This window comes from Zea mays, chromosome 9 (genome assembly GCF_902167145.1).
Source record: "Zea mays cultivar B73 chromosome 9, Zm-B73-REFERENCE-NAM-5.0, whole genome shotgun sequence".
Taxonomy (NCBI): domain Eukaryota; kingdom Viridiplantae; phylum Streptophyta; class Magnoliopsida; order Poales; family Poaceae; genus Zea; species Zea mays.
The window spans coordinates 81,089,134-81,161,222 of NC_050104.1; positions in this window are offsets into that span (position 1 = coordinate 81,089,134).

Consider the following 72,089-nt stretch of genomic DNA (forward strand, 5'->3'; position numbering starts at 1 on the left):
TTGATGGCACTGAAAATCTTGACGTTGGCGCGTTCAACTACTCCATTGGATTGCGGATGGTAGATAGAGGCGAACACTGCCTTCGTGCCGATTGAGTTGCAGAATTCTCGGAAGTCTTGGTTGTCGAACTGTTTATCATTGTCGACTGTTAGCTCCGATGGGACTCTGAACCGACATACGATGTTCTGCCAGAATTTTTTTGCGCTATCTTGGAGGTTATTGTGGATACGGCTATGGCCTCGATCCAATTACTGAAGTATTCCACAGCGACGAAGGTGAATTTTAGGTTGTCTTGAGCAGTGGGCAGTGGTCCGACAATGTCTAATCCCCAATGTTGAAGTGGCTAGGTATGTGCAATAAACTTTTGGAGATGCGAAGGGGCGCCTGATCGAGGTGAGAATTTCTGGCATGCTTCGCACGACCAGGTTACACGGTTGGCCGTGCACACAATTGCCAGCCACTAGAAACCCTGGCGTATGACTTTAGGAGCAAGGGCCCTCAGTCCTAAATGTGATCCACATATACCCCTGTGGACTTCACGGAGAAGCTCTATTCCTTCGGCTTCAGGTATGCATTTCAACATAGGTTGGCTTATTCCTTTCTTGTAGAGATTGTCGTTGACTATAGCAAAGTCTTTGCTTCTGTGTTTTAACCTTTTGGCTTCGCTGTGATTAGATGGGTGCTAGTGGCCCTGAAGGTATAGGGTGATTGGAGCCCGCTAGTCTTCGGCCATTATCAGGTTGACTATCCTATGCCCGTTAGTGTCTTGCGTTATTTGGAGACCCTCGGGGTTTCTTATGGCTGGTGTGCCAACTATGTGATAGAATACATCGGAAGGCATGGGTTCACCCTTTGCTGCTCCTTTAGCTAATGTGTCTGCTTCTTTGTTCTTGTTGCGCTCGATATGTTGTAATGTGAAGCCTTTGAATTGTTTTTCGAGGCTTCAAATGGCGGCAAGATACTGCATTAATATGGGCCCTTTGGCGGAGTAATCTTTTTCAATCTGGCCGACGACGACCTTGGAATCAGTTTTGATAATGCAGGTGGTCGCGGCAAGGGCTCGTAGTTTGCGAAGTCCTAGGATGACTGCTTCGTACTCGGCGATGTTGTTTGTGCACTTATCTGACTCGAATGCAAAGCTGAGACGTGCGACGTATCTATATTTGATTCCGGCAGGTGATGTAATGATTACCACAGCGCCGGCGCCTACGTGACACCATGCTCCATCATAGTGGATGGTCCAGACTGTTTCTGTGTGACACTGTTGTGGTTTCGAAGGCCTTGTCCAGTCTACGATGAAATCAGCTAGGACCTATTATTTGATTGTTGTCATAGGCTCGAAGGTGATGTTGTACTGTCACGCCCGGTTTTGGAAGGCAAACCGAATGCGAACCATGTACGTGCCAGGATAAGAACTCACGTACACAGCAATTACATAATTGGACATCATCACACTATGCTCAAAGCAAATAGAGGAAAGGTACTTTAATTACATCAAGATGTCCAAGACATCCATAGAGTCTAATACATAGCCATAGTCTTCAACATTAATATCAAATTGCGAAAATACAAAACATAGAGGATAAGCCTACACAGGCAGCTGACTAGGGGTTTGCCACTAAGATAAACTAGAACTCATCGTAGTCCTGAAACTCCTCAAAGTCCTCCATGTTGCCAACATCTCCTCCTGAGCACTGAGTATAGTGGGGACAACCTGGGGTGGGGGTTTGTAAAGCAAGGGTGAGTACACATCAACATACTCAACAAATGTCTCGTTTGGCTAAAGTGGACTAGCTGTATGTGGAGTTAAGGTTAAGCAGTTGCCTTTAGTTGGTCAAGTTTTATTACTATAGTAGAGCAATACTTTAGTAATAAACCCAGTTAATACCCAGAAGTACTCCCTCCAAAAGGAAATACCAGAGAGCAAAAATTATGACTACCATTGCTAACCATCATCGTAAAAGTAACCAAAGTTCTTCTAATCAAAGAGGATCCCAAGGTCGCTCATAACCGTGAGCACGGCTGATATACCAGTTTCGAACACTCTGCAGAGGTCGCACACTTTACCCACAAGTCGTGATTCCCTTTCTGCCTAGGATTCTAGCCTCCCCATTGATCACTACCAAGGTGACCTAGTAGGGTCTCATTCCGTAGCCTTTACAAAGATTTACCAGAGGTCATAGCCGCCCGTTAGGTTTCTCCAGTTTGATAAACACAGTACATCTCCCTAAAGGAAGGGTGACTAAAAAACACAAATCGAAAACCTCTGCAACCAGCCTCGGCAGAGCAAGTACTGTGCCCGGACCCCATTGATGGCCCTACGGCAAAGCCAACTACTCCTCTGGTTCCTCTAATTAATCAGCTAAGGACGTCGCATTCCACCCTCATGGTTGCATTGTTATCCCGGGTTATCACTCCCCAAACAGGTCCTTACAGAGAGGTACTCAGGAAACAGCCTGAGTCCCCTAAAGTATCACAATATCATCATCGGAATAACATCATAGTATCATAAATAATCACATCATGTTCATTGATTAAGTTAAAGCAATAGCATAAGCTAACCATAATTAACCCAAAAAGGTAAAGAAGGATAAGGTAAATACAGACTAGTAAATCCTTAAGTTTTCAATAATGTAATGTAGGATAGTAAATTATAAATAAAAATAGGACATGATAGGTCTGAGGAAACTTGCCTTCACCAGGTTGTTGCTCAGGGAGATCTTCGGCAACACACTAAGGAACCACGGGCTGCTCGTTGTATAAATAAAGCAATGATATGTTCAATACATTTGGAAAGTACAAGAACAACACATCAAACATGTACAAACATTGGAACACATCTCAAAAAGTATAGTATTAATTAAAGAAGAAGGAGATCAAATTATAACATGAACTAATCTTAATTAGGGGTTGATTACTCTTTAAGTATTGTCCATGATTACATAATCTAATACTATTCATTTTATTGAGACCTAAAGGTTAAACCAGATATTAATTCTTATCTTACACATTATTAAACTCACAAGATTAAACATCCATTTCCCTCTAGGGTTTTCCTTTTTATTTATATTATTAAAGGAATAAATCAACAAATACATTAATCTTATAGTCTAGGTAAACATTAAAGTGCACACACTATAGATGAACATAATTTATTTGGATAGAGAATAATCTTATGAACATTTTGCAATTTGAACCACTAAATTTGGAGTTCATATGAAAAAGATATGAAATAAACAAGTTTTGAAGTTTAAAATATGAAATTAGGTCTAATTCTGTAATTATTTCAAAGCACAGGGGGCTCTTTAAAAGAACACAGGGGCCTGCGCGAGAAAACCAGGGATAGTGGGTTCATTTCCTAAAACCCGAGGGTCTCTTAAGCAAAAATACACGTGAGGGGGTATCGGACGATCTCAACCATCGGATCGCAGATCAACAGACATGATTAGATCCACGGACACGCGCGCGGGAGCAGGCGCGCGGGAGCGACTGACAGGCGGGGACGAATGTCAGCGACCAGAGGGTAAGACGGGCTGACCGGTCGGGCCCAACGCCAGGGGGCGCAAGCGCTGACTGTCGGGCCCGGGGACAGGGCACACAGGTGCGAACCAGTATCCGGTGATCTGGACTGCGCGATTAGGATCGGACCGTGGAGATCGACGCCGGGAAGGTTTTATGGATGAGGGCGGCGCCGCTCGGCTCCACGGCGAGGTCTCGCCGGAGACGAGGGGGATGGCCACGGTGGGGCTTTATGGGTTTGGGGAATAGCTCGAGCGTGCTCAGGGCTATCTGGCGAACCCGACCGTGGGCACCACGCCGGCGCAGGAGCACCAGAGAGTGTGGGACACGGTGAGGCGAGCTAACGGCGCGCGGATCAACTCCGGCGAGGAATTGCGCGGGCAAAAGGATAGTAATGGACGAATTAAGGGAACGGGAAGGTTGCTCACCTCGAGTGCGAACTCCGGAGCGCTTGGGAGATGGCGGGTGTGTGGTGGAGCCTAGGGTCGACGGTGGTAGGCTCCGGCTGCGCAAGAAGTGCTCCGGTTAGACCAGGAGGGAAACGGGAAATCGAAGGGTGTCCCGAGTTGTGAGTGATGCGGTGGTGCTTACCGAGGCCACGGACGCGACGAGGACTCTACGGCGGTGCCCGAACGGCGGCGGTCTTCGATGAGCGACGACGGAGCTTGTCTGGTCACGTGCACAGGGTGAGAGAGGGGGCGAGGGGGTTCGGCTAAGGGCGCAAGTGAGCGGGGGGGAGTGGGCGAGCGGGGCGCGGGGCTCAAAAAGGGCGAGGACGTGTGGAGTTGGCCGAAGAACGCGCAGTCATGGGCAAGTCCACGGCGAAGGACGTGGGCGAGAGGTTGGGGACGGATTGACATGTGGGGTTCGCGGGATAGAGAGAGAGAGAGAGCGGGTGCGCGTGCGAGAGGAACGGCATCGACAAGACTGGCCCACTGGGCAGCGGGAGGGTGAGAGGGGAGAGAGAGCGCGAGCGAGACAGGCCGACATGCGGGGTCTGCCTATCAACGTAGGCGGGTGCTCGGGCGCGTGCGCGGGCTGGGCCGACTTAGGCTAACTGGGCCACTTTGGCTTCTTCTATTTCCAGGGAATTTCTAATGCCTTTTCTATTTATTTTCTCTAGGGTTTTCAATTCAAATCCAAATCAAGTTTCAAATTCAAATTAAATCAAACATGTGCAACAATTCAAAGAATATTTGGAGCTCAACATGATGCAACATTTCATGACTCATATGGTTTTGACAAAATAAAATAAATAATCCCTTACTAATCAAGCTAATTTTACAAAAAGAAAAGCAGAGAGAGAAACTAGAGAGAGAAGAGTAACAAATGAATTTGGTTGATAAATAGAAAGAAATTTTATACCCAAAATTCAGTGTGTTACTGACCTATCCCCCTTAAAAGAATCTTGCCCTCGAGATTCAGGGCTGGCTAGCAAAGAGTTCAGGGTACTTGGCTCTCAAATCATCTTCTCTTTCCCAGGTTGCTTCTTCTTTTGAGTGATGGCCCCATTTGACTTTGCACATCCAGATAGTGCTCCTCCGAGTGACCCGATCTGCTGTCTCCAGAATTTGAGTTGGCTTCTCAATATCCGTCAGATCTTCTTGAACTTTAAGGTCTTCCATTGGCAACTGCTCTTCTGGTACTCGCAAGCATTTCTTTAACTGAGACACGTGGAACACATCGTGCACGACGGACAGATTCTCTCGTAAGCTGAGTTGATAAGCCACTTCTCTACGTCTTGCTTGAATCTGATACGACCCGATATATTGAGGTGCTAGATTGCCTTGACTCCAAACCTTTTGGTTCCTCTGATGGGTGACACTTTTAAGTAGACATGGTCTCCCACTTCAAAACTGAGTTCTCTTCTTCTGGTGTCAGCATAGCTTCGTTGTCTGGACTGTGCTGCCTTCAGATTCTCCCGGACCATTCTGATATTCTCTTCAGCTTCAAGCAAAATATCCGGACCGAGCACCGCCCTTTCGCCTGGTTGGTTCCAATGCAACGGGGTTCTGGAATTCCTCCCATAAAGCGCTTCAAATGGTGACATCTTCAGACTGGCCTGATAGCTGTTGTTGTAGGAGAATTCGGCATACGGTAGCCTCTTATCCCAACCTAATTTGTCTTGCAAAGCACAAGCTCTCAACATGTCTTCAAGAATCTGGTTGGTTCTCTCAGTCTAACCATCTGTCTGTGGGTGATAAGTTGAACTGAACTTCAAGTGTGTGCCCAAGGCTTCATGTAACTGCTGCCAAAAATGAGAAGTGAATTGGGTGCCTCTGTCCGATACTATCTTCTTTGGATTGCCATGCAAGCACAAAATTCGAGACATGTATAATTTTGCCAACACCACACTGTTATAGGTGGTCTTGACTGGTATGAAATGGGCCGCCTTTGTTAAACGGTGCACTACTACCCAGATGGAGTCATAACCAGCTCGAGTGCGGGGCAGACCGACTATAAAGTCCATCCCAATCTCGTCCCATTTCCACTGAGAAATCTGCAATGGCTGCAACAAACATGTGGGCCTCTGATGTTCTGCCTTGATCCTCTGACAACTATCGCATCTGGCAACATACTCTGCTATCTCTCTTTTCATACCATACCACCAGAATCTCTTCTTCAAGTCTTGGTACATTTTCTCGCTACCAGGGTGTATAGAATATGTTGTCTCATGAGCTTCCTTGAGAATCAATTCCCAAATCGATTTGATGTCGGGAACGCACAGCCTATCCTTAAACTGTACCACTTCTTCTGCATCTTCACGAAAATCTGGACCTTTCCCATCTATGATCAGTTCCCAGATCTCGTTGATCTTCTCATCATCCTTTTGGCCCTTCCTGATATCTTGCTCTAGGGTGGGTTCTAGCTCGACTGTCACTCCTTGAGTGTTGTTCAGAAATCCGAGACTTAGCCTTTCGAATTCCTTTGCTAGCTCGAACGACATCGGGTGAGCGGCCAACATATTAACTTGACTCTTTCTACTCAGAGGATCTGCAACCACATTTGCTTTGCGTGGGTGATAATGGATTTCTAGCTCATAATCTTTGATCAATTCTAACCATCTTTGTTGTCTCATGTTTAACTCTGACTGAGTGAATATGTACTTGAGGCTCTTGTGATCTATGTAGATATCACACTTGTGCCCATAAAGATAGTGTCTCCAGGTCTTTAGTGCATGAACCACTCCTGCTAGCTCCAGATCATGAGTGGGGTAATTCGTCTCATGAACTTTCAACTAGAGGGACAAGTATGCCACTACTTCCCCTTACTGCATTAACACACATCCCAGTCTGGTGTATGAAGCATCATAATATACTGAGAATCGCTTGTGAACATCTGGCAGAACCAATACTGGCGCTGTTGTCAACTTCTGCTTCAACATCTCAAATGATTCTTGGCGCGCTGGGTTCCACTTGAACTCAACCTTCTTTGCTAGCAAGGCTATCATTGGTCTGACAATCTTGGAGAAACCCTCAATGAAACACCGATAGTAATAGGCCATTCCAATGAAACTCTTGATTCCTCGGACATCTTTTGGTGCTTCCCAGTCTAGAATCGCTGCTACCTTCTTTGGATCCATAGCTAGTCCATCTCGGTTTATAATATGACCCAAGAACAGAACTTCGCTGATCCAGAACTCGCACTTGCTAAGTTTGGCATACACCTGGCAATCTCGAAGCCTCTGAAGTACTTTCCTCAAATGTTCCTCATGCTCTTGCTCATTCTGGGAATATATAAGAATGTCATCAATGAACACCACTACGAACTTGTCGAGGTAGTCCATGAACACACTGTTCATCAAGTACATGAAGTAGGTTGGCGCATTCGTCAAACCGAATGACATAACCATGAACTCATATCGCCCATACTTGGTGATGAATGTTGTCATCGGTATATATGAATGTCGGATTCTGAGCTGATGGTAACCAGACCTCAGATCTATATTTGAGAACACACTGGCTCCTCTCAACTGATCAAATAGGTCCTCGATTCGGGACAGGGGGTACTTGATCTTGACAGTGACTTCATTCAAAGCTCTGTAATCAATGCACATCCTCTTCGTACCATCCTTCTTCTCCACAAATAGAACTAGGGCTGCCCAAGCTGAGGTACTTGGTCTGATGTAGCCTTTCTCTAACAACTCATCAATTTGCTTCTTGAGTTCCACCAACTCTGGTCCGGACACTCGATAGGCTCTCTCAGAAATAGGGGCAGTGCCTGGGATAAGCTTTATGGCAAATTCAACCTTCCTTTCAGGTGGCATACCTAGTAACTCTTAAGGGAACACGTCGGGGAATTCTGACACAATTCTAATTGCCTCAATCGGATTGGACTCCCTGTCTTATACTGAAAAATGGTGACATGCTCCTTCTTCTAGTTCAGGCAAGTACAACTTAGTTACTACTTCCTTTCCGGATGGGGACACCAACTTAACTGTTCTCTTGTCACAACTGACAGTGGCTTGATTTCTGTGTAGCCAATTCATCTCTAGGATGACATCTAACCCTTGAGTTCCGGTTACTACTAGGTTAGCGGGGAAGTCTATCCCCCTTATTTCAATCCTTAGATTCAGACATATCCTATCGGACTGAACTTTTCCCCCAACTGAATTAACTCTTAAATGTGGGATCATTGGTTCTATGGGGATGTTATGTGCTTCTACCCAAGATGTAGAAATAAAAGAATGTGTGGCACTAGTATCAAATAGTACTTTTGCTGGATAGGATTCGACTGAAAACATACCTACTGCCATGTCCTGAGCATCCTGGATTGCTTCGGCCTCTAGGTGGTTCACCTTCCCACGGTTGTAGGCCTGTCCACGGCCTCCTGGTGCTTGCTGTGGAGCTCCTTGTCTTGCTGGGGTATTGACTACTGGCGACTGATGAGCTGCTTTCTTTGGATAGTTCTTCGCCTAGTGGTTTTGTTCTCCATAGTAGAAGCATGCACGACCTCCTACTTGCGCTGGAACTGCTTGGCTATTTTGGTTGGTTGCTGGGGCAGGAAGGCGAGTTGCCTGGTTATTATGACGCTGGTACTGATTTCCTCCCTGTTGGTTGCTCTGATGGTACTGTTGTAGCTGCTGCTGAGGAAACTACCTCTGGTACAGGTGCTGATGCTGACGCTGATGCTGGTGACCTTGCTTGAATTGCTGGGGTGAGTTGCCTGAGTAGCAGGGACGATTGCTACTCCCGACCTGAGATCCACCGATCTTGCGCTTCCTGTCCTCCATCTCCCGATGCTTCCTTTCAGTCATGATTGCCTTGTCGATCAAATGCTCGAAGGTAGGGAAAGTGTGGTTCATCAGCTGGTAGTGGAGGGGATCAACCAATCCTCTTAGAAAACGGTACTGCCTCTTATCATCCGTGTTGACATCTTCTAGGGCATAACGTGACAGCTGCAGAAACTTGTCCCTATACTCATTGACGGACAGGGGACCTTACTTCAATGCCAGAAACTCCTCCATCCTTACTATCATCAGTCCTTCTGGCACATGGTAGCGACAGAAGTTATCCCTGAACTCCTCCTAGGTGATGGCTTCAGGGTCGGCATGAGTGGCGAGGTAAGACTCCCACCAAGACTGTGCTGCTCCCCTTAGCTGTCGAGGACCATACAGAACATTCTCGCGATCGTTGCATTGGCTAGTGTGCAACTCGCGCTCCACAGTATGCAGCCAATCTTCGGCGTCCATGGGATCAGCAGAGTGGGCAAAGACAGGGGGATGACCCCGCATGAATTTTGCCCGCTTGTCTCTGGGCACCTGAGGCATTTGGACTTGCACTGGAGGCTAAGGTGGGGGTGGCTGCTGCTACACTTGCTGCATTTCTGCTAGTGTCTAACCAATTGCTTGGACTGCCTGAGTTTGCATCATGAACATCTGCTGAACTGTCATCGGGGGTGGCGGTGGCAACTGCTGCTACTGATCTGCCTCTTCTTGGGTTGCCTACTGTCCTGGTTGAGCATGCCTTGCACCTCTACGCATGTTCTCAGACATTTGTAGAAAGCACACACACATCAGATCTAACTCTATAGTCTTTCAGCATAAGAAAAGATATACGGAAATCTCCATGGCACTAAACAAATGATCATCTTCACTGACAGCTTCTCAGATAAAGAGGAAAGTGGAAATAAATGGATTACCCAATTAAATGACTGACTTTATTAATAACTACACCAAGTTGCAGGGGATACCCACACCTTGATGACAATAATTACAAAGATCCAACTTCATTACATGTTCATCACGACAAGCATTCCAACATATGATAAGAAAACTAATTCTAACTAAGACTGACTTGACTAAGACACTGAATTAAGCATTATTACAGACTCTGACTCTGTAAGTCTATGGATCCAAATCTATCTGGGTCCTATAGTCTGGGGTACCATACTCGAAGCAACCACGGGGCGGTGAGCGGTAAGGGTGCTGAATCCCGACAGGGGCGGGAGAACAACCATCTAGATAGTGGCGTGCTGCGCACTCAACACGCAATTCCGCAACCTCCGCCCGAACCTTGCCCAACTCGTCAAGGGCGTGGTCCAGCTCGGTGTTGAGCACGGCGATCAGGTTGACCATGTTGTTCAGCCTGGGATTTCCCTCACCAACGGGTGAGAAATCACATCTCCAGCACTGTTGGTCGAACGGCGAGGGTAGTACTTCAGGTCAAGGCCATCAGCTACCCCACTGAACAACGAGCAATACTGAGAAAGTACACGTCGTGCTGCATCTTGCATGGCTGTCTCGGCAGTATCCCTCTCAGTAATAGAATAGTGCTCTAATAAGGCCTATGCATCCCAGAGATCATCGTCCAGACGGCGCACCAAGAACGTAGCCTCCCACTGGTCTGGCTATAACCCGCGACGATGCTGGTAGACTACACAACAGTACTCGATGGACCAAGTGTGTCGGTCAAAGGCCCAACACAGCAAGGTATCGAGAGCGTCGTGGAAGTGACACCCACGAGCGGCGTCACGAGTGATGGGTCTAGCGATTTACCCCTCCGGCTCCAACTCCTCCAAGCGCTCCATGTCGTGTCTCAAACTGCCACCGGTGTCGTCGTCGTCTCCGTCTCTGTCTCCGTCCCCTCCAGCAGCCGGGATGCCCTATGGTGGTGCAGGGGCATCTCTAGTGAGGTGTAGGGGAAGGCGGCCTCCTAGACTCCACCTCCTGCTGAGGCGAGGGGGAAGAGTCCTGCTGCTCCTGCTCCCGGCGTCGGCGTTCCTGCTCCTCATGCAGGCGACGATGCAGTCTCTCTAGATGACTAGACTGACCTGGCACCGTGCGATGCAGTGGATGCTCCGCCAGGCGAGAAGGCAAAAAGGGGATCACTGACTTACGTGCAGTGCATCTAAGACGAGCCATCTACAAAGGACATCGCAAGCACAAGAGTGAGAGTAGAACTGTAAGACCAGAAAGTAAACAGAAAGAAAAGTGAGATAAAACTTTTGAGATAAGTAAATAACATAGAATTGGTCAAGATGACCAACTTTTGAAAGGACACTAAGGTCAAGGTAAGAGTAGGGGTCTATAGTCCTTAGGGCGGCCATTCTAGTTTAGGTTAGCAGTCCTACAGTCAGCAAGGTTTTGATACCACTTATGTCACACTCGGTTTTGGAAGGCAAACCGAATGCGAACCATGTACGTGCCAGGATTAGAACTCACGTACACAGCGATTACATAATTGGACATCATCACACAATGCTCAAAGCAAAAACCGGAATGGTACTTTAATTACATCAAGATGTCCAAGACATCCATAGAGTCTAATACATAGCCATAGTCTTCAACATTAATATCAAAGTGTGGAAATACAAAACATAGAGGATAAGCCTACACAGGCAGCTGACTGGGGGTTTGCCACTAAGATAAACTAGAATTCATCGTAGTCCTGAAACTCCTCAAAGTCCTCCATGTTGCCAACAACTCCTCCTGAGCACTGAGTACAGTGGGGACAACCTGGGGTGCGGGTTTGTAAAGCAAGGGTGAGTACACATCAATGTACTCAACAAATGTCCCGTTTGGCTAAAGTGGACTAGCTGTATGTGGAGTTAAGGTTAAGAAGTTGCTTTTAGTTGGTCAAGTTTTATTACTATAGTATAGCAATATTTTAGTAATAAACCCAGTTATTACCCAGAAGTACTCCCTCCAAAAGGAAATACCAGAGAGCAAAAATTATGACTATCATTGCTAACCATCATCATAAAAGTAACCAAAGTTCTTCTAATCAAAGAGGATCCCAAGGCCGCTCATAACCGTGAGCACCATTGATATACAAGAATCTAACACTCTGCAGAGGTCGCACACTTTACCCACAAGTCGTGATTCCCTTTCTGCCCGGGGTTGTAGCCTCCCCATTGATCACTACCAAGGTGACCTAGTAGGGTCTCACTAAGTAGCCTTTACAAAGATTTCCCAGAGGTCATAGCCATCCGTTAGGCTTCTCCAGTTTGATAAACATAGTACATCTCCCCAAAGGAAGGGTGACTAACAAAACCAAATCGAAAACCTCTGCAACCAGCCTCGGTAGAGCAAGTACTATGCCCGGACCCCATTAACGGTCCTACGGTGAAGCCAACTACTCCTCTTGTTCCTCTAATTAATCAGCTATGGGCGTCCCATTCCACCCTCATGGTTGCACTATTATCCTGGGTTGTCACTCCCCAAACATGTCCTTACGGAGAGGTACTCAGGAAACAGCCTGAGTGCCCTAAAGTATCACAATATCATCATCGGGATAACATCATCGTATCATAAATAATCACATCATGTTCATTGATTAAGTTAAAGCAATAGCATAAGCTAACCATGATTAACCCAAAAAGGTAAACAAGGATAAGGTAAATACAGACTAGTCAATCCTTAAGTTTTCAATAATGTAATGCGGGACAGTGAATTATAAAGTAAAATAGGACATGATAGGTCTAAGGACACTTGCCTTCACCAGATTGTTGCTCAGGGAGATCTTCGGTAACACACTCAGGAACCATGGGCTGCTCGTTGTCTAAATAAAGCGATCATACGTTCAATATATTTGGAAAGTACAAATGAACAGCACATCAAACATGTACAAACATTGGAACACAACTCAAAAGGTATAGTATTAATTAAAGAAGAAGGAGATCAAATTATAACATGAACTAATCCTAATTAGGAGTTGATTACTCTTTAAGTGTTGTCCATGATTACATAATCTAATACTATTCATTTTATTGAGACCTAAAGGTTAAACTGGAGATTAATTCTTATCTTACACATTATTAAACTCACAAGATTAAACATCCATTTCCCACTAGGGTTTTTCTTTTTATTTATATTATTAACGGAATAAATCAACATATACATTAATCTTATATTCTAGGTAAAAATTAAAGTGCACAGACTATAGATGAACATAATTTATTTGGACTGAGAATAATCTTATGAATATTTTGCAATTTGAACCACTAAATTTGGAGTTCAGTGAAAAAGATATGAAATAAACAAATTTTGAAGTTTAAAATACGAAATTAGGTCTAATTCTATAATTGTTTAAAAGCACAAGGGGCTCTTAAAAGAACACAGGGGCCTGTGCGCGAAAACCAGGGACGGCGGGTTCATTTCCTAAAACGAGAGGGTCTCTTAAGCAAAAATACACATGAAGGTGTATCAGACGATCTCAACCATCGGATCGCAGATCAATGGACAGGATTAGATCCACGGACACGCGCGCGGGAGCGGGCGCGCGGGCGCGACTGACAGGCGGGGACGGTTGTCAGCGACCAGAGGGGAGACGGACTGACCGGTCGGGCCCAACGCCAGGGGGCGCAGGCGCTGACTGGCGTGCCCGGGTAATGGGTGCGCAGGTGCGAACAGGTATCCGGTGATCTGGACCACGCGTTTAGGATCGGACAGTGGAGACCGACGTCGGGAAGGTTTTACGGATGAGGGCGGCGCCGCTCGGCTCCACGGCAAGGTCTCGCCGGAGACGAGGGGGATGGCCACGGTGGGGCTCTTGGGGTTTGGGGAATAGCTCGAGCGCACTCAAGGCGATCTGGCGAACTCGACCGTGGGAACCACGCCGCCACAGGAACACCAGAGAGCGCGGGATACAGTGAGTCGGGCTAATGGCGGAGCGGATCAACTCCGGCGAGGAATTGCGCGGGAAAAGGATAGTAATGGACGAATTAATGGCACAGGAAGGTTGCTCACCTCGAGTGCGAATTCCGGAGCGCTTGGAGGACGGCGGGGGTGCGGTGGAGCCTCGGGTCGACGGCGACGGGCTCCGGCTGCGCAAGAAGTGCTCCAGTGAGCGCGGGCCGGGCAAACTAGGGAGAGAATCGGCAAACCGAAGGGTGTCTCGAGTTGCGGGTGATGCGGCAGTGCTTACCGAGGCCACGAACGTGACGAGGACTCAACAGCGGTCGCGGAATGGCGACAGTCTTCGATGAGCGGCGACGGAGCTTGTCTGGTCGCGTGCGCGGGTGAGAGAGAGGGCGAGGGGGTTCGGCTAAGGGCGCAAGTGAGCGGGGGGAAGTGGGCAAGCGGGGCGAGGGGCTCAAAAAGGGCAAGGACGTGCGGAGGTGGCCGGAGAACGCGCGGTCGTGGGCGCGTCCACGGCGAGGGACGTGGGCGGGAGGTTGGGGACGGATTGACAGGTGGGGTTCGCGGGCGTGCGTGCGAGAGGAACGACGTCGATAAGACTGTCCCACTGGGCAGCGGGAGGGAGAGAGGGGAGAGAGCGCGGGGGCGAGACCGGTTGACAGGCGGGGTCCACCTATCATCGCGGGCGGGCGCTCAGGCACGCGCGCGGGCTGGGCCGACTTGGGCTAACTGGGCCACTTTGGCTTTTTTGATTTCTAGGGAATTTCTAATGCCTTTTCTACTTATTTTCTGTAGGGTTTTTAATTCAAATTCAAATCAAGTTTCAAATTCAAATGAAATCAAACATGTGCAACAATTCAAAGAATATTTGGAGCTCAACAAGAAGCAACATTTCATGACTCATATTGTTTTGACAAAATAAAATAAAAAAAGAAAAAGGAGAGAGAAAAACTAGAGAGGGAGAGAAGAGTAACACCAGAATTTGGTTGATAAATAGAAAGAAATTTTATACCCCCAAATTCAGGGTGTTACATGTACCCTTAGAGTTTCGCCGCCCATTTTGCTATTCTAGCGAACGCCTCTGGATGTCTGAGCAACTCCCCGAGACCCCTATCAGAAGTGACTCGTACTCTGTGTGCCTCGACGTAGTTTCTTAGCTTACGCGAGGCCATGATGACCGCGTATGCTATTTTTTCTAGCTCTATCAAGTTGCACTTTGAGCTTGTGAGGACTTCGGAGACAAAATATACTAGCCATTTTTGAGTCTTGTCGTCTTTTGCCTTCTCTTGGATTAATGTTGCGCTGACTGCGCTGGGCGAGGCTGCGATGTATAGTAGTAGGGGTATCTCTAGGTCTGGACTTGTTAATGTTGCAAGGTCGGATAGGTATTGCTTTAGAGACTCGAAGGCAACGACTTGTTCTAGGCCCCAAGCGAAGTCTTTGGAGCCGCGTAATGTTTTGAGAAATGGAAAGCTTTGCTCGACAGACCTCGAGATAAATATGTTCAGTGCAACCAGTCTGCCTGTCAACCGTTGGATGTCCTTGGTGGATTGTGGCGGTGCCATGTCCATGATAGCTTGAATTTTGTCGGATTGGCTTCAAGTCCTCTGTGTGATACGAGGTAACCGAGGATTTTTCCTTGGCGTACACCAAAGATGCATTTTTCTGGGTTCAGTCGGAGTCGAGCTTCACACATGTTGGTGAATGTTTCTACGAGGTCTGAAAGGTGATTGTTTGGGGCCTTCTTATTCGTCGAATATCCTCTAAGCAAAAACACCTTCGGCAAGATGATATGCAAGTAGGCAAACATGAATATATATGCCGAAGCTACAATTGAAAGAGCTTCGGCATGATGACACGCTTGAGACGAAGGGCAGCACAGACTTAAAAAGGAAAAGACCGCTTAGTCCCTGATAATTTATGTCATGGTTATAATTAGTTATCAAGAACACAAATGTAATTTTGTCCGGGCTGCGTCCCGTGCCTATAAATAGATGAATAGTACCCTCGTACTGTTCACAATGACTTGTAATCACTCGCACGTCACTCTTAGATTTTTACCTTCAATGAAGCCGAAGGTACAGATGTAATTTAGTATCATTGATGTTTGTTTATAGATATATGATGATAATATGAATAATCTAATGATCTAAAATGATTATTCATGCTTTCTCTATGTTTCATACGATCATGTTTATATCTCTGTATATTGCAATGAAGAAGGTATGTCATTCATGACCTTCGTTCGAAAATCATTAAATCCTAAGGGAGATAATGTTATGAAGGACGAAGGTCTTTAACCATTAACATTTGTGTTGTCTTGTTCTTGATTCGTAGCTTTTGAGAACAAGTGACCAACATTGGCGCCCACCTCCGGTGAACTCACTTCCACTGTTGTGACGATGGCTTCGTACAACAACCAAGATGTAGCACCTTCGGTTACGAAGCTAGTGCTCCCAATTATAGCCGGTTCAAGCTCAGAACCAGCTAACAAGAAGCAAAAGAAGGAAGCACAAAGACGAGTGCAGCATGTTGGGGTGCAAGGACCCTACATCGGACCTTCGGCATTCCGAAGCCTTCGAGTTTTTTCGCGGATCGAGCTTGTTACGAAAAATGATCTAGCACCGCGAAGGGGCTACTGTTGGGGGCCTTCTTCTTCGTCGAAGATCCTCTAAGCAAAAACACATTCGACAAGATGACATGCAAGTAGGCACAACATGAAGATATATGTCGAAGCTACAATTTAAAGAGCTTCGGCATGATGACACGCTTGAGGTGAAGGGCAGCACCGACTTAAAAAGGAAAAGACCGCTTAGTCCCTGATAATTTGTTTCATGGTTATAATTAGTTATCAAGGACACAAATGTAATTTTGTCCGGGTTGCGTCCCGTGCCTATAAATAGATGAACAGTACCCCCATACTGTTCACTCTGACTTGTAATCACTCGCACGTCACTCTCGGATTTTTACCTTCTATCAAGCCGAAGGTACAAATGTAATTTAATATCATTGATGTTTGTTTATAGATATATGATGATAATATGAATAATCTAATGATCTAAAATGATTATTCATGCTTTCTCTATGTTTCATACGATCATGTTTATGTCTTTATATATTGCAATGAAGAAGGTATGTCCTTCATGACCTTTGTCCGAAGATCATTATATCCTAAGGGAGATAATGTTATGAAGGAGGAAGGTCTTTAACCATTAACATTTGTGTTGTCTTGTTCTTGATTCGTAGCTTTTGAGAATAAGTGACCAACATTGGTGCCCACCTCCGGTGAACTCACTTCCACTTTTGTGACGATGGCTTCGTACAACAACCAACCTGTAGCACCTTCAATTATGAAGTTGGTGCTCCCAATTACAGGCGGTTAAAGCTCAAAACCAGCTAACAAGAAGCAAAATAAGGAAGCACAAAGACGAGTGCAGCATGTTGGGGTGCAAGGACCCTTCATCGGACCTTCGCATTCCGAAGCCTTCGAGTTTTTTCGCGGATCGAGCTCGTTACGAAAAACAATCTAGCACCGCGAAGGGGCTACTGTTGGGGGCCTTCTTCTTCGCCGAAGATCCTCTAAGCAAAAACACCTTTGGCAAGATGATATGCAAGTAGGCACAACATGAAGATATATGCCGAAGCTACAATTGAAAGAGCTTTGGCATGATGACACGCTTGAGACGAAGGGCAGCACCGACATAAAAATGAAAAGAACGCTTAGTCACTGATAATTTGTGTCATGGTTATAATTAGTTATCAATGACACAAATGTTATTTTGTCCGGGCTGCGTCCCGTGCCTATAAATAGATGAACAGTACCCCCGTACTGTTCACTCTGACTTGTAATCACTCGCACGTCACTCTCGGATTTTTACCTTCTGTCAAGCCAAAGGTACAAATGTAATTTAATATCATTGATGTTTGTTTATAGATAAATGATGATAATATGAATAATCTAATGATCTAAAATGATTATTCATGCTTTCTCTATGTTTCATACGATCATGTTTATATCTCTGTATATTGCAATGAAGAAGGTATGTCCTTCATGACCTTCGTCCGAAGATCATTATATCCTAAGGGAGATAATGTTATGAAGGAGGAAGGTGTTTAACCATTAACATTTGTGTTGTCTTATTCTTGATTCATAGCTTTTGAGAATAAGTGACCAACATTGGTGCCACCTCCGGTGAACTCACTTCCACTGTTGTGACGATGGCTTCGTACAACAACCAACCTGTAGCACCTTCGATTATGAAGCTCGTGCTCCCAATTATAGGCAATTCAAGCTCAGAACCAGCTAACAAGAAGCAAAATAAGGAAGCACAAAGACGAGTGCAGCATGTTGGGGTGCAAGGACCCTTCATCGGACCTTCGGCATTCCGAAGCCTTCGAGTTTTTTCGCAGATCGAGCTCGTTACGAAAAACAATCTAGCACCGCGAAGGGGCTACTTGAAAGGGAATTAGGCTTACACCTAGTTCCTAAATAATTTTGGTGGTTGAATTACCCAACACAAATAATTGGACTAACTAGTTTGCTCTATATATAAGTTATACAGGTGCCAAAGGTTCACAACAAGCCAATTAAAGAGACCAATGTTGGGTTCAAAATAGAGAGCTAAAAGGCATCCTGAAAGGCTCCCTGGTCTGGCGCACCGGACTGTCCGGTGTGCCACCGGATAGTGTCCGGTGCACGAGGGAAGATCGACTTCAAACTCTTCACCTTCGGGAATCCTCAGAGCCGGCACACTATAATTCACCGGACTATCTGGTGTACACCGGACAGTGTCCGGTGCTCCAAGAGGACGCGGCTCTAGGAACTTGGCAGCCTCGGGAATTTGCAACGGCTGCTCAGCTATAATTCACCGGACATGTCCGGTGTACACCGGACTGTCCGGTGTAACTGCGGGGCAACGGCTATTTCGGCGCCAACGGCTACCTACAGAGCATTTATTGCGCGCCAGCGCGCGCAGAAGTCAGGCACGCCCATACTGGCACACCGGACACTCTACAGTACATGTCTGGTGCGCCACCGGACATCCAGGCGGGCCCAGAAGACAGAGCTCCAACGGTCGGAACCCAACGGGTTTGGTGACGTGGCTGGCGCACCGGACATGTCCGGTGTGCACCGGACTGTCCGGTGCACCATACGACAATCAGCCCCACCAAACGACTAGTTTGGTGGTTGGGGCTATAAATACCCCCAACCACCCACCATTCATTGCATCCAAGTTTTCCACTTCTCAACCACTTACAAGAGCTAGGCATTCAATTCTAGACACACCAAAGAGATCAAATCCTCTCCAATTCCACACGAGGCTTTAGTGATTAGCGAGAGAGATCTGCCGTGTTCTTTTGAGCTCTTGTGCTTGGATTGCTTCTTTTCTTTCTCACTTGCTCTTGTGATCAAAACTCCATTGTAATCAAGGCAAGAGGCACCAATTGTGTGGTGGCCCTTGCGGGGAAGTTTTTTTCCCGGTTTTGATTTGAGAAGAGAAGCTCACTCGGTCGGAGGGACCGTTTGAGAGAGGGAAAGGGTTGAAAGAGACCCGGTCTTTGTGACCACCTCAACGGGGAGTAGGTTTGCGAAAACCGAACCTCGATAAAACAAATCCTTGTGTCACACTCCTTATTTGCTTGAGATTTGTTTTGCACCCTCTCCCGCGGACTCGTTTTTATTTCTAACGCTAACCCGACTTGTAGTTGTGTTTATATTTGTAAATTTCAGTTTCGCCCTATTCACCCCCCCTCTAGGCGACTATCAATTGGTATCAGAGCCCGGTGCTTCATTAGAGCCTAACCGCTCGAAGTGATGTCGGGAGATCACGCCAAGAAGGAGATGGAGACCGGCGAAAAGCCCACTACAAGCCATGGGAGCACTTCATCAGAAGAGTCCCACACCAAGAGGAAGGAGAAGAAGAAGGATTCCTCCAAAGGGAAGGAGAAGAAATCTTCTTCACACCGCAAAGAGAAGAAGGAGAAATCTGCTTCCCACAAGCCGCATCGGAGTGGGGACAAGAAAAAGAGTATGAGGAAGGTGGTCTACTACGAGACCGATTCTTCATCGGCATCCACCTCCGGCTCCGACGCGACGTCCGTCACTTCTAAGCGCCAAGAGCGTAAGAAGTATAGTAAGATTCCCCTACGCTACCCTCGCATCTCTAAACATACACCTTTACTTTCCGTCCCATTAGGCAAACCACCAACTTTTGATGGTGAAGATTATGCTAGGTGGAGTGATTTAATGCGATTTCATCTAACCTCACTCCACAAAAGTATATGGGATGTTGTTGAGTTTGGTGCACAGGTACCATCTGTAGGGGATGAAGACTATGATGTGGATGAAGTAGCCCAAATCGAGCACTTCAACTCCCAAGCCACAACCATACTCCTCGCCTCTCTAAGTAGAGAGGAATATAACAAGGTGCAAGGGTTCAAGAATGCGAAGGGGATTTGGGATCTACTCAAGACCGCGCACGAGGGTGATGAACTCACCAAGATCACCAAGCGGGAAACGATCTGTAACACCCCGGGATCCACAAACACCCTAGAATGCTACTAAACTACACTTCTAACATTCGTATATGAAATTTCGACAGCATCTCCTTTGAAAATTGCATAAATGGGGAAGCAACAAAGTATAAATAGATATCATGATAAGAAAACATAATCGACATTAATAATCTGCTAGCAATGGGAAGACAACCATAACAGCATGAACTAAATTAACCAGTGCTCACAACTAGTTAGAAACAAACATCCTTTGACAAGAAGCTTCTAATTAAATCATGACTGCGCCTAAGCAGCGTTATTATGAGAGTGAAGGTGGATGTGCTGCTACTTCCCACTTCCCTGGATGAGCAACAAGCACCTGCATTGAGTAATGCAAGAGTGAGATGAAACATCTCAGCAAGCGAATTGTTTTGACGAGATATTTAAACCACAAATTGAATTAATCAACATTTTAAAAAAATCACAATTAAGATCAGAAATACTTGTAGATATAGAACTCAGTAGTCCCAATATAACCAATACCATCTCATTTCCTCGAACAACCACAATAGGTTCTATAACACTTCCCTGCGTCAACAAAACCTGCAAATATCACTTCAATGTATGCATAGGAGTGCAAAGTGTAGGTACTCTGTCTTCATACCTCTGAGGGTATAAAACCACATCATCTGTAAATATCACTTCAATGAATGCATATGAATGCAATGCATATGTCCTCTGCCTTCATACCTCTAAGGGTATGAAGCCGGTACGGTCGGACCATAGGTCACGACCCAACTTCAGATGCAAGTGAATCATGCAATGTATATGGCATGCTGCATTTATCAATATACTTCACTTCCTTCACATACAATACAACCTCAAATAATACTTCATTTACCTTCAGATACAATACCAACCTCAAATAATACTTCATTTACCTTCAGATACAATACCAACCTCAAATAATACTTCATTTACCTTCAGGGGTGTGAATTAATCTCATGAGTCATACTCGAATCATAATCATCATCAATATATGATTGAGCATCAGTATAATGCAAGCAAGTAAAGCATCACCATAGAGTCCAATTATGAAATAATCCAATACTTCTGAATATTAGAGTGTAGGCAATAGAAATAACAGGTCAGAACGGAAGCAACCACCGCTACATTCACTTGCCTTCATCGAAGAAGAAAAATGTACTAGGCATGATCTGGAGTGTAGCCACCTGCTAGTGGGCATAAAACTTAGTACAAATATTTCACAAACATTTGCCAACGATCAACAAAACACTCCTACACTTGAAACCAAGACCCAGTGGAAAGACTCCCACCCTGAACCACATGCCATACAACAGCAACACTATTTGTTAATTTTGTATCTTTAAAATTAAAACAGTGGTGATATCAAAAAAAATACTCTAGGAGTATCTACACAAAACACTCTACAACTTCGGTATTCAATAGATAATTAAATTCTGCCATCAATAAGTTCTAAAACATCTGACAAGATAACTGACTGAATCTGTTTTAGACAGCAGCCTAGTTAACTTCAAAATTCGATATCTCCCAAACTACTGAACCAAAAATTATGAAATTCTGCTGACAGGAAGAACTTTTATCCCTCTACAAAAGTCTCCATAGTTGGAAGAGCCAATTCGGCCATTTACTAGATGAAACCCACCAGTGAACAAACCCGCTCATTTTTGTCAGGCAAACAGCAACAACCACAGTAAAATAAACATAACTGGAATTTCATAAATCATATGAATGCACTCTTTAACAATCTGGAAAGCTTATGAAATTATCTACAACTTCTTTTACCAACCCACATTCCAATTCTGTTGATAAAATTGCCTAACTCTTAAGAGAACAGATTCTGCACAGAATTATGAGACTAAAAAACTGCTATAATCAAACAGCAATAACTTTCTGTTCTGATGTCCGATTGAGGTGTTCTTCGCGACCACGGAAAGATCTACAAATTATCTACGACGCATATATAGATCTTTTATTTTTTTGAGGCCACTAAGACCACGGAAAACTGGCATTAACAGAAACTGTTGAATCTGCCATACTGCAGAAATTAAATTCGAGATCAAAACCTAACCCCACATCTAATCCAACCTCTAATCCTTCAATCCACATGATCCACAACCTCCAAAAGCACATAATTATAGGGAGGAACAAGGATCTCATCCTTACCTAGGGTTTCCCCAAGAAAATCTGCAAGAGATGGGGTAGAACATCTCCTTGATCCTCTCTTCCTCTTCAATCCATCTTGCTCCTCCTCATCTTGATCCTTGCTGCGTGGGGGGAGATCTAGAGGGAGGAGGAAGCAGTGGAGGGCGGCTGCAAGGGGAAGGGGGAGGGGCGGCCAAGGGTGGAGAAAAGGGGGGGTTGGCGGCCAAGAAAAGGGAAAAAGGGAGGGGGCGACCACTAGGGTTTTGTGGGAGAAAGAAACGACGCCTCAGATGTCTCCTGACTTTGCATCCAACGGCCCACAACTCTTTCCCTCATCCACGCACCGAAGACCATCTTTTGGTCAATATTTTTTTGGGATATTACACTCTACCCCCCTTAAAAAGAATTCGTCCTCGAATTCGACCACTCTAGGCAAAACACCCAAGGTACCCCATATAGCACCACCATTCGAAACATGGGTCCATTATTGTTCTTAATTAACACAAGAACTTCTACCTTAGACTAATTGTCTAAGGAAACTACACAACCTGACATCAAGCATGAACCAACATGTAATTAAGCTCAAATCAAGTTATAGATGCAATCAACACTACGATTTCATAACATCGAATTTGGATGCAGCCATACATCAGCATCAATGTCTTAAAACGACACTCTTTTATGAAGGGGTAATATGCACTAAGCACAACCTTTACCAACTTCAACAATTCATTTTAAGTCAATGGTGAAACATCCACACTAGATGAATGTATAAGAAGATCAAACACCTCACCTCACAGCACCACAAAACAAGTAGATCTATTGAAACAAAACTCCTAATCTTCCTAAACCTTGTTCTTGCCATAATGAAAAGATAATCATGTAATCTAACATACTTTGGACCCCACCAAAAGGGAGAAAATCTACAGAACTAATGGAGCAATAAAGCCGACAAGAAGCCAATAAAATCTTGCGCGACACAGTTCATCGAAGAAATGCCAAAAACTCTACATAGAGCACTGACAGCCCAACAACAACACAATACTTGCTTAACCCATATCACTATACTTCATTCAGAATCTCAACTAAGAAAAATATCCAACTAGTAAGGTTAACCTACACATAATATAGGTCTTCATCTATTGTAGTTTAGAAACTTACATTTCATTCTATCATATGATGCACTCAAAGTACCAGACCTAAAGGGTCAATACTAACCCCGTAATCCTTCACACAATTGGCAAACATCTCAAGCTGATGTAAAAACCACATCATTTAGGAACAGGTGACTAACCACACACAACCAACTCTAGGCTAGGCAATGACTTCATTCAAACCAATAGATAAGTGGTCCAACAATGGCTCCACAAACATGCATCGGGGAGAGAACCATCAGATCCTCAACGGATTAATACATAATCAATGGATCAAGAAAATCAAAGATTTATTCCACAATTAGCATGACAAACATGCAACCACTTTAAATCACATCTAGGCTTTGTGGCTACTAAAACACAAGATAGAAGAGAGACATGTAAGCCACTCTGGCTAGCTATGTAAAGACTTCCCCCAAAATCCATATAAAAGTACCAATATTCATTTCTTTCAGAACTAGTTTCTCGACATAAACAATCATTCTTTGCAAAGATAGTTGGAGCTATCCACCAACCGCCCAACAACTTAAATTCAAATTGATGGTTACCTTGTAACCCAAAACACGCAATTCACACTCCTCTTAGGAACATTCTCAATCAAGCATATATAACAATATTTTTGTAATAAAACTCAACCATGAAAAACATGTTGAAAACAACATAGGCATACATGTATATCACAAGCATAATAGCAACTTCAATCTCACAAAAGACCAGCGATATCAATTGCATTAATAAAACAATATCAAAATTTAGAAATGAATTATATCAGGCATTAAGTCATAAACAACTTACCACATCACCGTAAAGGAATAGGGAGGGTGAAATTATTTCATCTGCACTTCAAAGACATTAACATATATCAAAGATATTTGAACCCATACACTTTCTATATGTGCAAGTGTGTCAAATTTATCTTCAAATTGCCAAGAATCTAAAGCCTATGCTCTGATACCAACTGTAACACCCCGGGATCCACAAACACCCCAGAATGCTACTAAACTACACTTCTAACATTCGTATATAAAATTTCGACAGCATCTCCTTTGAAAATTGCATAAACGGGGAAGCAACAAAGTATAAATAGATATCATGATAAGAAAACATAATCGACATTAATAATCTGCTAGCAATGGGAAGACAATCATAACAGCATGAACTAAATTAACCAGTGCACACAACTAGTTAGAAACAAACATCCTTTGACAAGAAGCTTCTAATTAAATCATGACTGCGCCTAAGCAGCGTTATTATGAGAGTGAAGGTGGATGTGCTGCTACTTCCCACTTCCCTGGATGAGCAACAAGCACCTGCATTGAGTAATGCAAGAGTGAGATGAAACATCTCAGCAAGCGAATTGTTTTGACGAGATATTTAAACCACAAATTGAATTAATCAACATTTTAAAAAAATCACAATTAAGATCAGAAATACTTGTAGATATAGAACTCAATACTCCCAATATAACCAATACCATCTCATTTCCTCGAACAACCACAATAGGTTCTATAACACTTCCCTGCGTCAACAAAACCTGCAAATATCACTTCAATGTATGCATAGGAGTGCAAAGTGTAGGTACTCTGTCTTCATACCTCTGAGGGTATAAAACCACATCATCTGCAAATATCACTTCAATGAATGCATATGAATGCAATGCATATGTCCTCTGCCTTCATACCTCTAAGGGTATGAAGCCGCATCGTACCCCTCCTCGGGCAACGTACGATGCTAAGTTGTACCGGTACGGTCGGACCATAGGTCACGACCCAACTTCAGATGCAAGTGAATCATGCAATGTATATGGCATGCTGCATTTATCAATATACTTCACTTCCTTCACTTACAATACAACCTCAAATAATACTTCATTTACCTTCAGATACAATACCAACCTCAAATAATACTTCATTTACCTTCAGATACAATACCAACCTCAAATAATACGTCATTTACCTTCAGGGGTGTGAATTAATCTCATGAGTCATACTCGAATCATAATCATCATCAATATATGATTGAGCATCAGTATAATGCAAGCAAGTAAAGCATCACCATAGAGTCCAATTATGAAATTGTGACGGAACCTCCCAAGTAATTAGGCCCACCTACAGTTGTCCTTGTCCAACGGACATCAGACAACCCTGTAGGTGCCCCTGAACTACTTGACAAGTTCGGTATCTTTCCTTACCTCACCAGGAACGTCTCACCCATCTTGTAGACATTACAGAACATCGGAGATGAAGAAATGCGGAAGCGAATTACATAATCTTACATTTATTTCAAAAGTAAGCTTGGGTTATATTATTACAGACCAGCCTAAAAGTGAGTGCATAGGAGTAATATTATACAAACCAGGGAGGCAAAAACTCCTCCCGAGAAGACAAAAGCAAAAGATCCTAGGTGGAGGACCGAGTCCTCCCGCACTTCAGTCTTGATTTTCTTCTTTTGGAATCACCTTGGCACAGAAGTAGCAAAAGTCTGCTACTTCCTCACCTAAAAACAACGAAGGGATAAACCCTGAGTATGGAATACTCAGCAAGTCTTACCCGACTAAAGAAAAGACTCTCAAGGGTATGCTGGCTATATGGGAGTCAAGGTAAAGCTTTTCAATATTCAAAGACTCTGTTTTTGCAGAAATGCTTACTAAAGTGGATCCTTAAAAATCCAGTTTTATTTGTCAAGTTAAGTGAAATTACCTGCACTAGAGTTCTTTCTACCCTAGTTCAATCACTTGTCCTGCACTAGCCAATTTCTTAACAAAAACCCATCATCTTTAGTGGAATGCTACGTGTAAGTCAGTGGCCAAGTCTCCATAACCGCGGAGGTACGGCGATCCGAATCGATTATACTCAGCTGAGGATCTCCAATCACACGACATATGTAGCACTTAACCCTTGCATATGTCAACCCGCCACCGGGGTTCTTAAGACCGGATCAGGTTCACGCAAACCGAGAGCACAGATACACCACCGTCCAGCCTCTTGCCACGGAGGGTACACGCTACTCTCGCCACCGCTCCACGCCCATTTCGTGTTATCTTATTCCGGCCTTAGTCTGCCCGAGGCAAGGCTTACCCATGACGAGGCATGTGACCAGTTAAAGGGTCCTCGGTCAGCAGGCCTACATCGAGACGGTCCTTAATCGACTCAGACGGAGACACTACACCGAGACTCTCTTTCTCGTGCAAGTCACCCGCCCGGTCTCAGCTTAATCTTTTTAACCCAAAAGCTTGGTACCTGGCAGAGGTACATCTTTTCCGATGTTGAATCCATCATGGCCATGATGGATTCACCATCAAGTTTTATTTTCGAAAAACAACCCTCCCACTTTGCTAATCATCTTTTGTAAAACAAATCCTTTTGTTTTTCTAAAGCAATACTAAGCATAGAAAAACCTTTTTGTAAAAACAGGGTTTCAAGGAGGGTAATCAAAATCAACGAAGGCAATGCAGGAATTGTTTACTCAATCAACTCCTATTACCTAATGCAGCAAGCAAGTGAGAAAGATTTTAAAAACATCAAGGAAGGTGGCAAATGCACCGGGGCTTGCCTTCGTTTGCAGGTGATTCAGGCTCGGATCCACAAATGTCGAAGTAGAAACTATTCCCGGCCTGAGTGTCCAAAGGTGGTTGCACTTGCTCTTCAGGGACTTCTACCTCTTCTTCACGTTCTACTCATAACCATACATAAGTATAAGAATGGATGCCATGGGATGCTCATGAGGATGCAAAGACAACATAAACTTATTATTTATGTCTTGAATACAACTTGCCTTCACGGAGTTCCGGGAACTTAGGGTTTCCGGAGTCAGTAAAGGAGTTCATAGGGCAGGGGGGGTGTTTTGGGGTTTGGTGATCAAACAAGGTCCAAATCAATTCAAACTCTACCCAAGGTCTCTAAATAGTATATAACACTCATATAAACATTTTGAGCATTTTAGGACTTATCAATTATTTTCTAAAAATCTATAATCAAGACCTTTAACTACTTTAAATACCCTAAAATTTCTTACTTCCACTAAAAATCACCAACTTATTTTTGTTAAATACTATAGAAAATAACAAACCTAGGAAAATTAGTTTCACAATTTTAGCATTTTTCTACATTTTTCTACACATTTCTAAAGTTTTCCTGAAAAAGAAAAAGGAAAAGGGATAAACAGAACTGGGCCGATTCTGGCCCAGACGGCCCAAGCCTCAGAGAAAACGGAACGCGCCCGCGCCCGCGAGGGAGATTTTGCGCAGAGGCCCTCGGCGTTTTGACTAAACCAGAGCAGGGTCGTTCACTGTTTTCGCAAGTCACTGACAAATCACAGAAAGACCCTCGGGTTTCTGTTTCTTCGCAGGGGAAGGTCTCCGTCCACGGCAGCGCACGGAGGAACTCCGGCGAGCGCGCAGACCGGCCGATAGGGGCTATGACTAGCGCTCTCCGTCGACTAACACCGAATTCGTACCTTAATTGATGTTTCCCCTAACTTAATTTCACCAATTGGACACTAAAACTCACTGGCCACGGTGACCGCGAGCAGCGTGGCAAGATCATCGTGTTCCCGGCGAGTGGTAGTCTCTTGGTTCGAATTAGAGGTTCAGTAAGCATCGCAGGGTGGCCAGAGTGCTCAAACAAGAGAGAGTTAGGGATGGACGGACCTAGAAAGAGCTGGCCGCGGTGAGGTTGCTCTTCACGATGTTCTTGAACCGAATTGGGGAGAATGCGCAATTCGGGCGGGCTGGTGGACGATCGAGGGTGGGAGTGGTTGCTACAGCTTCACAATTATATGGCGCAACTGTCCCCGCCCTCAATTTATAGGCTTCCAGGGCGGTGGCTCTCAATTTGACCGCGATGCGTTGGCGGCCGGAGACGGGGAAGAAGCCTGGCACGCGCAGTTACGTGGCCAACGGCGTGGCAAGCTCCCCGGCGATGATGGGATGGCCCAAGGGATTCACGGCGACACGGTAGAAAGCTAGACCACGCGGCGCGATGCCGGGAAGCGGCGGTTCACCGGCGAGCTTATCGTGCCAGCCGCAAAGCAGAGAGGAAGGGGGGGGGGGGTCGTCGGAGTGGTGGCCAGCTCACGGCGGTGAAGATTTTTACTGGGGAATGCTTATCTGATGTCCATGGTGCACGAATCACGGCGAGCGGTAATCGACGGCGGCGATCACCGGCGATGGGCAGGGGGGGTGAACCTGTGATCTTCTTCAGTACTGTACCATGGCGATCCCATTCAGACAGTCTGTCAGCCGAACTTGGAGCATCATTATCTCTTAATTTCTAATGTCAACACATGTCGAGCTCTGCAGCAAAAGTGTAGAGCAATATACCATCTACAATTCGACTATAGGACTTGAACATATTTGAGCACTAGATCATGCTTGAATCTGAGCTAGAAGTTGATGTCAGTTCACTGCTAAACAGAATTTCAGTTCAAAACAACCTGACAGTCGAACTTTGATGGGGTTTTTCTCTAAATTTCTCATAACAACTATGCTTGCACTCTTTAGCAAAGTTGTTCTCCTATAATTGGTCTTCAACTTTGATGTGGTGACCTAGGGCAAAAACCCTATGCTTTGTAAGTTACAAAGCCTCAAAGTTGAGCCCATTCACTGATTTTCAGACTTAGAACAAAACTCAAATGAGGTCCATTTTGCATTTAAGTCCAAAACTTTGGGTTTTGCTTTCAAGTACACATTTTTGTGAACCAAGGGACTTAAGAAACCTATTTGACTTGGTTTTTGCACTTTAGCCCAAAAGTGGGCTAATTTTGCACAGAAGCCCCTAGGGTTTGGTTTAGGGTTTTCCAGGGTTCCAATTAGGGTTTCTGGTATCTCAGGGGTATAAATGTGATTCAAGTTTATTCTTAGGGTCATTTTATGACTTTTACCCTAAAGTATTTAGGTTTTCTTATCTTGAGTTAAGTTTTACCCCTATAATCCCCATTTAGGGTTAAGTCCCTTAACTAGGGTTCTAGTTGCAAAACACTTAAAACAATACAACTTGTTTGAAATTTTTGCCTAGTGAATGCACTCTAGGTGTGTCAAACATATGCAATGCCAATGCTCATGATGCCATGCTCAAGTTTTAGTTATAGTAACACCAGGGGTGTTACATCCTTCCCCCCATAAAAGAATCTCGTCCCGAGATTAAAAATCCTAGGGTAAGTAATGGTAAAGGAAATGCATCACATTTTTATTTCCTTATTTTTGGTACAAGACAGGGGTGATGTGGGGGTTACTTCTTTATTACAACAGCTATACAGGCTTTACAATTTACATGAGGCTAAAAAGCCTGGGAAATTTTTATCTAAGAAGTCTTGGGTTTCCCATGTAGCCTCATCTTCCGAATGTTGGTTCCACTGTATCTTGTAGAACTTGAGAGTCTTTCTTCGGGTGACCCTGTCCTTTTGATCTAGAACTCGAATAGGATGTTCCGAGTATGTTAAATCTGGTTCCAGGACAACATCAGTCACTTCAACGGTTCGATCAGGAACCCGAAGACATTTCTTTAATTGTGACACGTGGAACACATTGTGCACAGCAGACAATGTTTCGGGGAGCTGAAGTCGATACGCCACTGGCCCATATCTTTCCAGAATAAGAAAAGGACCAATATATCGTGGTGCAAGTTTTCCTTTAACTCCGAAACGCGATACACCCTTCATTGGTGAGACCTTCAAGTAGACATAGTCTCCTTCCAGGAAATATAAGGGCATTCGCCGTTTGTCTGCGTAACTCTTTTGCCGTGCTTGAGCTTTCTTCATATTATGGATAATTCTCTGAACCTTTTCTTCAACCTCTTTCACCATATCAGGTCTAAAGAAGTATCTTTCTCCAGGTTCAGACCAATTTAACGGAGTTCGACACCGTCGTCCATATAAAGCTTCAAAAGGTGCCATCTTAATACTTTCTTGATAACTATTATTGTATGAAAACTCCGCCAAAGGTAAACATTCATCCCATTTTGGTGAGAAATCCAGGACACATGCCCGCAGCATATCTTCAAGTATTTGGTTCACCCTCTCAGTCTGCCCACTGGTTTGAGGATGATAAGCCGAACTGTGGAGTAATTTAGTACCCAAGGAGTTGTGAAGTGCTTCCCAAAACTTGGCTACGAATTGAGGCCCACGATCCGACACTATGGTCTTTGGAACACCATGCAAACTGAGAATACGGGCAATGTACAATTGGGCGTAGACAGTAACCGGGGAATTTTTCTTGACCGGCAGAAAGTGAGCAATCTTTGTAAGTCGATCAACAATCACCCAGATAGAGTCATATCCTTTTGCGGTCCTGGGCAATCCCACAATGAAGTCCATGCTTATGTCTTCCCATTTCCATGTTGGTATTGATAATGACTGCAATGGACCGGCAGTTTTCATGTGTATGGCCTTGACACGTCTGCAGGTGTCGCATTTAGCCACATAGCGTGCAATTTCAATCTTCATTTTTGTCCACCAGTAATGTTGCTTTAAGTCTTGATACATCTTAGTGCTTCCGGGATGAATAGAATAACGACTAAGATGTGCTTCATCCAGAATTTGCTGGCGGAGCTCTTCGTTCTTTGGCACAACTATGCGGTTTTTAAACCATATCACACCTTGATCGTCTTCTTTGAAACACTTGGCTGTTCCAGCCCTTATCTTTTCTCGTATGTGCTTCATACCCAGATTATCCTTTTGAGCATCAATTATTCTTTGCAAAATGATTGACTCAAGTCTTAACTGATTTAGAGTTCCTTGTTGAATGATCCCCAGGTTTAGCTTTTCCATTTCCTGACACAAGGTGTTCTCGGAAGTCTTCGCCATAAGACAGTGGCAGGCAACCTTACGGCTCAGTGCATCTGCCACCACATTGGCCTTGCCCGGGTGATAATGGATCTCCAGTTCGTAGTCTTTAATGAGCTCAAGCCATCGTCTTTGCCTCATATTTAACTCTGACTGGGTGAAAATGTACTTCAAACTTTTATGATCTGTATATATATGACAGATATTTCCCAGCAGATAGTGACGCCAAATCTTTAGGGCATGAACCACAGCAGCTAACTCCAGATCATGAGTTGGATAGTGCTCCTCATGTCGGCGCAACTGCCTTGAAGCATACGCAATCACTCGGCCCTCTTGCATCAGTACACAGCCGAGCCCACTGCCAGATGCATCACAATATACGTCAAAAGGTTTAGTGATGTCCGGTTGAGCTAATACCGGAGCAGTGGTCAATAGTGTCTTCAGTTGCTCAAAGGCTCCATTGCACTTAGAAGACCAATTGAACTTAATGTCGTTCTTCAACAAACTTGTGATTGGCTTCACAAGCTTAGAAAAATCTGGTATGAATCTGCGATAATACCCAGCTAGTCCAAGAAAACTCCGGACCTGGTGAACAGTTGTTGGGGGTTTCCACTCCAGAATATCTTTGACCTTGCTAGGATCTACCGCAATTCCTTTAGCTGATAATACGTGCCCCAAAAATTGAATTTCTTCCAGCCAGAATGCGCACTTACTGAACTTGGCATAAAGCTGATGTTCCCTTAGGCGCGTCAATACAATCCGTAAATGCTGAGCATGGTCTTCTTCATTCTTGGAATATATTAAGATATCATCGATGAAGACTACCACGAACTTGTCCAATTCAGGCATGAACACCGAGTTCATTAAATAAGTGAAATGGGCAGGAGCATTTGTGAGCCCGAAAGACATTACCAAGTATTCAAACAATCCATACCGCGTAGTGAATGCGGTCTTCGGTATATCCTCGGGCCGAATACGGATCTGATGATAGCCCGACCTGAGATCAATTTTAGAAAATACCCTCGCCCCAGTTAGTTGATCAAATAAGATGTCGATTCTTGGAAGAGGGTACTTATTCTTGATGGTGACCTCATTCAGGGGCCGATAGTCCACGCACATACGCAAGGTTTGATCCTTCTTCTTCACAAAGATGGCGGGACAACCCCACGGGGACGAGCTTGGCCGGATAAATCCTTTATTCAGTAGATCTTGCAATTGAGTCTTCAGTTCCGCCAATTCATTTGGGGGCATACGGTACGATCTGCGGGAGATGGGAGCCGTACCGGGCTTTAGCTCAATTACGAATTCTACATCTCTTTCAGGGGGCAGTCCAGGCAAATCTTCCGGAAATACATCTGGAAACTCACATACTACCGGAATGTTCTTGATCTCCGGTACAATGGCTTCATAGACTCTTCCAGAAGCTTTGGCTGGATTGGTCGCGGGGAGAGTCAAAAGAATCTCTTCTTGGTTATAGCTCAACCTGACGGTTCTGAGTTCAGTGTTGAGGATTGCCTTATATTGGGTTAGCCAATTCATTCCCAAAATTACATCTATATCCTGGCTCTTCAGAACAATCATGTTAGCAGGAAAGTTCCGTCCGGCCATTGTTACTGGCACTCCATAGGCCACTTCTTTAGTATAAATGTGTCCCCCAGGTGAATGAATTTTAAATCCCTCCTTTGATTCATGGTATGCAATATGATGTTGTTCCACAAACTTCTTGCTAATAAATGTATGTGAAGCACCAGAATCAAAAAGAATTATTGCAGGGTGACTGGCCACAGGGAACGTACCCATCATCACCGGCTCTCCCTCCGGTGTGGTAGCCACTTGCGTATAATATACTCGCCCCGTTTTCTTGGTATTCTTGCCCGAAGTACTTCCCTTGCCTGGAGCTGAATTTCCCGATCCTTGCTGATTATTAGCCTGATTTTGCCTTGGATAGGGACAATCTTTAATAAAATGCCCAGATTTGCCACAGTTAAAACATCCAGTTGAAGAACTTGGCAGCGCAGGGAATCGAGTGCCTGGGGCACCCGGCTGTTTTGGGGTAGTGGGGGCATTGTTGGGGCGGATAATAATAGGCTGCTTGAAGGGAAATGAAGGTGGACGAGAAAAAGGGCGATTTTGATTTGAGGGTCGAATCACAAACCGTGGTTTCTTCGCCTGGCCCTGATTAGGCCGCTCACCACCGAATCCCTTAGTCTTTCCAGAATTTGCATATTTGGCCTCCACAGATAAGGCTGTGCTGACAGCCTTTCCATAAGTAAGATCAATACATGCAGCCATTTTTCGCTGCATCCGGTCGTTCAGTCCTCTCATAAAACAATTCTTCTTTTTCAAATCCATATTCACCTGATCAATTGCGTACTGTGACAGGTGATTGAACTTGTTGAGGTATTGAGTGACGGTATCTCCGCCTTGCTTCAGTTTCATAAACTCTTCTTGTTTCATGTGTAGCACTCCCTCAGGAATGTAATGCTCGCGGAATGCTGCTTTGAACTCGTTCCATGTAATTTGATGGTTGTCCGGCTGGATGGCCACAAAGTTCCCCCACCAAGTACTGGCAGGTCCTCGGAGTTGCTGTGCTGCAAACAGTGGCTTCTGTACTTCCGAACAGCGTAGAAGGCCAAACTTCTGCTCTATGACCCGTATCCATTCGTCGGCCTCGAGCGGGTCTTCTGCTTTGATGAAGAGAGGCGGACGAGTCTCAGAGAAATCTAGATAAGTGGTCTCACGGGGACCTTGTTGGAATCCTCTTCCTGCTTGTTGTTGAAGCTGTTGCTGACCCGCCATCTCCCTCAGGAAGTGGGTGTTGTCGGCTGTGGCGTTCACCAAGGCAGCAATTGCCTCGGCAAGCGTGGGTGGAACGGGAGGCGGATTCGGGGTAACGTCCCGACCCCCGGATGTTCCGGCTGCATCCTGTGCACGAGTCCTGGTCGGCATCTGAGGCAAAAACATTTGAATAAACATAATATGCCCAAGGAAACCTTCCGTTTTACATTACTATGAAGAGTAATGATACAGACTCAATATTATACAGCAGGATACATTACCCATTTTACAAAAGTTGAACCTATTAACAGGATACAATACCCATTATACAACAGTACACCCTACAATACCCTACAATACACTACTCTACTTCTATTACACCCTTATTCCTGCTTGCCATCAGTCTTGGCGGCTTCATCGTCAGGTGTGGGAGTCCAGACATCTACCAACCTCAAGGAAGGAGGAGGCTCAAAAAGGTCTAACTCCCCACCCAGCGCACGTCCCGCAATGTGAGATGGTCCAGCTTCTGCCTCAGCAGGTGGTGCAGGCTCACTTGGGTGTAGTTGTGAGTATAATATATGGACTTCCTCGTGCAAAGTGTTGCAGTAAACCTGCAGGTTATCAACAGTCGAGCTAAGTTCTTTAACTCGGGCCTGAGCCCTTGCTTCCTTAGCACACATTAGCAAACGAGACTGGACGGCCCAGTCAAGAGCTAAGTCTCGATCAGCGAGTTGATCCTGCAGATGTCGGATGTCCCTTCGGAGTTCGTTAATTCTATCACCGTCAGCGACCCAAGCATCAGTCCTTTGTTGAAGTGCTGCTTGAAGTCGACTCACACGAGCTTCAAGGTCTCCGATGGGGTCGTTACTCCCACTACTGCTGCTTTCATGTCGGGGAGCCAATTGATGCCGAGGCACCCCAATTGGTCCCGTGGACTTGCGTGCCGTTAGCCTGGTTCGTGGCGGCATCTTTTCTAAGGGGGAAAATGTTATTAGTAAGATTCTTAGCATGATGCATGTATAATTACAGAATCAACCTTAGTCGATTCAACCTTCTATATGTTGCACTCTTCCTATCTGGTCTTTAAGATAAACTCTTCAGAATACTTAGGTAAGAAGAGAAAAGAATTTTTAGGTAAGACTCTTAAAAATCCTTTTGAAGATGCTTCATAATATCTGCCAAGAAGGGCTACGCTCCGATACCAGCTGTGACGGAACCTCCCAAGTAATTAGGCCCACCTACAGTTGTCCTTGTCCAACGGACATCAGACAACCCTGTAGGTGCCCCTGAACTACTTGACAAGTTCGGTATCTTTCCTTACCTCACCAGGAACGTCTCACCCATCTTGTAGACATTATAGAACATCGGAGATGAAGAAATGCGGAAGCGAATTACATAATCTTACATTTATTTCAAAAGTAAGCTTGGGTTATATTATTACAGACCAGCCTAAAAGTGAGTGCATAGGAGTAATATTATACAAACCAGGGAGGCAAAAACTCCTCCCGAGAAGACAAAAGCAAAAGATCCTAGGTGGAGGACCGAGTCCTCCCGCACTTCAGTCTTGATTTTCTTCTTTTGGAATCACCTTGGCACAGAAGTAGCAAAAGTCTGCTACTTCCTCACCTAAAAACAACGAAGGGATAAACCTTGAGTATGGAATACTCAGCAAGTCTTACCCGACTAAAGAAAAGACTCTCAAGGGTATGCTGGCTATATGGGAGTCAAGGTAAAGCTTTTCAATATTCAAAGACTCTGTTTTTGCAGAAATGCTTACTAAAGTGGATCCTTAAAAATCCAGTTTTATTTGTCAAGTTAAGTGAAATTACCTGCACTAGAGTTCTTTCTACCCTAGTTCAATCACTTGTCCTGCACTAGCCAATTTCTTAACAAAAACCCATCATCTTTAGTGGAATGCTACGTGTAAGTCAGTGGCCAAGTCTCCATAACCGCGGAGGTACGGCGATCCGAATCGATTATACTCAGCTGAGGATCTCCAATCACACGACATATGTAGCACTTAACCCTTGCATATGTCAACCCGCCACCGGGGTTCTTAAGACCGGATCAGGTTCACGCAAACCGAGAGCACAGATACACCACCGTCCAGCCTCTTGCCACGGAGGGTACACGCTACTCTCGCCACCGCTCCACGCCCATTTCGTGTTATCTTATTCCGGCCTTAGTCTGCCCGAGGCAAGGCTTACCCATGACGAGGCATGTGACCAGTTAAAGGGTCCTCGGTCAGCAGGCCTACATCGAGACGGTCCTTAATCGACTCAGACGGAGACACTACACCGAGACTCTCTTTCTCGTGCAAGTCACCCGCCTGGTCTCAGCTTAATCTTTTTAACCCAAAAGCTTGGTACCTGGCAGAGGTACATCTTTTCCGATGTTGAATCCATCATGGCCATGATGGATTCACCATCAAGTTTTATTTTCGAAAAACAACCCTCCCACTTTGCCAATCATCTTTTGTAAAACAAATCCTTTTGTTTTTCTAAAGCAATACTAAGCATAGAAAAACCTTTTTGTAAAAACAGGGTTTCAAGGAGGGTAATCAAAATCAAGGAAGGCAATGCAGGAATTGTTTACTCAATCAACTCCTATTACCTAATGCAGCAAGCAAGTGAGAAAGATTTTAAAAACATCAAGGAAGGTGGCAAATGCACCGGGGCTTGCCTTCGTTTGCAGGTGATTCAGGCTCGGATCCACAAATGTCGAAGTAGAAACTATTCCCGGCCTGAGTGTCCAAAGGTGGTTGCACTTGCTCTTCGGGGACATCTACCTCTTCTTCACGTTCTACTCATAACCATACATAAGTATAAGAATGGATGCCATGGGATGCTCATGAGGATGCAAAGACAACATAAACTTATTATTTATGTCTTGAATACAACTTGCCTTCACGGAGTTCCGGGAACTTAGGGTTTCCGGAGTCAGTAAAGGAGTTCACAGGGCAGGGGGGTGTTTTGGGGTTTGGTGATCAAACAAGGTCCAAATCAATTCAAACTCTACCCAAGGTCTCTAAATAGTATATAACACTCATATAAAAATTTTGAGCATTTTAGGACTTATCAATTATTTTCTAAAAATCTATAATCAAGACCTTTAACTACTTTAAATACCCTAAAATTTCTTACTTCCACTAAAAATCACCAACTTATTTTTGTTAAATACTATAGAAAATAACAAACCTAGGAAAATTAGTTTCACAATTTTAGCATTTTTCTACATTTTTCTACACATTTCTAAAGTTTTCCTGAAAAAGAAAAAGGAAAAGGGATAAACAGAACTGGGCCGATTCTGGCCCAGACGGCCCAAGCCTCAGAGAAAACGGAACGCGCCCGCGCCCGCGAGGGAGATTTTGCGCAGAGGCCCTCAGCGTTTTGACTAAACCAGAGCAGGGTCGTTCACTGTTTTCGCAAGTCACTGACAAATCACAGAAAGACCCTCGGGTTTCTGTTTCTTCGCAGGGGAAGGTCTCCGTCCACGGCAGCGCACGGAGGAACTCCGGCGAGCGCGCAGACCGGCCGATAGGGGCTATGACTAGCGCTCTCCGTCGACTAACACCGAATTCGTACCTTAATTGATGTTTCCCCTAACTTAATTTCACCAATTGGACACTAAAACTCACTGGCCACGGTGATCGCGAGCAGCGTGGCAAGATCATCGTGTTCCCGGCGAGTGGTAGTCTCTTGGTTCGAATTAGAGGTTCAGTAAGCATCGCAGGGTGGCCAGAGTGCTCAAACAAGAGAGAGTTAGGGATGGACGGACCTAGAAAGAGCTGGCCGCGGTGAGGTTGCTCTTCACGGTGTTCTTGAACCGAATTGGGGAGAATGCGCAATTCGGGCGGGCTGGTGGACGATCGAGGGTGGGAGTGGTTGCTACAGCTTCACAATTATATGGCGCAACTGTCCCCGCCCTCAATTTATAGGCTTCCAGGGCGGTGGCTCTCAATTTGACCGCGATGCGTTGGCGGCCGGAGACGGGGAAGAAGCCTGGCACGCGCAGTTACGTGGCCAACGGCGTGGCAAGCTCCCCGGCGATGATGGGATGGCCCAAGGGATTCACGACGACACGGTAGAAAGCTAGACCACGCGGCGCGATGCCGGGAAGCGGCGGTTCACCGGCGAGCTTATCGTGCCAGCCGCAAAGCAGAGATGAAGGGGGGGGGGTCGTCGGAGTGGTGGCCAGCTCACGGCGGTGAAGATTTTTACTGGGGAATGCTTATCTGATGTCCATGGTGCACGAATCACGGCGAGCGGTAATCGACGGCGGCGGTCACCGGCGATGGGCAGGGGGGGTGAACCTGTGATCTTCTTCAGTACTGTACCATGGCGATCCCATTCAGACAGTCTGTCAGCCGAACTTGGAGCATCATTATCTCTTAATTTCTAATGTCAACACATGTCGAGCTCTGCAGCAAAAGTGTAGAGCAATATACCATCTACAATTCGACTATAGGACTTGAACATATTTGAGCACTGGATCATGCTTGAATCTGAGCTAGAAGTTGATGTCAGTTCACTGCTAAACAGAATTTCAGTTCAAAACAACATGACAGTCGAACTTTGATGGGGTTTTTCTCTAAATTTCTCATAACAACTATGCTTGCACTCTTTAGCAAAGTTGTTCTCCTATAATTGGTCTTCAACTTTGATGTGGTGACCTAGGGCAAAAACCCTATGCTTTGTAAGTTACAAAGCCTCAAAGTTGAGCCCATTCACTGATTTTCAGACTTAGAACAAAACTCAAATGAGGTCCATTTTGCATTTAAGTCCAAAACTTTGGGTTTTGCTTTCAAGTACACATTTTTGTGAACCAAGGGACTTAAGAAACCTATTTGACTTGGTTTTTGCACTTTAGCCCAAAAGTGGGCTAATTTTGCACAGAAGCCCCTAGGGTTTGGTTTAGGGTTTTCCAGGGTTCCAATTAGGGTTTCTGGTATCTCAGGGGTATAAATGTGATTCAAGTTTATTCTTAGGGTCATTTTATGACTTTTACCCTAAAGTATTTAGGTTTTCTTATCTTGAGTTAAGTTTTACCCCTATAATCCCCATTTAGGGTTAAGTCCCTTAACTAGGGTTCTAGTTGCAAAACACTTAAAACAATACAACTTGTTTGAAATTTTTGCCTAGTGAATGCACTCTAGGTGTGTCAAACATATGCAATGCCAATGCTCATGATGCCATGCTCAAGTTTTAGTTATAGTAACACCAGGGGTGTTACAGAAATAATCCAATACTTCTGAATATTAGAGTGTAGGCAATAGAAATAACAGGTCAGAACGGAAGCAACCACCGCTACATTCACTTGCCTTCATCGAAGAAGAAAAATGTACTAGGCATGATCTGGAGTGTAGCCACCTGCTAGTGGGCATAAAACTTAGTACAAATATTTCACAAACATTTGCCAACGATCAACAAAACACTTCTACACTTGAAACCAAGACCCAGTGGAAAGACTCCCACCCTGAACCACATGCCATACAACAGCAACACTATTTGTTAATTTTGTATCTTTAAAATTAAAACAGTGGTGATATCAAAAAAAATACTCTAGGAGTATCTACACAAAACACTCTACAACTTCGGTATTCAATAGATAATTAAATTCTGCCATCAATAAGTTCTAAAACATCTGACAAGATAACTGACTGAATCTGTTTTAGACAGCAGCCTAGTTAACTTCAAAATTCGATATCTCCCAAACTACTGAACCAAAAATTATGAAATTCTGCTGACAGTAAGAACTTTTATCCCTCTACAAAAGTCTCCATAGTTGGAAGAGCCAATTCGGCCATTTACTAGATGAAACCCACCAGTGAACAGACCCGCTCATTTTTGTCAGGCAAACAGCAACAACCACAGTAAAATAAACATAACTGGAATTTCATAAATCATATGAATGCACTCTTTAACAATCTGGAAAGCTTATGAAATTATCTACAACTTCTTTTACCAACCCACATTTCAATTCTGTTGATAAAATTGCCTAACTCTTAAGAGAACAGATTCTGCACAGAATTATGAGACTAAAAAACTGCTATAATCAAACTGCAATAACTTTCTGTTCTGATGTCCGATTGAGGTGTTCTTCGCGACCACGGAAAGATCTACAAATTATCTACGATGCATATATAGATCTTTTATTTTTTTGAGGCCACTAAGACCACGGAAAACTGGCATTAACAGAAACTGTCGAATCTGCCATACTGCAGAAATTAAATTCGAGATCAAAACCTAACCCCACATCTAATCCAACCTCTAATCCTTCAATCCACATGATCCACAACCTCCAAAAGCACATAATTATAGGTAGGAACAAGGATCTCATCCTTACCTAGGGTTTCCCCAAGAAAATCTGCAAGAGATGGGGTAGAACATCTCCTTGATCCTCTCTTCCTCTTCAATCCATCTTGCTCCTCCTCATCTTGATCCTTGCTGCGTGGGGGGGAGATCTAGAGGGAGGAGGAAGCAGTGGAGGGCGGCTGCAAGGGGAAGGGGGAGGGGCGGCCAAGGGTGGAGAAAAGGGGGGGTTGGCGGCCAAGAAAAGGGAAAAAGGGTGGGGGCGACCACTAGGGTTTTGTGGGAGAAAGAAACGACGCTTCAGATGTCTCCTGACTTTGCATCCAATGGCCCACAACTCTTTCCCTCATCCACGCACCGAAGACCAACTTTTGGTCAATATTTTTTTGGGATATTACACGATCGAGGGGGAGCTCGGTCGCTTCCGTCTTCGCCAAGGGGAGGAGCCACAAGATATGTACAACCGGCTCAAAACCTTGGTGAACCAAGTGCGCAACCTCGGGAGCAAAAAGTGGGATGACCACGAAGTGGTTAAAGTTATTCTAAGATCTCTTATTTTCCTTAACCCCACTCAAGTTCAATTAATTCGTGGCAACCCAAGATATACACTAATGACCCCCGAGGAAGTTATCGGGAATTTTGTGAGCTTTGAATGTATGATCAAGGGCTCAAAGAAGATCAACGAGCTTGATGATCCCTCCACATCCGAAGCACAACCGGTGGCATTCAAGGCGACGGAGGAGAAGAAGGAGGAGTCTACACCAAGTAGACAACCAATCGACGCTTCAAAGCTCGACAATGAGGAGATGGCTTTAATCATCAAAAGCTTTCGCCAAATCCTCAAGCAACGGAAGGGAAAGGATTACAAATCCCGTTCCAAGAAGGTTTGCTACAAGTGTGGTAAGCCCGGTCACTTTATTGCTAAATGTCCATTATCAAGTGACAATGACAGGGATAACGACAAGAAGGGCAAGAGGAGAGAAAAGAAGATGTACCACAAGAAGAGGGGCGGCGATGCCCACGTGTGCCGCGAGTGGGACTCCGACGAGAGCTCCACCGACTCCTCCAACGACGAGGACGCCGCCAACATCGCCGTCACCAAGGGACTCCTCTTCCCCAACGTCGGCCACAAGTGCCTCATGGCAAAGGACGGCAAAAGGAAGAAGGTTAAATCAAAATCCTCCACTAAATATGAATCTTCTAGTGATGATAGTGCTAGTGATGAGGAAGATAATTTGCGTACCCTTTTTGCCAACCTTAACATGGAACAAAAAGAAAAACTAAATGAGCTAATTAGTGCCATCCATGAGAAGGATGATCTCTTGGACTCCCAAGAGGACTTCCTAATGAAGGAAAATAAAAAGCATGTTAAGGTTAAGAATGCTTATGCTCTAGAGGTAGAAAAATGTGAGAAATTAACTAGTGAGCTAAGCACATGCCATGACACTATTGCCAACCTTAGAAATGAAAATGCTAATTTGTTGGCTAAGGTTGATTCTCATGTTTGTAATGTTTCAACTTCCAATTCTAGAGATGATAATGATGATTTACTTGCTAGGATTGAAGAATTGAACATTTCACTTGCTAGCCTTAAAAATGAAAATAAAAAATTGCTTGCTAAGGCTAAAGATTTTGATGTTTGTAATGCTACTATTTCCGACCTTAGAACTAAGAATGATTTGTTGCATGCTAAGGTTGTAGAATTAAAATCTTGCAAACCCTCTACATCTACCGTTGAGCACACTTCTATTTGTACTAGATGTAGAGATGTTGATATTAATGCTATTCATGATCACATGGCTTTAATTAAACAACAAAATGATCATATAGCAAAATTAGATGCTAAAATTGCCGAGCATAAATTAGAAAATGAAAATTTTAAATTTGCTCGTAGTATGCTTTATAATGGGAGACGCCCTGGCATCAAGGATGGCATTGGCTTCCAACAGGGAGGCAATGTCAAACTTAATGCTCCTCCTAAGAAATTGTCCAACTTTGTTAAGGGCAAGGCTCCCATGCCTCAGGATAACGAGGGTTACATTTTATACCCTTCCGGTTATCCTGAGGACAAAATTAGGAGAATTCATTCTAGGAAGTCTCACTCTGGCCCTAACCATGCTTTCATGTATAAGGGTGAGACATCTAGCTCTAGGCAATCAACCCGTGCTAAGTTGCCTAAAAGGAAAACTCCTAGTGCATCAAATGATCATGACATTTCATTCAAAACTTTTGATGCATCATATGTTTTGACTAACAAATCCGGCAAATAGTTGCCAAGTTTGTTGGGGGCAAACACAAGGGATCAAAGACTTGTGTTTGGGTACCTAAAGTTCTTGTTTCTAATGCCAAAGGACCCAAAACCGTTTGGGTACCTAAAGTCAAGAACTAAAATTGTTTTGTAGGTTTATGCATCCGGGGGCTCAAGTTGGATACTCGCCAGCGGGTGCACAAACCATATGACAGGGGAGAAGAAGATGTTCTCCTCCTACGAGGAAAACCAGGATCCCCAACGAGCTATCACATTCGGGGATGGAAATCAAGGTTTGGTCAAAGGTCTGGGTAAAATAGCTATATCCCCTGAGCATTCCATTTCCAATGTTTTTCTTGTTGATTCATTAGATTACAATTTGCTTTCCGTATCTCAATTATGCAAAATAGGTTACAACTGTCTTTTCACTGATATAGGTGTTACTGTCTTTAGAAGAAGTGATGATTCAATAGCATTTAAGGGTCTACTAGAGGGTCAGCTATACTTGGTAGATTTTGATAGAGCTGAACTCGACACATGCTTAATTGCTAAGACTAACATGGGCTGGCTCTGGCATCGCCGACTAGCACATGTTGGGATGAAGAATCTTCATAAGCTTCTAAAGGGAGAGCACATTTTAGGATTAACCAATGTTCATTTTGAGAAAGACAGGGTTTGTAGCGCATGCCAGGCAGGAAAGCAAGTTGGAACCCATCATCCACGCAAGAACATCATGACGACCGACAGGCCGCTTGAGCTACTCCACATGGATCTATTCGGCCCGATTGCTTACATAAGCATCGGCGGGAGTAAGTATTGTCTTGTAATAGTGGATGATTATTCTCGCTTCACTTGGGTGTTCTTTTTGCAGGAAAAATCTCAAACCCAAGAAACCTTAAAGGGATTCCTGAGACGAGCTCAAAACGAGTTTGGCTTAAGGATCAAGAAAATTAGAAGCGACAATGGGACGGAGTTTAAGAACTCTCAAATCGAAGGCTTCCTTGAGGAGGAGGGCATCAAGCATGAGTTCTCTTCTCCCTACACGCCACAACAAAATGGTGTAGTGGAGAGGAAGAATCGAACTCTATTGGACATGGAAAGGACCATGCTTGATGAGTACAAGACTTCGGATCGGTTTTGGGCCGAGGCAGTCAACACCGCCTGCTACGCCATCAACCGGTTATATCTACACCGAATCCTCAAGAAGACGTCTTATGAACTCCTAACCGGTAAAAAGCCCAATATTTCATATTTTAGAGTCTTTGGTAGCAAATGTTTTATTCTTGTTAAAAGAGGTAGAAAATCTAAATTTGCTCCTAAGACTGTAGAAGGCTTTTTACTAGGATATGATTCAAACACAAGGGCATATAGAGTCTTTAACAAGTCCACTAGACAAGTTGAAGTTTCTTGTGACGTTGTGTTTGATGAGACTAACGGCTCTCAAGTAGAGCAAGTTGATCTTGATGAGATAGGTATTGAAGAGGCTCCATGCATCGCGCTAAGGAACATGTCCATTGGGGATGTGTGTCCTAAGGAATCCGAAGAGCCTCCAAATGCACAAGATCAACCATCCTCCTCCACGCAAGCATCTCCACCAACTCAAAATAAGGATGAAGCCCAAGTTGATGAAGTAGAAGATCAAGCAAAAGAGCCACCTCAAGATGATAGCAATGATCAAGGGGGAGATACAAATGATCAAGACAAGGAGGATGAAGAGCAAAGGCCACCACACCCAAGAGTCCACCAAGCAATTCAACGAGATCACCCCATCGACACCATCCTCGGCGACATTCATAAGGGGGTAACTACTAGATCTCGTGTTGCACATTTTTGTGAGCATTACTCTTTTGTTTCCTCTATTGAGCCACACAGGGTAGAGGAAGCACTCCAAGATTCGGATTGGGTGGTGGCGATGCAAGAGGAGCTCAACAACTTCACTAGGAATGAGGTATGGCATTTAGTTCCACGTCCTAATCAAAATGTTGTAGGAACCAAATGGGTCTTCCGCAACAAGCAAGATGAGCATGGTGTGGTGACAAGGAACAAAGCTCGACTTGTGGCCAAGGGATACTCCCAGGTCGAAGGTTTGGATTTCGGTGAAACCTATGCACCCGTAGCTAGGCTTGAGTCAATTCGTATATTATTGGCCTATGCTACTTACCATGGCTTTAAGCTTTATCAAATGGACGTGAAAAGTGCCTTCCTAAATGGACCAATCAAGGAAGAGGTCTATGTTGAGCAACCTCCCGGCTTTGAAGATAGTGAGTATCCTAACCATGTCTATAAACTCTCTAAGGCGCTTTATGGGCTCAAGCAAGCCCCAAGAGCATGGTATGAATGCCTTAGGGATTTCCTTATCACTAATGGATTCAAAGTCGGAAAGGCCGATCCTACACTCTTTACCAAAACACTTGAGATTGATTTGTTTGTATGCCAAATTTATGTTGATGATATTATATTTGGGTCTACTAACGAATCTACATGTGAAGAGTTTAGTAGGATCATGACACAAAAATTCGAGATGTCTATGATGGGGGAGTTGAAGTACTTCTTGGGATTTCAAGTGAAGCAACTCCAAGAGGGCACCTTCATTAGCCAAACAAAGTATACTCAAGACATTATAAACAAGTTTGGGATGAAGGATGCCAAGCCCATCAAGACACCCATGGGAACTAATGGGCATCTCGACCTCGACACGGGAGGTAAGTCCGTGGATCAAAAGGTATACCGGTCGATGATAGGTTATTTACTCTATTTATGTGCATCTCGACCGGATATTATGCTTTCCGTATGCATGTGTGCAAGATTCCAAGCCGACCCTAAGGAAGCTCACCTTACGGCCGTAAAACGAATCTTGAGATATTTGGCTTACACTCCTAAGTTTGGGCTTTGGTATCCTAGGGGATCCACATTTGATTTGATTGGTTATTCGGATGCCGATTGGGCGAGGTGTAAAATCAATAGAAAGAGCACATCGGGGACTTGCAAGTTCTTGGGAAGATCCTTGGTGTCTTGGGCTTCAAAGAAGCAAAATTCGGTCGCTCTTTCCACCGCCGAAGCCGAGTACATTGCCGCAAGCCATTGTTGTGCGCAATTGCTTTGGATGAGGCAAACCCTGCGGGACTACAGTTACAAATTAACCAAAGTCCCTTTGCTATGTGATAATGAGAGTGCAATCAAGATGGCGGATAATCCCGTCAAGCATAGCCGCACTAAACACATAGCCATTCGGTACCATTTTCTTAGGGATCACCAACAAAAGGGAGATATCGAGATTTCTTACATTAACACTAAAAATCAATTAGCCGATATCTTTACCAAGCCTCTTGATGAACAAACTTTTAACAAACTTAGGCATTAGCTCAATATTCTTGATTCGCGCAATTTCTTTTGCTAAATTGCACACATTGCTCATTTGTATACCTTTGATCATGTCTTTTTCATATGCTATGACTAATGTGTTTTCAAGTCTATTTCAAATCAAGTCATAGGTGTATTGAAAGGGAATTGAAGTCTTCGGCGAAGACAAAGGCTTCCACTCCGTAACTCATCCTTCGCCGTCGCTCCACGCATCTCTCCATCTTTTTGGGAGAGTTCAAAAGCAAAAGGACTTCGTCTTTGGTATAATCTTCACTCATTTATTTATGTCCAAAGAGGGATAAAATTCTAAAAAGGGCTTATATCTTACTCAAAGTATCCGTTTTTGGCGATTCATGCCAAACGGGGAGAAAGTATGAGCCCAAAGCAAAAGGACCGCACCACCACCTAATTTTGAAATTGGAGATTTTCAATTGGTAAATTTCAAATTGGTATATTATTGTGTTCAAAAGGGGGACAAAGTAGTATTTCAAAAATGATATATCAAAATCCTCTTGAACACTAAGAGGAGGATCTCATTTAGGGGGAGTTTTGTTTAGTCAAAGGAAAAGTATTTGAAACAGGGGGAGAAGAAAAAAATTCAAATCTTGAAAATGCTTCATAAAGTCTTATTCACTTACCTTTGACTATTTGCAAAAGAACTTTGAAAAGGATTTACAAAAGAATTTGCAAAAACAAAATCCGTAGTGCAAGCGTGGTCCAAAATGTTAAAAATAAAGAAACAATCCATGCATATCTTGTAAGTATTTATATTGGCTCAATTCCAAGCAACCTTTGCACTTACATTATGCAAACTAGTTCAATTATGCACTTCTATATTTGCTTTGGTTTGTGTTGGCATCAATCACCAAAAAGGGGGAGATTGAAAGGGAATTAGGCTTACACCTAGTTCCTAAATAATTTTGGTGGTTGAATTACCCAACACAAATAATTGGACTAACTAGTTTGCTCTATATATAAGTTATACAGGTGCCAAAGGTTCACAACAAGCCAATTAAAGAGACCAATGTTGGGTTCAAAATAGAGAGCTAAAAGGCATCCTGAAAGGCTCCCTGGTCTGGCGCACCGGACTGTCCGGTGTGCCACCGGACAGTGTCCGGTGCACGAGGGAAGATCGACTTCAAACTCTTCACCTTCGGGAATCCTTAGAGCCGGCGCGCTATAATTCACCGGACTGTCCGGTGTACACCGGACAGTGTCCGGTGCTCCAAGAGGACGCGGCTCTAGGAACTTGGCAGCCTCGGGAATTTGCAACGGCTGCTCAGCTATAATTCACCGGACATGTCCGGTGTACACCGGACTGTCCGGTGTAACTGCGGGGCAACGGCTATTTCGGCGCCAACGGCTACCTGCAGAGCATTTATTGCGCGCCAGCGCGCGCAGAAGTCAGGCACGCCCATACTGGCACACCGGACACTCTACAGTACATGTCCGGTGCGCCACCGGACATCCAGGCGGGCCCAGAAGACAGAGCTCCAATGGTCGGAACCCAACGGGTTTGGTGACGTGGCTGGCGCACCGGACTGTCCGGTGCACCATACGACAGTCAGCCCCACCAAACGGCTAGTTTGGTGGTTGGGGCTATAAATACCCCCAACCACCCACCATTCATTGCATCCAAGTTTTCCACTTCTCAACCACTTACAAGAGCTAGGCATTCAATTCTAGACACACCAAAGAGATCAAATCCTCTCCAATTCCACACAAGGCTTTAGTGATTAGCGAGAGAGATCTGCCGTGTTCTTTTGAGCTCTTGCGCTTGGATTGCTTCTTTTCTTTCTCACTTGCTCTTGTGATCAAAACTCTATTGTAATCAAGGCAAGAGGCACCAATTGTGTGGTGGCCCTTGCGGGGAAGTTTTGTTCCCGGTTTTGATTTGAGAAGAGAAGCTCACTCGGTCGGAGGGACCGTTTGAGAGAGGGAAAGGGTTGAAAGAGACCCGGTCTTTGTGACCACCTCAACGGGGAGTAGGTTTGCGAAAACCGAACCTCGGTAAAACAAATCCTTGTGTCACACTCCTTATTTGCTTGAGATTTGTTTTGCACCCTCTCCCGCGGACTCGTTTTTATTTCTAACGCTAACCCGACTTGTAGTTGTGTTTATATTTGTAAATTTCAGTTTCGCCCTATTCACCCCCCCCCCTCTAGGCGACTATCACTACTGTTGGGGGCCTTCTTCTTCGCTGAAGATCCTCTAAGCAAAAACACCTTTGGCAAGATGATATGCAAGTAGGCACAACATGAAGATATATGCCGAAGCTACAATTGAAAGAGCTTCGGCATGATGACACGCTTGAGACGAAGGGCAGCACCGACATAAAAATGAAAAGAACGCTTAGTCCCTGATAATTTGTGTCATGGTTATAATTAGTTATCAAGGACACAAATGTAATTTTGTCCGAGCTGCGTCCCGTGCCTATAAATAGATGAACAGTACCCCATTACTGTTCACTCTGACTTGTAATCACTCGCACGTCACTCTCGAATTTTTACCTTCTGTCAAGCCAAAGGTACAAATGTAATTTAATATCATTGATGTTTGTTTATAGATAAATGATGATAATATGAATAATCTAATGATCTAAAATGATTATTCATGCTTTCTCTATGTTTCATACGATCATGTTTATATCTCTGTATATTGCAATGAAGAAGGTATGTCCTTCATGACCTTCGTCCGAAGATCATTATATCCTAAGGGAGATAATGTTATGAAGGAGGAAGGTGTTTAACCATTAACATTTGTGTTGTCTTATTCTTGATTCATAGCTTTTGAGAATAAGTGACCAACATTGGTGCCCACCTCCGGTGAACTCACTTCCACTGTTGTGACGATGGCTTCGTACAACAACCAACCTGTAGCACCTTCGATTACGAAGCTGGTGCTCCCAATTACAGGTGGTTCAAGCTCACAACCAGCTAACAAGAAGCAAAATAAGGAAGCACAAAGACGAGTGCAGCATGTTGGGGTGCAAGGACCCTTCATCGGACCTTCGGCATTCCGAAGCCTTCAAGTTTTTTCGCAGATCGAGCTCGTTACGAAAAACAATCTAGCACCGCGAAGGGGCTACTATTGGGGGCCTTCTTCTTCGCCGAAGTTCCTCTAAGCAAAAACACCTTTAGCAAGATGACATGCAAGTAGGCAGAACATGAAGATATATGCCGAAGCTACAATTGAAAGAGCTTCGGCATGATGACACGCTTGAGACGAAGGGCAGCACCGACATAAAAAGGAAAAGAACGCTTAGTCCCTGATAATTTGTGTCATGGTTATAATTAGTTATCAAGGACACAAATGTAATTTTGTTTGGGCTGCGTCCCGTGCCTATAAATAGATGAACAGTACCCCCGTACTGTTCACTCTGACTTGTAATCACTCGCACGTCACTCTTGGATTTTTACCTTCTATCAAGCCAAAGGTACAAATGTAATTTAATATCATTGATGTTTGTTTATAGATAAATGATGATAATATGAATAATCTAATGATCTAAAATGATTATTCATGCTTTCTCTATGTTTCATACGATCATGTTTATATCTCTGTATATTGCAATGAAGAAGGTATGTCCTTCATGACCTTTGTCCGAAGATCATTATATCCTAAGGGAGATAATGTTATGAAGGAGGAAGGTCTTTAACCATTAACATTTGTGTTGTCTTATTCTTGATTTGTAGCTTTTGAAAATAAGTGACCAACATTGGCGTCCACCTCATGTGAACTCACTTCCACTATTGTAACGATGGCTTCGTACAACAACCAACCTGTAGCACCTTCGGTTACGAAGCTGGTGCTCCCAATTACAGGCAGTTCAAGCTCAGAACCAGCTAACAAGAAGCAAAAGAAGGAAGCACAAAGATGACTGCAGCATGTTGGGGTGCAAGGACCCTTCATCAGACCTTCGGCATTCCAAAGCCTTCGAGTTTTTTCGTCGATCAAGCTCGTTACGAAAAACAATCTAGCACCGCGAAGGGGCTACTGTTGGGGGCCTTCTTATTTGCCGAAGATCCTCTAAGCAAAAACACCTTCGGCAAGATGATATGCAAGCAGGCACAACATGAAGATATATGCCGAAGCTACAATTGAAAGAGCTTCGGCATGATGACACGCTTGAGACGAAGGGCAGCACCGACTTAAAAAGGAAAAGACCGCTTAGTCCCTGATAATTTGTGTCATGGTTATAATTAGTTATCGAGGACACAAATGTAATTTTGTTCGGGCTGCGTCCCGTGCCTATAAATAGATGAACAGTACCCTTGTACTATTCACGCTGACTTGTAATCAATTGCACGTCACTCTCAGATTTTTACCTTCTGTCAAGTCGAAGGTACAAATGTAATTTAATATCATTGATGTTTGTTTATAGATATATGATGATAATATGAATAATCTAATGATCTAAAAAGATTATTCATGCTTTCTCTATGTTTCATACGATCATGATTATATCTCTGTATATTGCAATGAAGAAGGTATATCCTTCATGACCTTCGTCCGAAGATCATTATATCCTAAGGGAGATAATGTTATGAAGGACGAAGGTCTTTAACCATTAACATTTGTGTTGTCTTGTTCTTGATTCGTAGCTTTTGAGAACAAGTGACCAACATTGGCGCCCACTTCTGGTGAACTCACTTCCACTGTTGTGACGATGGCTTCGTACAACAACCAAGCTGTAGCACCTTCGGTTACGAAGCTAGTGCTCCCAATTACAGGCAGTTCAAGCTCAAACCCAGCTAACAAGAAGTAAAAAGACGAGTGCGGCATGTTGGGGTGCAAGGACCCTTCATCGGACCTTTGGCATTCCGAAGCCTTCGAGTTTTTTCGCGGATCGAGCTCGTTACGAAAAACGATCTAGCACCGCGAAGGGGCTACTGTTCGGGGCCTTCTTCTTCGTCGAAGATCCTCTAAGCAAAAACACTTTTGGCAAGATGATATGCAAGCAGGCACAACATGAAGATATATGTCGAAGCTACAATTGAAAGAGCTTCAGCATGATGACACGCTTGAGATGAAGGGCAACACCGACTTAAAAAGGAAAAGACCACTTAGTCCCTGATAATTTGTGTAATGGTTATAATTAGTTATCAAGGACACAAATGTAATTTTGTCCGGGCTGCATCCCGTGCCTATAAATAGATGAACAGTACCCCCATACTGTTCATGCTGACTAGTAATCACTCGCACGTCACTCTCAGATTTTTACCTTCTGTCAAGCCGAAGGTACAAATGTAATTTAATATCATTGATGTTTGTTTATAGATATATGATGATAATATGAATAATCTAATGATCTAAAATGATTATTCATGCTTTCTCTATGTTTCATACGATCATGTTTATATCTCTGTATATTGCAATGAAAAAGGTATGTCCTTCATGACCTTTGTCCGAAGATCATTATATCCTAAGAGAGATAATGTTATGAAGGAGGAAGGTCTTTAACCATTAACATTTGTGTTGTCTTGTTCTTGATTCGTAGCTTTTGAGAATAAGTGACCAACATTGGCGCCCACCTCCGGTGAACTCACTTCCACTGTTGTGACAGATTCGGACTGCACCGACCTGACCCATGTTCTGCTAGACTGCGGGGTGTCCTTGGATTTCCGCTGAGACTCTATCTTGTGCTGATGCAGCTCTTCGGATCTGGCGTACTTTTCAAACAACTGATACAGCTCTTGCAAGTTTTTGGGTGGGTCTCTTGTGCAGTGGCTGTATAAGACGTCGGTGCGGAGACCGTTGATTGCATAGTGGATGGCTATGTGGTCATCAACGGATGGCAATTATGACTTGACTGTGAGGAACTTCTTATAGTACTCCCGAAGGGTTTCTTTCTCTTGTTGTCTGCAGAGTGATAGTTTGGCCAAGGCATCTGTGTCCGGCATGCACCCTTGGAAATTCAACATGAACTTGTCACAAAGACCTTTCCATGACTCGATTGATAGTGGCGGCAGTCTAGTGTACTAGGTCAGGGCTGGGCCTTCGAGTGTGATGATGAAAGATTTGACCCTGGTGGCGTCATCCCCTTCGGAGGATGCAACAGCAACCAGGTAGCTCATGATGTACTGGGCTGGGTCTGTGCTGCCGTTGTACTTGGGGTAAGTGTCGGCTCTGAAATTGCTAGGCCAAGGTGAAACTCTCCTAGAGGGGGTGAATAGGCGAAACCTGAAAATTACAAACTATGAACATGCACTAAGTCCGAGGTTACCGTTAGAAATAGATCGGAGTGCGGAAGATAGTTCTCCTTGCTATGAGTTGCTCAATCAATGCGGATAATTTTTGGAGCCAACTCAAATCAATATGAGCAAGGAAACTTTTAGAGAGAGGAAAGAGGGGAAAACAAATCAAGTGGAGATCAACTCAAATGAACATGGTGATTTGTTTACCAAGGTTTGGTTCCAAAGAACCTAGTCCCAGTTGAGGAGGCCACAAAGGCCAGGTCTATTCCAACCCTTTCCCTCTCTCAATCGGCCACACAGACCGGTCGAGGCTTCTCCTTAATCACTTGGGTCACTAAGACCCTGCAAGGATCACCACACACATAGGTGTCTCTTTCTAGCTTTACAAAGCACATAGAAGAATAAGAATGAGAAGGAGAAAGCAATCCAAGCAACAAGAGCAAGAGAAGAACACAAATGATCCTCTCTCAAGTTTCTAAGCAATTGAGTTGGTTTTGGAGCTTGAAGTGGATTGAATGCTTTGATTGTGTCTTTGGAGTGTTTGCCTTTGCTCTTGTATTGAATGAGAAGTGTAGGAGGCTTGGATGCTATTCCAGTCGTTGCTGTCGATGGGCACACTGGACAGTCCTGTGGTGCACCGGATAGGGTACTGTTCATTGTCCGGTGCCTGTCACGTCAGCAGACTGTTGGGGTTTGGAGCAGTTGATCATTGAAGTCCTTTGTCCTCTTGCAGCACTGGATAGTCTGGTAGCACACCAGACATGTCTGGTGCGTTCTGACGTCACAACTCTGACTTCTGACTTCTGCACTGTGCACCTTTTTACTGTTCACACAATTGATTGTTGGTGCATCTGACCATTGCTCCGTTGGTTCACCGGACATGTCCGGTGCACACCGGACAGTCCTGTGAATTATAGCAGAGCGTCTCCCAGAGAAACCTGAGAGTGGCCAGTTCGTGGAGTGCTCGGCCTGGGCACCAGACAGTGTCCGGTGCGCCACTGGCAGCACTCCTATTAGTCTTTGCTCCAAACTTTGTAGAGTTCCAAACTTATATTCTTTGTTGGTTTATGTTGAACCTTATGCACCTGAGATAAATTACAACTAGGCAAACTAGTTAGTCCACGTGGTTTGTGATGGTCGTCAAACACCAAATTCAATTATAGGAAATGTATTAAGCCCATTTCCCTTTCACAAGGTAAGGCCTAGAGTTGTGGTGCAAGCAGGCTTCGCTCGTCGAGGTAATTAACCCCCTAGAAAGCGGCTAGAGTAATGTCGGGGCCTCGCTGCATGTGGTATGGGTCTTCGCCTTGCATATCTGCGATTTGTTGCTCTAGCTCTCGGGCCTTTTGTTCCTCGTCCAGTATCATTTGCCTGACTTTGGCTTGCATGTTGATGTGCTAGCACTTGGCTGCGAGTATTTCTTTTTGCTTTTGTAGGTGAATGTTCTTGATGCACAGGGCTCGTAGCTTTAATTGGTCTTCAGCTGAAATGCCTATGATTTCGCCGTCTTCGACGGTGTCTTCGCCTTCTGGGTGAATGAAGCCTAGCGAGGCTGCTTGTGGTGCCCCCACGGAACTACAGGTGCGCGCGGTGCCCTCTGGCGTAGGCTGGTTGTCCTGGCGTTGCCTTTTGCTGTTGACTGCATCTTCGTCGAAGGCCTCCTGAGGGATGTCGTCTGCAATGGGAGCCTTGCCTTTCTTTACCGCTAGAAGGGCCGCCTTCGCTGCGTCGTCGATGCAAACGGTGGCCTTCGAATTCGCTCTCTTGGGGGCCATCGTGGGCATGTTTTGTTGTAGCATGACGGTGGGCGTCAAATGTTGGAACCTTCTAACTCGTGGTCAGTCAAGCTCAAACTATGGGAGCATAGGAAGCGGTTTGATGCCAGTAGATGCAAGGTATTAGGGCAACTGTGTTTTCTCCGTGCCCCGCAATGGTATAGTGCAGGGGTATTTATAGTTAACCGAGGGTCGGGCGTGCCTTGCCAAGGACAATTACACCCTCAGTTACCTACGTTATCCCCAGAATATTCCCCCTTGGGGGGTTATGGTGGGTCATTACAGCGTAATCAATTACAGACATGGGCAACCCTCTATCAGCCCTGCCAGCATGGCGGCCTATGGTCGGGACCCTAGGACATGGATCAACTATACCCGGGCCCCCTTGTACAATGTGGAAGATTACAATGCATGGTCTTCATAGTCCTGGTTTGTTCGATCTCCAAAGTCCTTGATGGTCTTCGCCCCAGCCTGTCCGGGCGAAGATAGCGCCTGAGTCTTCGCACGTGCGTTGTCCCTAACACTTCGCGGTGTGGCTCAATTTTTAGGCCTTCGCGATCTTCAGTATTCAATCGTCTAGCGCGGACACATTGAGCGAGGGGGCATTACACCTTCGCCCCAACACCCATCGGGGAGGAGAGATCCTAGGGCATGTCTAGGCGTCGGTAGGCCACCCAAGATGCCTCTAGTCGACATAGAGCCAAAGATAGGTGAAAATTCAAGGTAGAGGAAGACTAAACTAGGGCTACCTAATGCAAAAGGTAAAATAAGAAGTAGAGTTGATTGGATTGATTGTGGCGAGTTCAATCGGTCGTAGCCCTTTATCTATATAAAGGGGGAGGTCTGGACCCATTACAAGTTGATTTTTGAGCTAATTCTGCAAGTTTAGCTAACAAATCCCGCAAGAAATCTGGAACCCAAACTGATTTTGCACACACACTGACAGTCTGGCTACCCCGAAAATTGTGCTCAACAGCCTCACACGCACCCGGCCCGACATTGTGACTAACAGGCTTCTATCGGCCCGGCACGCCAGTTCTTGGATCACATGTGTGGCACACGCGTGTTGGGCCCGAGCACAACCCGTTATAGCCATCGGTCCACTCACGGCCCACCCACAAGGGAGAGCAAAATATCTCCCCCTAGGCCCTCTCCCTCGGATGCCCCTCCCCCTCACTCCATTCCACGCCCTCCTTGACACCCTCACTCTCTCTGTCTCACTCTGACGCAAACGGTGAACTCTCTAGAACTCTCGCTCGTCCCTCTCTGTCACACCCGACTTTAAGGAACAAAGCCAGGTGCATCTCATACATGCGCCAAGAAGACAACATATATAATAACATAGTGTATAGAGATAAATGTCACAATAATCAGAGTATTTATTACATAGCGGAAGACTTATTACAAAATAAAGGAATAAATATAAAACGAGATCATACTCCTCGCCTTGTGGCTCCTCCTGAACCACCTGCTCTTCTCCTGTGGGGGGTGTGAGACAGCAAGGGTGAGCTCACACATGATCATAGCTCAACAAGTTGTGGGGAATAATGTGACATGAACTCACCAAACGTGGGAGCTCATGGAGTGTAAGGCTTATCAAAGAGAATGGTTAAAGCTGAGCATTACTTTTAATGTTGGTCAAACTTTTATTAGAAATTACTAGATGTAAGTAAATACCAAAGCTTAATAAATAATAGAACAAAATTAATAATAAACCCATGCAATGCAAATGACAAAATTGAATTTAGGTTCCATAAATTAATCATCAGAGAGTCCTGAGCTGCTCATGACCGCGAGCTCGGCTAGTATACCAGTTTTACACTCTGCAGAGGTTGTACCCTTTACCCACAAGTCATGTTACCCATCTGCCAAGGGGTCGCGACTCCCATACACCTCTACCTAGGAAGCGTGGCAGGGCAACACTACGAGGCCTTTACAAAGTTCCACTAGCTTCCGAAAACCCGCTACAGTTTATGGGAAGAGCACTTGCAAGAATCCCCCGTCTGACCGCCATCGCAGCTAAATCAACCCGAGAACCTCCTTGCATGCAACTCCCCTACTGCCCTTGCCCCTTTCGGGTAAGGTAGTCTTCCACTAGCTTTCCTAACTAGTCAGCCAAGGGCGTCCCATTAATCCCTTGTGGTGGCACGTGTTACTCAAGTTAAGCTCTATGTTCCAATTAACATTAATGATCTTGACATGAACATAAATAGAATAACAAAAGAATTGGAACATAGATATAATAAATGATTATCCCAAAACCATGTAAAGCAATAGCAAAACTACCCAAGTGATTCAGGGGTAAACAAGGTATTGAGATAAACAATCTAGGGTGACCTATTGGGCCCCATCAAAATTAACCTATGCATGAATAAATGGTATTAAAGAACATTATTGGGTAAAAAGTGATCAAGGGCACAACTTGCCTTCAATGAGCTCCTGCTCAGCTACTTCAACCTGCTGCTCACCAGGATCCCTAGTCACGGGCTCTTCTACTCGCCACAATACAAACAAGCACAATATATAAAGAAAATTAACATTACACCAAACATATAAACAAAATACACAGTAATAATCTACACATTAAAATAAAATCCTAGGAACAGGAATCAAATTTTTTTGAGTTATAGATTTTAAGTTATGAATTTTCCAAGTTTTATGTGCTTAAATTAGGATTAAGTGAGAAATTATTTTTATTACTGTTTTCATGACAAAACAGAGACTCTAGGTGATAGATAATAATATTACAAATTTTTTGGAACTGGAATGGACTAATTTGGACTAAAAATGGATTTTCTATGAATTTATTAAGTTCTAGTAATTATTTTCATATTAAAAATCCATTTATAATTCAATTTCTCTGGTTTTATAATGTTCTGGACTGGGCCTCATTTTCTGGAAAGTGCAGGGGTCTCGGGGTAAAACTTCTAAGACACAGAGCACAGTGTACTAGGACGGCGGGTTGTTTCTTAACTCTCGCGGGGTTTCCTATGCAAATAAACCAGTGAAAGGGTATTGGTGAGTCCAGGCCGCTGGATTCAAATCGAAGAGTTCAGATTAGATCACGAAGGGGTATGGGACAGGGACCGTGGGATCACAGATCGACGGCCACGATCAACACACGTGAATCGTTATTACTCTTCCAATCCAGCCCGTCTACGCAATGATCAACGGCCCATAACAATCCGCCACATGTTTTAAACTACACCGTTCACTAGAAATCAACGGCACCCAGGTCATCACCCACCCTGGCGGCAAAAACGGCGGCGCACGCGTTCCCCCACGACGGAGGCCATGGCCAGGCCACACCGTTCGCCGATCTCGGGCCCGAAACACAAATCTGAGGTGTGATATACGTAGGTAAGACATAGGGGAACTGGATGAGGGCTCCTTTCGACTCAAGGTATCTGCAACCAAAATTGCCTTGCCCGGGTGATAGTAAATCTCCAAATCATAATCCTTAATAAGCTCCAACCAACGGCGTTGCCTAAGGTTGAGATCCTTCTGAGTGAATATATACTTCAAACTCTCATGATCCGTGTATACTTGACACTTGGTTCCCATAATATAATGTCTTCAAATCTTAAGCGCATGCACAACGGCTGCCAGTTCTAAGTCATGAGTGGGGTAGTTCAACTCTTGTTTCCGCAACTGTCGAGACGCATAGGCGATCACATGTCCTTCTTGCATGAGCACACATCCAAAGCCTTAGCCACATGCATCACAATAAATGTCAAATCCCTTCTATAGATCTGGCATAATCAACACTGGGGCGACATCAAACTCTTCTTTAATTGATCAAAGCTATCTTGACACTTCTCGTCCCACTTGAACTCTCTTCCCTTCTCCAGAAGCAAGGTCATAGGCTTAGAAACCTTAGAAAATCCTTCAATAAATCTCTGATAATATCCTGCAAGTCCCAAGAAACTCCGGACCTCCATAACTGTAGTGGGTATGCTCCACACCACTATCTCCTTGACTTTAGCAGGATCCACTAATATCCCTCCATTAGAAATGATATGTCCAAGGAATGACACCTTATTCTTCAGATCCATAAAATAGGCTGGTGCATTAGTTAATCCAAATGACATAACAGTGAACTCATATAAACCATATCGGGTCAATAAAATCATCTTGGGAATATCTAATGGCCTAATCTTCATTTGGTGATAACCCGGTCAGAGATCAATCTTCGAGAATACCCTTGCACCTCTCATATGAATAAATTCTCAATGCGAGGTAATGGACACTTGTTTTTCACAGTGACATCGTTAAGGGACCTATAATCCACGCACATCCCTTGCGATCCATCTTTCTTCTGTATAGATAGAACTGGCGCTCCCCCAAGGTGAAGAACTCGGACGAATGTACTCAGCCTCTTGTAATTCCGTTAATTGCTTCTTAAGTTCTTTTAACTCTTCTACAGACATCCTATATGTCCATCTAGAAATAGGAGTAGTTCCAGGTAAGAGATATATGACAAACTCAACTTCCGTATCTGGTGGCATCCCTGGTAACTCCTCTGGAAAGACATCCGGAAAATCCTTAACCACATGGATGTTATCACCAACAAACTTCCCATCGACTAAGAATGCTGCTAGTTTGGTGGTGGTAGTTACTGCAATTCCAACTTCAAATCTTTCTCCTTTGGAACTGGTGAGTTCAATGGTTCCTTTAGCACAGTGTATAAACTGCCTTTGCCTTTCTTAACCATGAAATACCAAGGATCACGTCTATAGTGCTCTCTTCTAACACTATAGGGGTAGCCCATCTACGTTAGAAACATAGGGTACAAAAGAAAGAATTGTAGACAAGGCAGGTGATTACAAATTATGTTACTTTGGGGGATTCATTAGTTAAGTGTGTTGCCTACTAAAGCTAATTCATTACCTTATGGTGGTACATGCTAAGATGCCCAACTATAATGTTTCAATCAATCAAAGAACCAAATCAAGCATTTACCATCAAAACAATCAACCAACATTTTTTTTAATAGATAAAATAGTTTTAACTTTTGTCTTGGGTCTCCTATCTCTTCAAAAGTTCATAAATGTAGGATTCCAAGGTGTGAAATCCATCTTGTCTCAGAGTAGAAAAGGTAAGAATGATCAGAGTAGAATAGGAAAAGGTAAGACAGGATCAAGATAAGGTAAGTAGATAAGGGTTTTGTCCATTTCTATCTAGGTTTCGTCCTACAGTCAACATTTCCTCTGATACCACTTCTGTCACACCCGGCTTTAAGGAACAAAGCCAGGTGCATCTCATACATGCGCCAAGAAGACAACATATATAATAACAGAGGTATAGAGATAAATGTCACAATAATCAGAGTATTTATTACATAGCGGAAGACTTATTACAAAATAAAGGAATAAATATAAAACGAACTAAGGATCGTTGGCGCCAACGATCCTTAGTTCGTTTTATATTTATTATTTTATTTTGTAATAAGACTTCCGCTATGTAATAAATACTCTGATGTTTTGTGACATTTATCTCTATACACTCTGTTATTATATATGTTGTCTTCTTGGCGCATGTATGAGATGCACCTGGCTTTGTTCCTTAAAGCCGGGTGTGACACTCTCCTCTTGCTCCGGTATTCCCTCGATTGAACAGCTCTGGTGATCTTCCATCTTTCTCCTGCGTTCTTGCCAGTTGTGTCGTCGCCGAAATTGTAAGTCCGACTTCGTCTTAGCCCCTAAACTAGTGGTCGTAGATGATGACTTTTTGGTGCTCCTGATTCGACTGGTCTTGTGAAGTCTGATTCGGTTATTCCCCTATATCTACCTTCACTCTAAAACCCTAACCTACTTCGTTCCCCTCTCTCTCAGCCAAGATTTGTATTATGCTCCTCTTGTCCTCCCTCAAGATCAAGCCACATCCCCTCTGTCCTCTGATGGCCCCTCTCTAGTGACTCCGGTGCTCCGATCGGTTAGATGAACTCCTATTCCCCTAGATCTATCGTTTCTGTTCGCCATATGTTTTTATTTCAATTTGTTCTTTGTTTTCTATTTTTTGAGGTTGTTGAGGAGCCAGAGACACTGTGGAGGAGCCGGTCAAAATCCCTAGATGGATCTTGATCCGGTCGCCGAGGCAGCGGAGCATGCGCTTGAGGATCACAATGAGCAGATGGATGAGATGGCGTTGTTTGGCTGTAATGCCGAAGCTACTATCAACATTGATGTGGTGGAGCCGACGCCGACCATGGCCGAGACGGTGAAAGGGTCCTCGAGCTACTATCAACATTGATGTGGTAGCACGACTCGTGACACCCGGACGAGGAAGAGGCTACCCACGTCTAGGGTATGGGTTGTCTTTGATGAGGTAACTGGTGTAGACAACAAAGGTAAGAAGGTAATAGTCTCTACCATTTGCAAACACTACAAAAGTACCTTGACTGCTAGATCTTCCTCTGGTATTGGACACTTGTTAAGGCACCAAAACATTGTAAAGCTAAGATTGATCATGATCGAGCTGGCATAGTGCAGTCAGTCCTTAAATTCAATCGTGACGAGTTTTTGCAATGTTGGCAGTATTCTGCTTCAGTTGCACGAACTAAAATGTGTCGGTTGATAGCTAGAGAAGATTAGCCTTTATGTTTTGCTGAGTCTGATGCTTTTCATGAATATATCACCCGGCATAACCCTAGGTTTGTTAGGTCTTCTAGACATACAATTGCTAGAGATTTAATTAAACATTACAATGAACGATTGGAGAGTCTAATTGAAACATTAAAATCCTTAGTATCTTCTATGGCACTCACTTCTGATATTTGGTTTGGTAAAGCCAAAGAAGATTATATTAGTGTTGTTGCTCATTATGGGAATTCTGATAGGGGTTTGGAAAAAAGGTTGCTTGGTCTAAGGCCTATTGAGTCTGCACATACTAGTTCCAATATTGTTGAACATGTTTCCATGGATGTAGATGATTATGGCATATCAGGTAAATTTTTTGCAATTACCTTATACAATGCTTCATCAAACAAAATTGATATGTCCCTTCTTCAACCTATGTTCACTGGTTACCTTGCCTTTGGTAGCACTGAGCAATTTGACTTAGATGATGGTGAAGATTTCAGGTCTACTTTTTGCATCAAAGATATGTGCATGCCACATTATTAATCTTATTGTTAAGTTTGGTTTGAAGCGATTGAAGCCTTACCATAAAGATTTTAGAACTGCTATTACTTTCTTGAATGCTTCTAATCAATGTATTGTTGCATACAAAATGGTTTGTTTGAGTTAAGGTGTTCACCCTCATAAGTATGGTTTTGACATGGATGTTAGATGGAATTCTACTTACTTGATGCTTAAGCATGTTGTTCCATATAGAAGCACATTTTCTATCTTTATCCAAAGTAAGCATCCATTGAGTTCATATGGTTCTCCTTTGTTGATAGATGATCGTTGGTAAATTGCTGATAAGGCGTTTTCTTTTCTTGAACTGTTTTATGATTCAACTGTTGCACTGCCTGGTGTTTAGTACCCCACATCTCCATTAATGTTGCATCATATACTAAAAATTGGTAGACATCTAAATGCTATTGAGAATGATCATATGCTTAGGGAAGCCATTATTCATATGAAAACCAAGTTTCTAAAATACTAGAGGATAATACCATTTTTTATGCATTTGCTTTCATTTTGGATCCAAGAGCAAAGATGAGTGGGTTTCATAAACTTCTTCTATGGTTGTCTAGTCTAACTGGTACTGATTACTCTAGATTTCCACAATCTATTCGTACTATGTTAATAAAGACATTTTAGTTGTATGAATGCAAGTATGGTGACACACTCTTGTGTGGACAATATGTACCAGCAAGTGGGGGTGAGTCTAAGGCAAAAGAGGCATGTGATGATATTTATGGTGATGATGATATTGTGGGTGGGTATAGGTTTGTAGCTTCTTCTATTGCTAGAGGAACAGTTAGTTCTGCTCCTATTGCATCTACTGTAGCATCCATCTCTGAACTATCTTCATACATAGACAGTGATTCTGTCACCCAATTCGGTGTAGAATTCAACATTCTTAATTGGTGGCAGAGGCATAAGCTTACTTATCCTATTCTTGCTCAAGATGTTTTGATTGTTCCTGCTTCTACCAAACTTTAGAATCTAGCTTTATTCTTACTAGCAGGGTGCTCGAGGAGCGGCGACGACGACTAACAACAGATATGGTTGAGGTCATATCATGTATTAAGGATTGGAAGCTAGCAGACAACCATATGCAAAATACTGTCGAGAACGATATGAAGGAACTTGAAGCAACCTATGAGAACATGTACCTTGATGTTGAAGACAGTACAAACTACAGAGACAAGGACAAAGATGGAGAATCAAGACCTAGAAGAGGTTGAGTTAGTAGCTGGCTGCCTCGTTGTAACACCCTGAATTTGCGGGTATAAAATTTCTTTCTAATTATCATCCAAATTCAGGTGTTACTGTTCTCTCTCTCTCTAGTTTCCATCTCTCTCTAGCTTCTCTCTCTCTTTTTCCTTTTGAGTAGATTTAGCTTAATTAGGGAGGGATTAATTATTTATTTTTGCCAAAACATTATGAGTCATGAAATGTTGCATCATGCTGAGCTTAAATATCCTTTGAATTGTTGCACATGTTTGAATTTGTTTGTATTTGAAACTTGGTTTGAATTTGAATTGAAAACCCTAGAGAAAAAGAAATAGAAAAGCAATTAGAAATTCTAGGAAAATAGAAAAACCCAAAGCATCCCAAACTGGCCCATCCAGCCCCCAGCGGAACCGCGGGCGCGCGCCCGCGCCGCCTGACAGGTGGGATCCACCTGTCAGCGGTGTTTCTCTCAGCCCGTGCCTTCTCCCTCTCTCCCTCTGCCCAGTGGTGCCATGGTGCCGGTGCCAGTTGCCCTCGCCCGCGCGCTCCTCTCCCTCTCTGCCTCGCGGGCTCACCTCGTCAGCTCGCTGAACCGTTTCCCCCGCGCGCCCGTTTCCTCTCGCTGCGCCATGGGACCCCCCCGTTAGCTCCGCCTTCCCCGCGCCTTGCCGTGGACCAGCACGCGCGCACTCGCGCACGCACGCCGAGAACTGAAAGGGAAATGTGCCCTTGGGCCATTTCTATAATGTTTTGGTGATTAAGTGTCCAACACATAGTGAGTGAAATATAATGTGCCAAACAAGCAAAAAGTGCAAATCAACAAGGTATGTTTCTAGACTTAGTACAATATTTTGAGTAATAAATATTTTGTCTAAGTGCTAGAAACAGAGAAAAGAAAAGAAGAAGAGAATTGCAAGTGACTTGGCTGTGTACAGCCGAAGTCCAGCTCAGTCTGGCACACCGGACTGTCCGGTCGTGCACCGGACAGTGTCCGGTGTGCAAAGCTGGCTTCCGGTGAATGGGCCACTCTCGAAAAAATTGGCGGCGTACGACTATAATTCACCGGACTGTCCGGTGGTGCACCAGACTGTCCGGTGAGCCAACGGTCTCCAGCGCAACGGTAGGCCGCGCAATCCGCGAACGACGCGTGGCCCGCACCAACGATCGGCAGGGGGCATTGGACTGTCCGGTGTGCATCGGACAGTGTCCGGTGCGCCAACTGGCCCAAAGGTGCAACGGTCATCTACACTAGAAAAGGAAGGAGATCGGCACCGGACTGTCTACAGTGACTGTCCGGTGGCGCACCGGACTGTCCGGTCGCGCCACTCGACAGAAGGCAAGGATGGCCATCCTTGTTGGTCTCCAATGGCTCCTAGCTGCCTTGGGGCTATAAAAGGGACCCATAGGCGCATGGAGGAAAAAAAGCATTCAAGAAACATTCTAAGACTTCTAGACTCCAACTTTGCGCATTTGATTCTTTGAGATAGTGACTTGAGCTCCATTTGAGTTGTGAACTCCGTGCGTTGTGTTTTGAGCTCAAGTTGTGACTTGTGTGCGTGATTGTGCGGTGATTTGAGTCTTGTGTGTGTTGCTCTCCCCTCCCTTACTTCCGTACATCTTTTGTGATCATCATTGTAAGGGCGAGAGGCTCTAAGTTGTGGAGATTCCTCGCAAACGAGAGGAAGACAAAGAAAGGAAAACCCGTGGTATTCAAGTTGATCATTGGATCACTTGAAAGGGGTTGAGTGCAACCCTCGTCTATTGGGACGCCACAACATGGAAGTAGGAAAGTATTACTTGGCCGAACCACGGGATAAAAATCACGTGTCTCTTGTGTGCTTTACCTTTGATTATCTGTGTTCACAAGAACTCGCTTCAAGCTACTTAGCCGTTCTAACTTTCATAACAAAGTTTTGTAGCTATTAGTGTTGAATTTTACAGGATCACCTATTCACCCCCCCCCTCTAGGTGCTCTCAATTGGTATCGGAGCTATTCTCTTCACGTAAGGGACTAATCGCCCAAAGAGATGGATCTTAAGGGAAAGGGGATGGTTGTCAATGACAAGGAGAAGGAGTCCTTCCTCAATGAGCCTAGAGACGACAAGCCAACCGACTCAGGCTCGAGTCATCAGAAAAGAGATGGAAAGAAGAAGAGGCGCATCAAGAAGATCATCTACTACGATAGTGATGCCTCGTCTTCTTCACCACACGACGACGACGACTTCAAAGAAGAAAACAGTTAATCAAAATTATTCATTTGATTATTCTCGTATTCCTTTCAATTCCAATGCTCATTTGCTTTCAATTCCTCTTGGTAAACCTCCACACTTTGATGGAGAGGACTACTGTTTTTGGAGTCACAAAATGTGTAGTCACTTATTTTCTCTCCATCCTAGCATTTGGGAGATAGTTGAAAATGGAATGCATTTCGATAGTATGAATAACCCTGTGTTTATTAATGAGCAAATTCATAAGAATGCACAAGCTACTACTGTTTTGCTAGCATCCTTGTGCAGGGATGAATACAACAAGGTGAGCGGCTTGGACAACGCTAAGCAAATTTGGGATACCCTCAAGATATCACATGAGGGAAACGACGCCACCATGATCACCAAAATGGAGTTGGTGGAAGGCGAGCTAGGAAGATTCGCGATGATCAGGGGAGAGGAGCCAACACAAACATACAACAAGCTCAAGACCCTGGTCAACAAGATTAGGAGCTATGGAAGAACAAGATGGACGGACCACGACGTCGTCCGACTAATGCTAAGGTCATTTACGGTAATTGACCCCCATCTTGTCAACCTTATTTGTGAGAATCCCAGGTACACCAAGATGACGCCCGAGAATATTCTTGGGAAGTTTGTGAGCGGGCGCATGATGGTGAAGGAGGCTCGATATGTGGACGATGCTCTAAACGGTCCACTATCCGTCCACGAGCTCAAACTGTTGCCCTCAAAGCAACCAGCAGCAGGGAGACGCTACAAAGCAAAGTGGCACAAGTGGAGGCCGCTGGCCTCAACGAAGATGAAATGGCGCTTATCATCAAGCGCTTCAAGACCACATTAAAATAATGCAAGGAGTACCCCAACAAGAATAAGACAAGGGGAAAGCGCTCCTGCTTCAAATGCGGTAACACTGGTCATTTTATTGCTCAATGTCCCGATAATGAAAATGACTAGGGGGAAGAAAGACATGGGAAGAAGGAGAAGAAGAAAAGCTATAGGAAGGCGAAAGGCGAGGCTCACCTTGGCAAAGAATGGGATTCAGACTGCTCTTCATCCGACTCCGACAATGAAGGACTGGCAGCCTCGGCCTTCAACAAGTCCTCTCTCTTCCCCAACGAACGACACACTTGCCTCATGGCCAAGGAAAAGAAGGTAAATGTTCGTGATACCCCTAAATACACTACTTCTAGCGATGATGATTCTAGTGATGATGAAGTAGATAACTCTAGCTTATTCAAAGGTTTAGATAGAGCTAAGGTAGAAAAGATCAATGAATCAATTGATGCTATAAATGCAAAGGATAGATTGTTAGAAAAACAAGAGGATATTTTATATGAGGAGCCTGATAAATTTGTTAGTGTGCAAAAATCTCTTGCTTTAGAAACTAAGAGAAATGAAATGCTATCTTTTGAGTTATCTGCCTGCCATGAATTTATCTCTAGTTTAAAGACTTTGAATGATGATTTAAATGCTAAGCTAGAGGTAGCTAATAAATCTAGTTCATGTGTAGAGCATGTTAGTATCTGTAATAGATGTAAGGATTTTGATGTTGATGCTTGTGATGAACACCTTATGTCTATTACCAAATTAAATGATGAGGTGGCGAGTCTTAATGCTCAACTTAAGACTTGCAAAACTAATTTTGATCAATTAAAGTTTGCTAGGGATGCCTACACCGTTGGTAGACACCCCTCTATTAAGGATGGACTTGGTTTTCGAAAGGAAACCAAGAACTTAACAAGCCATAGGGCTCCCGTTCTCAACAAGGAGAAAGCAAAGGCCACTATGACTAGTAGTCCTCAAAGGAACCATGCCTTTATCTATAATGAAAAAGTTGCTAGTCATTCTCATTATAATAGAAATTATGCTCATACTACTTATAATGATTCACATGCTATGTTTGCATCAAGTTCTACTTTTGTGCATGGTAGAAGTTAGCCTAGGAAAAATCATGTTGTGCATCATGTGCCTAGGAGAGTGTGTAATGAACCTTCTACCATTTACCATGCGTGCAATACTTCTTTGCATTCTTTTGTAAGAATGAAAAAGTAGTTGCTAGGAAGTTGGGATCCAAATGCAAGGCAGATAAGACTTGTATTTGGGTTCCAAAGGGCTATTGTGACTAACCTTGTAGGACCCAACAAGAGTTGGGTACCTAAAACCCAAGTGTAAATTACCTTGCAGGTTTATGCATCCGGGGGCTCAAGCTGGATTATCGACAGCGGATGCACAAACAACATGACGAGGGAGAAGAAGATGTTCACCTCCTACGTCAAGAACAAGGATTCCCAGGATTTGATCATCTTTGGAGATGGGAACCAAGGCAAGGTTAAAGAATTGGGAAAGATAGCCATTACATCCGAGCATTCTATCTCCAATGAGTTCTTAGTTGAATCGCTCGGGTACAACTTATTGTCTGTGAGTCAATTATGTAACATTGGTTATAATTGTCTATTTACAAATATAGATGTTTCTGTCTTTAGAAGGAGTGTATTAGACGACAAACTCGACCTAGTTGATTTTTCGAAAGAGGAGGCCGATCTAGATGCATGCTTAATAGCTAAGACTAGCATGGGTTGTATGTGGCATCGCCGTCTAGCACATGTTGGAATGAAGAATCTTCATAAACTTCTAAAGGGAGAACATGTGTTAGGACTAACCAATGTCTGCTTCGAGAAAGATAGACCTTGTGCAGCTTGTCAGGCAGGGAAACAGGTGGGAAGCACTCATCACAGTAAGAATGTGATGACAACATCAAGACCACTGGAGCTTCTTCACATGAACCTCTTCGGACCCGTCGCCTACCTTAGCATTGGGGGAAGTAAGTATGGTCTTGTAATTGTAGATGACTTTTCCCGCTTCACTTGGGTATTCTTTTTGTAGGCTAAATCAGAAACCCAAGGGACCCTAAAGCGTTTTCTAAGGAGGGCTCAAAACAAATTTGAGCTCAAGGTGAAAAAGATAAGGAGCGACAACGGGTCCGAGTTCAAGAACTTACAAGTTGAGGAGTATCTTGAGGAGGAAGGTGTCAAGCATGAGTTCTCCGCTCCCTACACACCACAGAAAAATGGTCTGGTAGAGAGGAAGAACAGGACGCTTATCGACATGGCGAGGACGATGCTTGGAGAGTTCAAGACGCCCGAGCAGTTTTGGCGGAAGCTGTGAACACAGCTTGCCACGCCATAAACCGACTCTATCTACATCATCTCCTTAAGAAGACCTCCTACAAACTCCTTACCGGTAACAAACCCAATGTTTCTTAATTTCGTGTATTTGGGAGCAAATGCTACATTTTGGTGAAGAAAGGTAGACATTCTAAATTTGCTCCCAAAGTTGTAGAAGGGTTTTTATTAGGATATGACTCAAATACAAAGGCGTATAGAGTCTTCAACAAATCATCGGGTTTGGTTGAAGTCTCTAGCGACGTTGTATTTGATGAGACTAATGGCTCTCCAAGAGAGCAAGTTGATCTTGATGACATAGATGAAGATGATGTTCCAACGGTCGCAATACGCACCATGGCGATTGGAGATGTGCGACCACAGGAACAACAAGAGCAAGATCAACCTTCTTCCTCAACAATGGTACATCCCCCTACTCAAGATGATGTACAGGTCCCTCAAGAAGAGGCGTGTGATCAAGGGGGAGCACAAGGAGAGCAAGTTTTGGAGGAAGAAGCACCACTGGCCCCTCCAACTCAAGTCCGAGCAACGATCCAAAGAAATCACCCCGTCGATCAGATTCTGGGTGACATAAGCAAGGGAGTAACAACTCACTCACGTTTAGCTAATTTTTGTGAGCATTACTCGTTTGTCTCTTCTATTGAGCCTTGCAGGGTAGAAGAGGCCTTGCAAGATCCGGACTGGGTGTTGGCCATGCAGGAAGAGTTCAACAACTTCAAGAGGAACAAAGTTTGGAGCCTGGTGCCACGTCCCAAGCAAAATGTTTTGGGAACCAAGTGGGTGTTCCGCAACAAACAAGACGAGCATAGGGTGGTGACAAGAAACAAGGCTCGACTTGTGGCAAAAGGTTATGCCCAAGTCACAGGTTTGGATTTCGAGGAGACTTTTGCTCCTGTGGCTAGGCTAGAGTTTATTAGAACATTATTAGCCTATGTCGCTCACCACTCTTGCAGGTTATTTCAAATGGATGTGAAGAGTGCTTTCCTCAACGGGCCAATAAAGGAGCAGGTGTACGTGGAACAACCCCCTGGCTTTGAGGATGACAGGTACCCCGACCATGTGTTTAAGCTCTCTAAGGCGCTCTATGGACTTAAGCAAGCCCCAAGAGCATGGTATGAATGCCTTAGAGATTTCTTAATTGCTAATGCTTTCAAGGTTGGGAAAGCCGATCGTACTCTTTTCACCAAGACTTGTGATGGTGATCTTTTTGTGTGCCAAATTTATGTCGATGACATAATATTTGGTTCTACTAACCAAAAGTCTTGTTAGGAGTTTAGCAGGGTGATGACTCAAAAGTTCGAGACGTCAATGATGGGCGAGTTGAACTACTTCCTTGGGTTCCAAGTGAAGCAACTCAAGGACGGCACCTTCATCTCCCAAACGAAGTACACTCAAGATCTTCTCAAGCGGTTTGGGATGAAGGACGCCAAGCCCACGAAGACACCTATGGGAACCGACGGACATGTCGACCTCAACAAAGGAGGTAAGTCTGTTGATCAAAAGGCATACCGGTCTATGATAGGGTCATTACTTTATTTATGTGCTAGTAGACCGGATATTATGCTTAGCGTATGCATGTGTGCTAGATATCAATCCGACCCAAGGGAATGTCACCTTATGGCCGTTAAGCGGACTCTTAGATATTTAGTTTCTACGCCTTGCTTCGGGATCTGGTATCCAAAGGGGTCTACCTTTGACTTGATTGGATATTTAGACTCCGATTATGCTGGATGCAAGGTTGATAGGAAGAGTACATCAGGGACGTGCCAATTCCTAGGAAGGTCCCTGGTGTCTTGGAGTTCAAAGAAACAAACCTCCGTTACCCTATCCACCGCTGAGGCCGAGTATGTTGCCACAGGACAGTGTTGCGCGCAACTACTTTGGATGAGGCAAACCCTTCGGGACTTTGGCTATAATCTGAGCAAAGTCCCACTCCTATGTGACAATGAGAGTGCAATCCGTATGGCGGATAATCCTGTTGAACACAGCCGCACTAAGCACATAGACATCCGGCATCATTTATTGAGAGACCACCAACAAAAGGGAGATATCGAGGTTTTCCATATTAGCACCGAGAACCAGCTAGCCGATATCTTTACCAAGCCATTAGATGAGAAAACCTTTTGCAGGCTGCGTAGTGAGCTAAATGTCTTAGATTCGCGTAACTTGGATTGATCTATAGCATACATGTGTTTTATGCCTTTGATCACGTTACATTATGCATTTATGTGATTTGTTGCTTATTTGTGGTGCTCAAGTTGTGCAAGGGATCCCTAGACCTCACAAGTCCATGTGTGAATGATGCACACATTTAGGGGGAGAAGTGCTACAACTTGACCCCTTGATACTAACCCTTGTGTTTGAGTTACTTGATGTAGTCTCAAAGGTGCATTGAAAAGGAAAAGGTGTACTTGGACCATGCAAAGACTTCCACTGCACTCCGGTATTAGTGTACTCACCTCCAAGTTCATTCTTATGCTCTTATTGCCTTTTGCTCTTAATTGACATTTTTGGTGAGGCAATGGGGTTAAAGGGCCAAGAATAATCCCGTTTTGGTGTTTGATGCCAAAGAAGGAGAAATTAAGGCCAAAGCAAATGGATCAGCTACCACTTGAGAATTTTGAAAATAGTAGAGTTAGGATTTTTGATTTGACCAAAATACTCTTATTGCAAAATTTGGCCTCTTGTGGGGGAGAATTTTTTATTATGACAAAAAGGGGGAGTTTTTGGTACTTGATCAATTTTTCGATTGGAATATCTCTCTTTGTGCCTAAACAAGTGTGTTTGAATTAGAGATAGGAAAATAAATTTGATTTGCAAAAACAAACCAAGTGGTGGCAAAGAATGATCCAAATATGCCAAATTAGAGTCAAAAACAATTTGGTCTTCAATTTGAATCGATGTTGCATGTTTTGCATTGCTTTTTGATGTGTTGGCATAAATCACCAAAAAGGGGTAGATTGAAAGGGAAATGTGCCCTTGGGCCATTTTTATAATGTTTTGGTGATTAAGTGTCCGACACATAGTGAGTGAAATATAATGTGCCAAACAAGCAAAAAGTGCAAATCAACAAGGTACGTATCTAGACTTAGTACATTGTTTTGAGTACTAACATATTTTGTCTAAGTGCTAGAAACAGAGAAAAGAAAAGAAGAAGAGAATTGCAAGTGACTTGGCTGTGTACAGCCGAAGTCCAGCTCAGTCTGGCACACCGGACTGTCCGGTGGTGCACCGGACAGTGTCCGGTGCGCCAGGCTGGCTTCCGGTGAACAGGCCACTCTCGGAAAAATCGGCGGTGTACGGCTATAATTCACCGGACTGTTCGGTGGTGCACCGGACTATCTGGTGAGCCAACGATCGTCAGCGCAACGGTCGGCCGCGCAATCCGCGGGCGACACGTGGCCCGCACCAACGGTCGGCAGGGGGCACCGGACTGTCTGGTGTGCACTGGACAGTGTCCGGTGCGCCAACTGGCCCGAAGATGCAACGGTCATCTGTGCCAGAAAAGGAAGGAGATCGGCACCGGACTATCCGGTGGCGCACCGGACTGTCCGGTGCGCCACTCGACAGAAGGCAAGGATGGCCTTCCTTGTTGGCCTCCAACGGCTCCTAGCTGCCTTGGGGCTATAAAAGGGACCCCTAGGCGCATGGAGGGAAAAAGCATTCAAGAAACATTCTAGGACTTCTAGACTCCAACTTCGCGCATTTGTTTTTTTGAGATAGTGACTTGAGCTCCATTTGAGTTGTGAACTCCGTGCGTTGTGTTTTGAGCTCAAGTTGTGACTTGTGTGCGTGATTGTGCGGTGATTTGAGTCTTGTGTGTGTTGCTCTCCCCTCCCTTACTTCCGTACATCTTTTGTGATCATCATTGTAAGGGCGAGAGGCTCCAAGTTGTGGAGATTCCTCGCAAACGGGAGGAAGACAAAGAAAGGAAAAACTGTGGTATTCAAGTTGATCATTGGATCACTTGAAAGGGGTTGAGTGCAACCCTCGTCCATTGGGACGCCAAAACGTGGAAGTAGGCAATCATTACTTGGCCGAACCACAGGATAAAAATCGTGTGTCTCTTGTGTGCTTTACCTTTGATTATCTATGTTCACAAGAACTCGCTTCAAGCTACTTAGCCGTTCTAACTTTCGTAACAATGTTTTGTGGCTATTAGTGTTGAATTTTTACAGGATCACCTATTCACCCCCCCTCTAGGTGCTCTCAAGAACCCCGGCCATGTCGCCCGCCCACGCACCCTAGCTCCCTTTTAAGCAACGCCCACACCCGCACTCGCCCCCCCCCATCCCATTTTGCGCAAGCTCGCCCTCTCTCGTGCTCTAACCTCGCCGCTTGGCCTCATCGGAGATCCACGCCCACCATGTCGGTCATCTAGCTTGCCAGACGCCGCGCCAAGCGACCCCGAGCTTCGCCCCGAGGTGAGACATCTGTTCCCATGCTC